This window comes from Prinia subflava, assembly GCF_021018805.1.
Source record: "Prinia subflava isolate CZ2003 ecotype Zambia chromosome W unlocalized genomic scaffold, Cam_Psub_1.2 scaffold_31_NEW, whole genome shotgun sequence".
In the NCBI taxonomy this organism is placed as follows: Eukaryota; Metazoa; Chordata; class Aves; order Passeriformes; family Cisticolidae; genus Prinia; species Prinia subflava.
Genome location: NW_026960608.1, coordinates 1,302,964 through 1,373,695, shown reverse-complemented (window position 1 = coordinate 1,373,695; position 70,732 = coordinate 1,302,964). Strand labels below are relative to the sequence as shown.

At 51.8% G+C, this 70,732-nt stretch overlaps 1 protein-coding gene across 2 annotated transcripts; it reads right to left on the bottom strand.

Annotated features, from left to right (window-relative positions):
- Positions 1-15,540: 15,540 nt before the first annotated feature.
- Positions 15,541-53,826, bottom strand: LOC134565001 (NALCN channel auxiliary factor 2-like). 2 transcript variants are annotated; one of them, XM_063424353.1, is made up of 3 exons: positions 52,807-53,821; positions 24,036-24,207; positions 15,541-23,539 (listed from the first exon to the last, which is right to left on the bottom strand). In XM_063424353.1, exons 1-3 carry the CDS (start codon positions 53,569-53,571, stop codon positions 23,139-23,141), a joined length of 1,338 nt encoding a protein of 445 aa, XP_063280423.1. In that variant the 5' UTR covers positions 53,572-53,821; the 3' UTR covers positions 15,541-23,138. The 2 variants fall into 2 exon arrangements, with proteins under 2 accessions (XP_063280423.1, XP_063280424.1); XM_063424354.1 differs by lacking the exons at positions 15,541-23,539; positions 24,036-24,207 and adding an exon at positions 51,727-52,086 and having other exon boundaries at positions 52,807-53,826.
- Between the last annotated feature and the right edge of the window lie 16,906 nt (positions 53,827-70,732).

Genomic DNA, 70,732 nt, shown 5'->3' with positions numbered 1-70,732 from the left:
ACTGGGCAGGACTAGCTCGGTTGATGGAGCCTTGGGTGTTGACAATTGGCCTTTGCTAAGTTCATGTCCCAATTCTTGAAGGTCCCGCCACCAAGTGCCTTCAGGGTGGTCTTAAGTAGTCCATTGCACTGTTCAACTTTCCCAGCAGCTGGTGCATGATAAGGAATGTGATATATCCATTCAATGCCATGTTCTCTGGCCCAGGTGTTTACAAGGCCATTCTTGAAATGGATCCCACTGTCTGACTTGATTCTTTCAGGGGTGCCATGTCTCCACAGGACTTGCTTTTCCAGGCCCAGGATGGTGTTCTGGACAGTAGCATGAGGCACAGGGTAGGTCTCCAACCATCCAGTGGTTGCTTCTACTATGGTCAGCACGTAGTGCTTGCCTTGACGGGTTTGCAGAAGGGTGATGTAGTCAATTTCCCAGGCCTCCTCATACCTGTACTTCAGCCATTGTCCACCGTACCACAGAGGCTTCACTCGCTTGGCCTGTTTGATTGCAGCGCATGTTTCACAGTTGTGGATGACCTGTGAGATGCTGTCCATAGTAAGGTCCACCCCTCGGTCACGGGCCCATTGGTATGTTGCATCTCTCCCTTGATGACCAGAAGCATCATGGGCCCAATGAGCCAGGAATAATTCTCCCTTGTGCTGTCAGTCTAGATCCACCTGTGATACTTTCACCTTGGCAGCTTTGTCCACCTGCTCGTTGTTGCGATGCTCTTTATTAGCCCAACTCTTAGGTACATGCGCATCCACGTGTCAAACTTTCACAGTCAGCTTCTCTACTTGGGTGGCGATGTCCTGCCAAATCTCAGCGGCCCAGATGGGTTTCCCTCTGTGCTGCCAGTTGGCCTTTTTCCAGCAATTCAGCCATCCCTACAGAGCATTAGCTACCATCCAGGAGTCGGTATAGAGATAGGGCCTTGGCCACTTCTCTCATTCGGCAATATCCAAAGCCAGCTGGACAGCTTTAATCTCTGCAACCTGACTCGATCCACCTTGTCCCTCAGTAGCTTGCGCAACTCGTCATGTGGGGCTCCATACTGCAGCTTTCCATTTCCAGTTGGCTCCTACAATTCGACAGGAACCATCAGTGAAGAGGGCATATCGTCTTTCAGTCTCCGGTAGCTCATTATATGGTGGGGCTTCTTCAGCATGTGTCACTTGCTCCTCTTCTTCAGAAGATAATCTAAAAGTCTCACCTTCAGGCCAGTTTGTTATAATTTCTAGAATCCCAGGGCGATTCGGGCTTCCAATACAGACACACTGTGTAATGAGGGCAATCCATTTGCTCCATGTTGTGTCGGTGGCATGATGCGTGGAAGGAACCTTTCCTTTGAACATCCACCCCAGCAATGGTAGTCGGGGTGCCAGAAGCAGCTGCATTTCAGAGCTAATTACTTCTGAGGCAGCTTGAACTCCTTCATAGGCAGTTCCTTCTCTGTGGGAGTGTAGTTGGTTTCAGATCCTCTGTAGCTTCGGCTCCAGAATCCCAGTGGTCAACCCCGAGTCTCACCAGACACCATTTGCTAAAGGCTCCAGGACAGACCATGGCTCCGGGCTTCAGAGTAGAGCATGTTCTTCACCTCTGGTCCTGTCCTGACTGGGCCAAGGGCTACTGCATGAGCGATCTCCTGCTTGATCTGGGCAAAGGCTTGCTGCTGTTCAGGGCCCCAGTGGGAATCATTCTTCTTGCGAGTAACCAGGTAGAGAGGGCTCACAATCTAGCTGTACTCAGGAATGTGCATTCTCCAAAAGCCTATGGCGCCTAGGAAAGCTTGTGTTTCCTTCTTGTTGGTAGGAGGGGACATGGCAGAGATCTTATTTGTGGCGGTGTGTGAAATTTAGTTTATTAAGTTTGTTATATGTTCCTTTGTTTCCTCCCTATCCACGTGTACCCCTGCGGCAAGTGACGTAACTGTCAGTTTTCTGTCCGTCAGAAAGCCCGCGAGTTTTGTATTTCTCCCTCTCCCCTGGTTGGCAAAAGTTGAATATTGCACCTGTCTAACGGTCCCTAGAATTCCCTCTACTGGTTGTTTTGCCTTTACCCCTCCCTGACACCATCTGTATAAAAGTGTACGCAGAACCGCCCTCGGGGCAGTTGCGAGAGCAGACGCAGGAGCGTGATATCGCGCTTGCCACACAATAAATGCTGCTACCTGCCTCCCACCCTGCCTCTGCTTCATCACTTTAAGACCGCTGCCAAAGATCTCTCGAAACAAGAACCCACAGGAATCAGTATCGTCGCGCGGCGCACGAACTGATCCTCGTCCCGTGTCACAGTGTCCTGGACTGACCGTGCGTGGAGACACTGAGGTCTCGAAACACAGCACCGTGACATAAATTGTGGTGCCCAAGCCGTGGAGCTGAGAAGAGATTGACGGAGGTCTCGAAAGCCCACGGAAAAAGGACTGGCAGACCCCACGCCAGGCGCGTGGTCTGAAATCGCGGTCCGTGAGTGTTGCAAGCAGCTTCGGTCGAAGCAGCCTCGTGGACTCAAGGAAGAGCTCCCGGAGCGACGGGGAGCCGTCTCCCCCAAAAGCAGAGGTACCCCGAGATTGGTTTTTGCATCCACCGCCAGGAGTTTGCTAAGTATCCCCGCTTTTTCTGCCGAGCGGGTTTCGGTTTTGGGAAGCCACCGTCGGAGCGAGTCCACGGAGAGGCTGGTCGAGCGACCACCGGGATCGGAGTGCTTTTGCTCGTTCTCTGGTTTTCGGTTCTTCCTGGCGCTTTTCTTTCTTTCTGTTTGTTTTCGCGATTTTTGTTTTGTGCGCGAGCACGGGTGTGCGCGTGTGGGTGCAGCGGCTCGCGTGGCAGTCAGCGGAAGCTCAGAAGGAGCGTGTTTCTGGCAGCTGCTTTTTCGTTTCACGCTGTGCTGATTTAGTGAGTGCAGAGGTGCCGGTCTTTTAAAGGTGCAGTGGGTTTTTTTTCTTTTAAACATTTATTTTCTCGATCTCGGTTTGGGAAAGTGCCGATTTAAGATCTAAACGCGGAAGGAGATGGGTGCCTCTTCCTCGTTGGTACAGGATGGGATTTTTAAGGTTCTGATTGAGTTGTTAGAATTTAAGAAAGCTAGGTTTTCTAAAAGTTGTGTAAAGCGATTTTCGCAATGGCTCTGTGTGACCTTCCCAGAAATCTCACGAGCACATGCCTGCAGCCCGCACTTTTGGAGCGCTGCGGAGCAGAAATTGGCAGAAATTGGCAGAAATTGGCAGATTTGGCAGATGCAAAAAGCAGAGACCCGCAAAAATTCGCGGCTTTAATTGTGCTGCTCAAAGCCGCCGCGGCAAAATACAGAGAGTTCAAAAAAGAGCCATTGCGAGGACAGCTTGTCCCGGTTTGCCCTTCCCGCAGCCCCAAACCCTCTCCCCGCAAAAAAGGAATTTTAAGGAAAGCGGCAGACAAAAGGTCTACCAGCCCCGGCTTTTTTCAAAATTCCTGTTCCCCCCGCCTGCATAGTCTGGGCTGGACTGCGCGGGATGCTTCTAGGAGCCCTGGCCCAGCGACTAGAAGTCCTTCCCCCACCCCGATTTCTCCCAGTTCCAAGACAAAAGTTTATTTTAAAGTTGCTGCATCACAGAAGCCTTGTGGCGGTGGCTGTGGCGTCCAAGATGGTGGGGACCACATGGTCAGTTCACTATCCCCCGCTCCTTGTCCCCACAATCCTCTTTGTTCTCCCCACCCTTCCCCTTCACCCCACCCCCTCCCGTCCCCTACCCCTCCCACCACTCTGAAGTTCCCACCCACCTGCCCTGCCCCCGAGCCCGCCCATGGACCCGCCTGCCAGGCAGAGCCACAGGCGGAGTTCCCGGCGTGTCCCCACCCCGGAATTCGGTCATGTTGTTTGTTTGGTTCCCACAGTGACACTTCCGGTTCCCACGGTCAGAACCAGGAAGTAAACAACCGGGAACCAGGGAGTCAGCAGGCTTGCTTCACTGTTGCTCCAGTGACATTCAGGCGCTCCCGGGGGGACACCAGTGACAGTCCAAATTGGCAACCTTTTTCCCAAGAGTTGATTAAGGATCTCTGGAAAGCCCACGGAGAGTACGGAAGGGAAAGCCCGTACTTCCGTGGTCTCCTTACAGCCGATCTTTCTAATGCGACAGTTGTTCCTGCTGATTTAAAGCAGCTGTTTTCATGCCTCATGAATGTCACAGAGTTCAAACTCTGGGAAGCGGCATGGAAGCAGCCGGTGCGGAAAACACTTCCACGCCTTTTACAACAGCCAGATACTGCAGTAGATGGACAAGGGAATGCGATGTCCCTTGAGCTCCTTTGTGGTGAAGGCCAGTGGATTTCTCCTTCCACACAGGCCTCACTGATTCCCTCTGCAGCCCTCACAGCAATTAGAGATCAGGCTTGCAAAGCGTTTTTTAGCCTCCAAACCCATGCTCCCATGCCACCTTATACCATGATCAAACAGAGTCCAGCTGAGCCTTTTGTAGATTTTGTGGAGAAATTGACCCGTGCAATTGAAGTGCAGGTCAGGAATGAGAGTGCAAGGGATCAGATTTTAGAAGAAATCGCCTTTATTAATGCAAATGATTTGTGTCGTTCAGCAATTTTAAGTCTTCCTCTAGATCCACCCCGCACACTTCATTCCATGCTCCAAGTGTGTCAGGTCAAGGTCCCCTTCCTCAGCCGTGGGATTCAGCCTCGACCACCTCTGGCATCTTCTCTCCCGTGACCTCCACGTTTGGCTCAAGCGTCCCCTGCAGGCCAGACGCTGCACAAGCCTTTCCAACGCCGCTTGTCCTTCCGTGGCAAGCAGCAACAGCAATGCTACTTCTGTGGAGAAGAAGGACACTGGGCTGCCTCCTGTCCTCACAAACACCAAGGACAGACGACAATGCCCCAAACACCTGGGACTCCTCCACCTTTTCAGCTACAGCCAAAAAACTAAAGAGGGAGCGCGGGTCCACCCAGTGCGAGGACTCTAATCGGGTGGACCAGGTGGGGGGGTCAAAAGAGGGTCGACCAATTTGTGAAAACACACCAGACTGGAGACTCCTCTCTCCTGAATTTGAACTTGCAAAACCCATTTTAACAACTAATTCTCTTTATGAACCTTACAGGTTGCAGATCACAGAACCTCTGATTCTAAGTGACCACGACTGGCATTTTGTTACCATAGATCCTTGCAGTGTCAGCGACTGGCCATTGGTAGAGTGCAGTAAGTACATCATCGTTGGGGACTGCAAACACACTCCGCAAGAGGTTGAGGTTCTTCCTGGGCGACTTGTTAACTGTCCCAAGTGCCTCATCCTCTGGCTGCATTGTATTCACCCACCCACATTCTTGCCAAAAGGGCAGATAATTGCACAGGCCATCCCATTCGGGTGCTTTGGCCTCCAGAGCAACACAGTCACAGTTAACACAGTACACAAAGTAACAACACAGAAACCCAGGGTGAAGTGTACATTTATACTGGGTGGGGAATCCTTTGATAAAAATCTACTTTTTGACACAGGATCAGACTTAACTCTTGTCCCAATCAAAGACTGGCCGACGCACTGGCCGCTGGAGGACGTGGCAGGTCATGTCCAAGGTGTGGGAGGCCTTCAATTGGCACGGCAATCTAAGAGCGTGGTGAAAGTAAGGGGACCAAATGGACAATTGGCATCTGTATGTCCTTTTGTTTTAGATTATGAGGAGCCACTGCTTGGTAGAGATCTCATGGCCCAGTGGGGAGTCACAATTAGCATTCCTGAACCCCCACAAAAATTTTTGGGCAGCGGCCGCTGAGAAGTTTCACATCCAAAAAGTGAATTGGAAAACTGATAACCCAGTCTGGGTGGAACAGTGGCCGCTTTCTAAAGAGAAATTACAGGCGCTTCAGGAGCTCGTAGAAGAGCAATTGAAAAAGAGTCACATCGAGGAGACTAATTCTCCTTGGAATTCACCTGTCTTTGTCATTCGAAAGGCTGACAAGACACGGTGGCGGCTCCTTCACGACCTCCACCAAATTAATAATGTTATTGAAGATATGGGGTCTCTCCAACCAGGAATGCCCTCCCCAACCATGCTCCCTCGAGATTGGAATCTGGCAGTCATTGACATAAAAGATTGTTTCTTCCAAATTCCCCTACACCCTGACGATGCTCCACGTTTTGCCTTTTCGGTTCCTTCCATCAACCAAGCGGCCCCAAGGAAACGATATCACTGGCGTGTATTGCCGCAAGGTATGAAAGTCTCGCCAATTCTGTGTCAGCAATTTGTCACTTCCTTGTTGTCCCCTGTGAGAGCAGACGCGGAGGAAGTAATCATCCATCATTATATGGATGATATACTTGTGTGTGCCCCGACAGATGATGCACTGACACACACACTTGGCCTTTTAACAGATTTGTTAGTTGCTGCAGGTTTCGAGCTGCAGGCAGGAAAGATTCAGAAGATGACACCCTGGAAGTACCTGGGCTTGGAGATAAATAAGCGGACCATTGTTCCGCAGAAATTTGAGATCAGGACAAAAGTCCAGACCCTTGCTGATGCCCATCAACTCTGTTGTGCTTTGAATTGGGTAAGGCCCTGGCTGGGTCTGACTAGTGAAGACTTAGCCCCTCTTTTCAATCTTTTGAAGGGGGGAGAGGAGCTGAGTTCTCCTAGGCTACTTACTCCAGAGGCAAAAACAGCACTTGAAAAGGTTCAAAATGCAATGTCTTCCAGACAGGCACATAGATGGGACCCAAACCTGCCTTTCCGTTTCATCATCCTAGGAAAGCTGCCGCATCTGCATGGCATCATTTTTCAGTGGGACCTGTCTGCAAAAACACCCAGACAAGGTAACAAGGTCCAAGGCAGGGGAGATCCTCTGTTGATTATAGAGTGGGTCTTTCTCAGCCACTAGCAGCCCAAAAGAATGACACAGCCACAGGAGCTCATGGCTGAGCTCATCTGCAAAGTGAGAGTGCGGATGAAAGATCTGGCCGGTAGTGACTTTGAGTGCATTCACATGCCAATTGGCTTGAAAATGGGCCAAATGACAAAATCCATGTTAGAACACCTGCTTCAAGAGAATGAAGCATTGCAATTCACCCTAGGTTCCTTCACGGGCCAAATATCAATTCATCGGCCGGCCCACAAATTGTTCAATTCAGAAACAGCATTCACATTGGCAATGCAAAGTATTTGGAGCAGAAAGCCCCTCAAAGCTCTGACAGTTTTCACAGACGCGTCTGGGGCTTCTCACAAGTCAGTTCTGACTTGGGAGAATCCTGAAACTCAGCAGTGGGAAGAAGATGTTCAGGAGGTGATGGGATCACCTCAGATTGCTGAGTTGGCCACAGTTGTTAGAGCCTTCAAGAGGTTTCCCAAATCATTCAATTTAGTAACTGACTCCGCATATGTGGCGGGGGTGGTATCTAGGGCAGATCAGGCCATTCTGCAAGAAGTGTCCAACCGTTCTGTATGAGCTGCTCTCGAAACTTGTAAAGCTTGTCTCCCACCGAGACCATCCGTTTTATGTGATGCACGCAAAATCACACACTGATTTGCCAGGGTTTATTGCTGAAGGTAACAGGAGAGCAGACGGCCTCGCTGCTCCTGCAGCAATAGCCCCATTGCCAAACATATTCGAACAGGCAAAGCTTAGTCATCAGCTTTTCCACCAGAACGTGCCAAGCCTGGTCAGACATCTCCATCTCACACATCAGCAGGCCAAGGCAATTGTCGGCTCTTGTCCATCGTGTCAGTCGCACACCGTGCCCACACTGCATGCTCGAGTCAATCCTCGTGGGCTTCAAAGCTGTGAGCTCTGGCAGACAGACATCACACGCATTGCAGAATTTGGAAGACAGAAATACGTTCATGTATCTGTAGATACTTTCTCAGGTGCAGTTTACGCCTCTGCGCACACAGGAGAGAAGGCACAGGATGTCATTAAACACCTCATCTAAGCATTCTCGTTTATGGGTATCCCCAAAGGTCTCAAAACTGACAATGGCCCAGCGTACAAGTCAGGTGAGTTCTGCAGCTTCCTGCAGCAATGGGGAGTGGAGCATAAAACAGGCATCCCACACTCCCCCACAGGCCAAGCGATTGTGGAACGGACCCATCAAGAAGTCAAAAGGGTCCTTGCACAACAACAGCAGGTACTGAAGGTGGAGCCTCCCTCTATCCGTTTAGCCAGGGCACTGTACAGGATCAATTTTCTTAACTGAAGTTTTGAGGTGTTTAACCCACCAGTCGTGAGACACTTCGGATCAAGTTCTGATTTCCAACAAAAGGAAAAGCCACCAGTCCTGCTCAGGTCTCCTGAGAGTGGACAGGTAGAAGGCCCATATGACCTGGTGATGTGGGGATGAGGGTATGCCTGCATCTCCATGCCCACTGGGCTCAGATGGGTCCCTGCAAAATGGGTGAAGCCTTTTAGGAAAAAGCAGGGGGAGAGAAGGGAAGGTGTACCACAGGTCGCTTCTGCGGCACTGCGCCGCAAAAGGCGAAATTGCACCTGGCTGACCCTGCCCATTCTCTGGGAATAGGAGGATCCCTCACCTTTTTCTTATTTTCAACCTTCATGCTAATTATTATGTGTTTTAAAGTCTGTTTTTCAGTTTTTTGTGTGAAAGATCCAACCCAGACCAGAAAAAGTCCACCACCATGGCACATTTCCTGCCGATGATTCTCCTCCTCACCACCCTCCTGGCTGCCCATCACGCCAGAATCATCCCTCAGACCGAGGCAAACGTCTGGGCCACCCTCGCTACACCTACAGGCCAAGACAACATTCGCCTCAGCAAAACCTCAGCCGCAGCTACAACTGAGGACATCAAAGAAGCCATCAAAAAAATGAGGGACTTGGTGAGCGAAATCAAAGAAGAGACATCAGACTGGTCCATCGACCTTTTTAAGAACTTGGGACTCTCGGGTTGGTCTGGATCCATTTTGAAAACCTGTTTGTTTATATTATTGGTAATTATAATTGCTTTAGTTATGATATGTTCTATAAGAAAAATGATTCGTAAGTTTATGTCTGGTGCTACATCTCCCCCAAAGCCGTCTGTGAACTGTGTCTCCATGGCAACTGTTCCTGAGGAAATTGAATTGGAAAACTTAGAAAAGTCCTGGGAGGACGAGAGCCTCTATGAGGAGCAGTGGTCGTCCGTGCAGTCAGGGTTCAGAAACAGCTTTTCTGAGTCTGAACTGCAGCCTCCTCCATGCCAGGTTTGCTCATTTTATTAAATGAAAAAGGGGGAGATGTGGCAGTGTGTGAAATTTAGTTTATTAAGTTTGTTATATGTTCCTTTGTTTCCTCCCTATCCACGTGTACCCCTGCGGCAAGTGACGTAACTGTCAGTTTTCTGTCCGTCAGAAAGCCCGCGAGTTTTGTATTTCTCCCTCTCCCCTGGTTGGCAAAAGTTGAATATTGCACCTGTCTAACGGTCCCTAGAATTCCCTCTACTGGTTGTTTTGCCTTTACCCCTCCCTGACACCATCTGTATAAAAGTGTATGCAGAACCGCCCTCGGGGCAGTTGCGAGAGCAGACGCAGGAGCGTGATATCGCGCTTGCCACACAATAAATGCTGCTACCTGCCTCCCACCCTGCCTCTGCTTCATCACTTTAAGACCGCTGCCAAAGATCTCTCGAAACAAGAACCCACAGGAATCAGTATCGTCGCGCGGCGCACGAACTGATCCTCGTCCCGTGTCACAGTGTCCTGGACTGACCGTGCGTGGAGACGCTGAGGTCTCGAAACACAGCACCGTGACACTTATTGATTACTTCTGTGGGGATCTGGCGACGTCCATCTTGCCACTTGACTCTCAGAAACTGAATTTCTTGAGCTGGTCCCTTAACTTTACTTCGCTTAATGGCAAAACCAGCTTTCAGCAGAATCTGGATAATTTTCTCTCCTTTCTTGAAAGCTTCGCTTGCTATCTGTCTTTCCCCACACAATGATGTCATCGATGTACTGTAGATGTTTGGGAGCCTCACCCTTTTCCAGTGCAGCCTGGATCAGTCCATGGCAGATGGTGGGACTGTGTTCCCACCCCTGGGGCAGTCAGTTCCATGTGTACTGTACGCCCCTCCAGGTGAAGGCAAACTTAGGCCTGCACTCTGCTGCCAAAGGAATGGAGAAAAAGGCATTGGAAATATCGATGGTCACCTACCACTTTGCTGCCTTGGATTCCAGCATGTACTGGAGTTCCAGCATGTCCGGCACGGCAGCGCTCAGTGGTGGTGTGACTTCATTCAGACCACAGTAATCCACCATCAGTCTCCATTCTCCACTGGACTTACATACTGGCCACATAGGGCTGTTGAAAGGAGAACGAGCCTTGCTAACTACCCTTTGGCTCTCCAGTATACGAATCATTTCATGGATAGGAATCACAGAGTCTCTGTCAGTGCGGTATTGCCAACGGTGTACAGTTGCTGTGGTGATTGGTACCTGTTGTTCTTCAACTCTCAGCAGTCCCACAGCAGAGGGGTCATCTGAGAGACCAGGCAAGGTATTCAGTGGTCTGATGTCTTCTGTCTCTACAGCAGCTATTCCAAAAGCCCAACGGTATCCTTTTGGGTCTTTGAAATATCCATTCCTGAGATAGTCTATGCCGAGGATGCATGGGGTCTTTGGGCCAGTTGCGATGCGGTGTTTTTGCCACCCGTTCCCAGTTAAACTCACTTCGGCCTCCAATACAGTCAGCTTCTGGGATCCTCCTGTCACTCCAGAAATAGAAATGGATTTTGTTCTTACATACCTTGATGGCATCAGGATACATTGTGCGTCAATGTCAACCAAAGCCATATATTCTTGTGGGTCAGATGTGCCAGGCCATTGGATCCACACAGTCCAAAAGATCCGATTGTCTCTTTCCTCTACCTGGCTAGAGGCAGGGCCCCCCTATTCCTGGTCATGGTGCACGTTGCTCTCTTCCTGTAAATAGGTTCCTGAGGTCCCTTCAAGAGGATCAGTCACATCATCATTCCTATACTCTCTGTAGTTCTGTGCACGAGAGATCAGAGCAGCATTGACTTTAGACGAGCTTCTCATGGTAGGTGTCCCTCTTTTCAGTTCAGGTACCCGGGCTGCTAAGGAGGAGGTGGGTTTTCCATCCCATTTACTCATGTCTTCTCCATGCTCCTGAAGAAAAGACCAGAGGTTACCTCGTGGAGTGTAGCCTCTCTCCCTGGCTGGGGAAGGCTTGCTTCTAATGGCAGAGACTCTTGTTGGTCAGGGCGAGATGTGGTAAATTTCTTCTTTAAGTTCTTTCTTCAGTTTCTGATGGCCGCCTTCAATCAAGCTCCAGACTTGCTCAGCCAGCCTTGTTTCTATGCGTGAGACATGGGTACGAAACGGGGCGGTGACGGTGTCCTCATAAATTCTTAGTTTATTGACCAAGACACTCACCTTGTCTTCGCCTTCCTTCCATTGCAGTGTTGTCAGGTAACGGGAGTACGTCTCTGGCCCTAGCTGTGCCAATCTCAAACACATCTACGATGTGCACTGGACATCATCTGGGCTTTTAGGAAATCTCTCGTCTTCTGAGAAAATGATCTCCTGCACAACCAACTCCCTCAGGCACCGGATACCTTGTTTCATTGTGCTCCATTTTCCTTGGTGCACCTGCAGGTCTTCTTCACAAAGGTATCTGTCCTTCACACTTGTCAGCAGTCGCCACCAGAGGCTGAGAGTTCCTTGGGTTCTCCCGATACCCTGGTCAATGACCACATCCCAGGACAGCAATCTCAGTTGTCTGGCCTCACTTCCATCCAGAATGGTGTCATTGGCTGCACTGTCCCAGATGCAGAGCAGCCAGGTCAAGATGGACTCGTTTGTCTGGGGGGTGAATTCCCTCCGCAGGTCACGCAGCTCACCCAGGGATAGAGAGTGAGTGATGATCTCCGGCTCTGTCTCTTCTGCTGGGTGCGAAGGTCCTGCTGCATCCTTGTCAGTCACTTTGCAGACTCATTTGCTCTTTGACTTCTGAACGGGAGCAACTGCTACCGGTTTAGGCTGTTCTGGTTCGGTGACGGTTTATGTGGAGATGCTCATGGTGCCTTTGGTTCCTTCCTCCTCTGTAACAGCTTGTGTAGACATGGATGCTGTTGCTTTGCTTTCGGCTCTTTTCTCTTCTGTGACAACCTATGTGGACACGGACACTGTTGCTTTGCTTTTGGCTCCTTTCTCCTCTGTGACAGTCTGTGTGGACATGGACACTGTTGCTTTGCTTCTTTTTCCCTCTTCCTCAAGAAGACACTGCACCTCACCATGTAGTGTTTTGTTTCTAAGCATGGTGCAGGCTGTGCAGAGAAGACAAAGCAGAACTAACAACAACATTATGTTGACCTTAGCATCTAGAGAAAAATCAGTATTTTTGAAAACTGCTGTGTCAGGCCTGAAAGGCTGGAAAAAAATCATTCTTCACACCTTCTCACAGGGGCTTGCTGAAGCTCCAGACATAGCATCCTAGGCTAGGACAAGAAAATAAAATCCAATATATATTCTGAATGATGTTCATTGCCTCAGAGGTTAGCATATAATAGACTAATAAAGCAATCCTAATACCATACCCTGGTCTACACAGGAGTATTAAGGTCAGCAGATAGTGCCCCATGTGTGGAAAAATATAGAGCGCTAGGTATAAGACACATGTAAGTATGTTGAGCAGCATAGGGAACAGGTGTCTTCTCAAATACAAAATTGAAATTCTGACTTTTCTCAGTACCTCGTGCCTCACGTTCAACAGCTCCTGAAGATGGTGATAGAATACATACTTTGGGCACATCTTACATTGTAACCTAGGACATAAAGACAGATTTTTCAGTGGGGAAAACACATCAGTGGAACCTTGATCTTCCTCAGGTACCAAAATAGATCCAAGGCCATGATCCAAAGGAGAAACCAGGAAAAGCATAACAAGGGAAAAAGAAATCACCCAGTAAAACCCATCTGGCTCACAGCATCTATGGAAATCCATAAAAACCCACCTTCCACAGCCCCTCCAGGCTCTGCTGGGGCAAAGGGGGCTGGAATGAAAAATTAATTGTAAGCTGTTACTTAACACAGATTTTGAGACAAAAAGAAGAGAACAAGGGAGTTCTTCAGGCAAAAAATGTGGAAAATTATGACCATTAACAATGTGAACTCCTCACTCCAGGATTTTCATCAGTTGGCTGAGGTGGCATCACATTGTCAAGTCACAAAAGCCATAAACACACCCAAATAACCAGATTGATCCCAGAAAAAGAAATGCAGAACTCGCCAACATCAGGAGCTCCAGTTGGAATGTATCCAGAATGTCCAGACTCGGAAAGGTGTAAAATCATCCTGTAGTTTTCTAGTAGGTGGAAAACACCCTGAAATGGCATTCCTGAGAGGAGGAATCCTCTCTTCAGAATTCTTAATCTTACCTGTTCAAGTGTTGGTGTGAAAAACAAGGATCTCAAGCACAGTTTCAGAACCCTGTTTCTGGATTTCCATGAATCCCAAGTTCTCCTCTGCTCAGGGAGGATGGAGAAGCTGCAGGAGGTCTAAAATTGTTCAGAAATACACATTTGAAAATTATCCTTTTCCTCTTTGATAACCCAGAAAGCAGGAGCTGGTGCACCATCTATTAAACTATAAATAAAAACATAAAAGATGAATTCCTAATCCACATCCAGAAGGGCTGAGGTTCAAACCCCAGACCCCACCCAGGACTTCAGCATCTGGTGAGTTCCATCTCACACCTCAAAACATTCCCAGGCCTGGACTTTGATTTGGGTCTGCAGCCCTTTGTGTTGTTTTCTCAGGGGTGCAGCATTTTCCAGGCTCTTTCCAGCAGAATTCTTTCCATGCTGACCATCACAGTTTTTATGGAGGTATGAGGCAAATTCACAGATGAGAAACTTCTCTCTGGCCCCACACTGCCTCCCAGCTTTGGGGTGCACAGCCCTATAGCCATGAAAATTCACATCCACTTAACTCAAATCCCTGCTGATCAAATCCTTGGGAATCAGCAACTTCCCAGGTAGATTTGCAGCTGCCGCAGCAGTTTGGGCACCACGTAGCCATCAAAACCCTTCCCTGGGAGCTCAGAAGTGGCATCATTGCCCCCCAGGCACCCGGGAGGTTGGTGGGAATGAGAGATGGCACCAGGACTGCCAAGACACATCCTTCCAACAGCATTCCCAAAGGAAAAAGATCCCACTCTCCTGAAAAGGCTGATGCAGCATCCCAGCACTGTTCACCAGCCCACGCCCTTGCAGGACCCTTTTATGTAGTTCCTAAAGCCCAGCTGGGGCCCAGAGCTCTCAAATTGGGGCAGTTTAGGCCACATCCAAGAGGAATCACTCTGGAATCGGGAATCACCTGGGCTGCTGTAATTGCTTGCAGCAGGACAACCTGGGGTACCTGAGGCTTCCTGGGGACAGGCTCCAATGGGTACTTTCCTGTCTGGGGGGCCAAACACCTCTTCCATCCTCTCTGGGCAACCTGTGCCAGGGCCTCACCACTCTGACAGCCAGGAATTCCTTCCCAATATCCCACCTAATTCTGCCCTCTGGCAGTGGGAAGCCATTCCCCCTTGTCCTGTTCCTCCATCCCTTGTCCCAAGTCCCTCTCCAGCTCTCCTGGAGCCCCTTTAGGCACTGGAAGGGGCTCTGAGGTGTCTCTGGAGCCTTCTCCAGGTGAACACTCCCAGCTCTCCCAGTCTGGCCCCAGAGGAACTCCAGCCCTTGGAGCAGCTCCGTGGCCTCCTCGGGACTTGCTCCAGCAGGTCCAGGTCCTTCTGATTTTGGGGTTCCAGAGTTTGAGGCAGCTCTGCAGGTGGGGTCTCACCTGAGCAGGGCAGAGGTACAGAATCCTCCCTTCCTGCTGCCCATGCTGGGGAGGTGCAGCCCGCTCATTATCACCCCTAGCCCCTCTCACTGTGACCCTCCAGCCCCCTAAAGTCCCCCTCCTGCACCCTCCACTCTGTGCCTTGGTTCTCCAGCACAGCTGGTGCCTCTCCCATTTGCCTCCTGCACCAATATGTTTTAAAAAACCTTTTATTTCCATCCCCATCCAATTTCTTCCCCTTTTCCTGGTTTTCTTTCCAAACAGAGGTTTCCAGCTCGGGATGAGGATGGCCACAGTGTAACTCCAGAGCTTTATCCAGGGGCCTTTCCCAGCCTGGCATGCAGCACTCAGTTTGGAGCACGGTGTCCTCACTCTGTTCCATGCCAAGCTCTGTTGTCCAGAGGAATTAATTCCAGATTATGTGTGGGTGTGGATTTCATCTGGGCAAAATTTGGATACCCTGGCTGAGTCATTACTGTCTGATGAATCTCTTGGTGACAGCCTTCGTCCCTATTGTTCTGAGGTGAGCCCTGTGGCAAGAAATGTGAAAGCAAGAAAGAAAAGAATATAAAGAGAGGTTACAAAATAAAAATCAGTTAAGGCAGGGTTATTGTCCCTCCATCCCTCCTCTCTGGCCTCCAGTTGGGATTGGATTTGGCAGGAAAACAACCCCCATGGGACAGTGGCTGGGGTTTAGAGCAGGTTCTGGGGGGGGCCCATCCCTGTGGGACCCTGGTGGCCCCAATGACACAGCAGAGACAGGGAGGAGGAGTTATCATCAATTCTTAATATTTTATTTCTTTACTGGGTTAAACAAGGAGCAGAGAAAACCTCGGCCCCAAAATACAACAGAACTGAAAGCATTACAGGTACAGAGACTATTTAACATAGAGAGTAGTAGGATAATATTTTAATACAACTGAATTATAGCATGGGATTGTGTTTTTGTTGGGGTGTTTTTTGTTTTTTGTCAAACCAGTTTGGAAAATAAATGTAATAGGAACTAGTGCAAAAAAGTTCTAAACATGAAGCACAGTGTATAAAATGGCATAAGAAAACTGTCCCTTTGAGGACACAGTCACTTTCTTATGACAGAAGGGAGAAAGAGAAACAGAAGGGGGGTGGGAACAGAGAGAGGGTCTAGGAGGTGGAGGAGGAAAAGCTAAAAAGAAAGAGAAACCAGGCCGGGGGATTAGAAATTCTAGGATACTTTGACTTCAGCAATGTTGGTTTGCGTTTCACCACCACACACTGTTAAAGGACCTCATTGGGGTCGGCTGAGCTCTGTCACCACCCACATGGCACAAGCACTTGAGAAGGGTTCGGGCACAAGCAGCCTGGGCACTGCAGGAGTCGGGTCCCACAGGTCCCCCTGAGGTCCCCACAGGTCCCCCCAAGGCCCTGGGACACCCAGTGCAAGGCAGGGAGCCCCAGCTCAGACACGCTCTGGAGGGAGAAAGGCACGAGGGGCTGGGGTCTCCTCCTGCTCTCCCTTCCCACATCTCTCCTGAGCACAGCATTGGCTCCCTCAAGGACCAGCACATAGAATTTGTTCCCAATTTCCACCCCTGTGCTCAGACGGGAGCATCTCCCTTTTGACGGCATCCTGAGGCTGTGTCTGAACAGGAGGCTTGAAGGAGCTGGATTCAGTTTGGGTTGAAACAGAAAACTAAACCAAACCTCCATTAGAGGAATGGCTGGGGATCCCCAGGAATTCCTCCCAGGCATCAGCATCTCTGATTCCCACTGGGAAGGTGTCCCTGCATTCTCAAGGTGTTATACCGGCCTGCTCAACCAGGATTTGCTCCACCCTATTCCCACCACAGAGCCACCCAGCCTCCTGCCCTGGAGAAACTGGCTGGATGCTATTTTAAGGAGAGCTGGTTGGAATTCCTTACAAATTGCCATTCTCTCCCAATCTGCTGCCGCCCATCTGTTCCAACTGTGTGAGCAGAAAAAGTGTGATTGAATTTTGTTTTTGTTTTTTGTTTTTTGGTTTTTGGTTTTTTTTTTCTTCGTTTTCATTTTGGAAAATGAAAGGTTTTGTGGGAAAGGACTGTTTTGGATGCATTTCTCAATTTGAAAAAGAAAAAAGAAAAAAGTTAAAAGAAAAGAAAAAAGAAAAAAGAAAAAAGAAAAAAGAAAAAAGATAAAAAAGAAAAAAGAATTGGTCATAATGATCAATCTATCTTGTTTTGACAAGTTTCAAAATTTAAAAAAATCACTGTCTGGCTCTTTTTGTCTTTTTGTTTTGCAACTCAAGCATGTCCAGTTCCCAAATACATTTAAAAATGGTAAAACCAACCCCAAATTTCATAAGCCAAGCCTAATTCTTGGGGGTTTTTTTCTCAGTTTCAGTTTACAACAAGCAGTGTTGTCAACTTTCTGGGCTGAAAAAGGATCATCCTGAAGTGCTAAAAAGGCTGAAAACCGCTCCTGGACTGCCTGGAACACAAGTCCTAGAGATGTGGAGCAGGAAAGGGTGGAGGGACTGGGCTCGGGAACTCACCCATCTCCTGTCCAGGCCTTTGAGAGGGGCTGAGAGCTTTGATAAACCCCAACAACTTTTAAAATTTATTATTCCTTATTTTTTATGGTCCTCAATTAAAAATGGTCCATCCCCCACCACAGCATTCCCTCTGCTCCCTTCCTCACAGAGACATGCAGGGCTGGGAGGTCACCCAAAGAGCCACCTGGACCAAGAATACCCAAAAACAGCTGCTAAAATCCTTCTATTTCTGGAATAAAATGGACTCATGGTGGGAGTTGTGCAGCTCCAGGGCTGCTGTGATCCAGGAGCTTTGAGCAGGCTGCTACTGTGGGAGAAGGCATGGTTTTGAGGTTGTGTGATGGTGGTACCTCCAGCTGGGATGCCCATGAGCTAACTTTTGGGCTGAAGGAGTTCCTTAATTTTCAACCTGAACACCAGACATGGCCCTTCACAACTTTTCCAGCCTAGTTTAAGAGAAATTTAACCCCTAGGGATGGGAAGCCCCAGGAAAGCACAAAAAACTGATACATAGAACTCCCTGCCTGTCTTGGGTTACAATGTAAGATGTAACCAAAAGATAGGTGGGGCAGTGTTCTTTATCTTCCCCATGACTCAGTCCTGATAACTCCCTCCAGGGAAGTAGCAGCCACTCTGTGGGGAGCCATCTCCACTAATGGGCCATCAAGGTCTCCCAGAATGACTCATAGAATTACATCATCCCATTGTGAAATGCTCCACCCAGAGGGAGGAACTGAACATTCCTACCTGGATATAATCTGAGGCTTGGAACACCATGGGAGCACTACCACTGGATTCCTCGAGGACAAGTGCTCCATAACTACCACTGGACCTCCAGAGAAGGACCAGATCTTTCTACAGGATCACTGCTTCGACAGAACCACATCCATCACTCCAACAGGACTGTAGCCATCATTTAATCGGACTGCTACCACCATCCTGACCAACAGGGTGTCAGGTTGTATTCTGACTCTGTCAGTCTAAGCCAAAGTTTCTGTATTACTGCCTTTATCTTAATTTTCCTATTAAATTGTAGTTCTCACTTGGAATCTCCTGCTGGTTTGCTTTCAAACTAGTACACTGCCCCATCACTTTCTGGAAGAATCCAGCAATGTTTCTGTCCTGACTTTGTCTCCACCAAGCCCTACAGGCATTCCTTTCCCAGATGGCAGCAGGAATGGGATTAGGATGAATCACAAGCTGAGGGTAACCTGGTCTATGGGACCTCACTCCCTTTGGCTCTGTGGAAATCATGGAATCCCAGAGTGGTTTGGGTTGGGAGGGAAATTCAAGTTCATCCAGACACTTTCCACTAGCCCAGGTTGCTCCAAGCCCCATCCAACCTGGCCTTGGACACTCCCAGGGATGGGGTAGCCACAGCATTTCCAGGCAACCTCAACAACCCATCCCAAACCATCACGCTCGGTGCCACCAGAGATCAGGAGGCACCTGTAGAGCTCAGCACAGGGACACTCCATGGCCTGGCCTCACAGGTTCCTGCCCAAGAGCAGCAGATATCTGGGATCTTCCCTTTATTCCCTTCCTCCAGGAGGCAGCCGAGCATCTCCCGGCCCCACCCGTGGCCCTGAGTGGCAGTGAATGAACTGCCCTGACATCTCTTGAAGCAAAGCATGTTGAAGAAAAACCAGTTCCAGATGTTTTCCCACTGTCGCCAAGTTACTCAACATGTTCTGCTTTAGTTGTCAGATGCTTTCAAAGCTATTTCCCTAACTCTGAGCACGAATGGTGAGGGCTCTCCCTGGGAATCTTCTGCCTGGGGCTACCATGGATCTGTATTTTCATAAGAAAAAGACTCAGCTAATGATTAATGTTCCCCAGAGGAAGTGGGGCCTTTCTTTGGGATTTTTCTTCAGTTATTTTTAATTAATTTGTACAACTGGCAACTACACGAAAGTGCAAAACCTGTGAATAATGCTGGACCCGGCTCCCTTTGCTCCTTCTCTCTGCCCACACCTGGAGCTTGTGGAGACATCATCATCCCTCACTTCCCCGGGGATGAGAAACCCCCTCACCAGGGAGGAATCACTGCTTCCCACTGGGAATTTTCTCTGAGCAAATAGAAGTTTGTCCACTGAAGGAAAAGTTGAGTTTTACATATTAATCCCAACACGGGGCAACTTCTTTAGGGAGAAAAGATCATTGGATGAAAAGGACAAAGCCCCTTGGGTTTAAGTTCCTGGTAGGATAAATCATTTAGAGCTCATGTTTTCCAAGGTGGCTTTGGGAATGTGGAAAGCATTTGGGATTGCAAAGAGTCCCTGCTCTGGCGGACACAGGGCTTGGGGTGAAGCATCCCTGGACACACAGGGTAAGGAAGCCCTTCCCCTCCTTATCCAGGCACATTGCTTCTTTATCCAAGCACACTCTCCTTTTCCAGGCACATTCCCTCCACTTTGTAATAAAAATAATGCCATTGGTGTTGAGACAATGCCACTGTCTGCTTCCTGGGCTGTTCTCTCAGAGAGCAAAGCCAGAACACTCAGGGATGGAGGATTAGGAGGTTGTAATGTCAGACCAAAGGCAGGAATTTTATCCGATGGGCTCCTGATGATGGACTGCTCCATACACCGCTTCCAGCTGCTCCTGCTCTGGGAACAGCCTTGTCTGGATCTGTTAAAGGAGATTGGCAAAGTGTTGAATGCAGCATGGTGTGCCCTAAAACCATAGAACTTATTGACAGCAGCCCAGACTCGCTAAAGAAAAGATCTCCTTCCAAAGCCTCGCTCTGGGAAGACTCAGCACTTTCCTCCCACTTGCAGCAGGTAAAGCCCATTCTATGCTCCCAGAGTGGATCTGCATCCCGTGTGCTCTCTCTGGCATCTCGTCCTCTTGGGAACACACCCCGGGAGCCGTGGCCTGGAAAACACATGGATCTCCTGTCCTGGGGGCCTCCTCACTCCCAGTGGATGGGGCTCAAACCCCCCCAGTAGCCACCCAGACTAGCCCAGTTCTGAAATGGCTCCACTTCCTGATTCTCTGGGACGCAACACATGCTCCTGACCTCCCAAGGGAAGTCTCCAGCTGGTGTTAGGGAAGGTGAAACTTTCTCACAGCTCCCAGGTTATCCCAGCAAATCCCTGCCAGCACCTCCTGAAGATGACTTGGGTTGTTGGATCTCACTCCTGTAGCTCTGTGGAAATCATGGAATGGTTTAGGTTGAAGGGATCTTAAAGGCCATTCTATTCCACCCTCTGCCATGGGCAGGGACACCTCCTACTGGACCAGGTTGCTCCAAGCCCTGTCCAACCTGGCCTTGGACACTTCCACAACTCTGGGAATCCCACATCACCCATCACCACCCCCAAGCCTTGCCTGACGCTCCATCACCAGTAGGACACAAGGGCTTTGGGGCAGGGAGAAGGACACACATCTTTCAGGATGGTGCCAGATCTGGATGTGGTGCAGGGACTGAGGCTGAGCCACCCCATGCCTGCCAGTGCTGCTCAGTGTCACACATGACACAGGGAACAACAGGGCCAGTGACTCAGGGCCACTTGCTGACGCACCACACTGGGCTATTCTCTCTCCCGATGAGTCGCTCCAAGATTGGACACGGTCTGTCTCTGAGAGAGGTGTCTGGAATTAGCTTAACTCTTGGCAGTACAGGAGAAATCTAACTTCCTTCAGGATCCAGCTGTCTGGAGGCAGGGATGGGGCTGTGCTCCCTCCCCTGGCCTGCCTGGGAGCTTTTGCTCCTTGTCAGAGCAGCTCCAGAACCCCACTGCTCACAGGAAACCAAGGGATTGGATCTCAGTTTGCAGAACTGCTCCATGTCCAACTGTTCTAATTGGTGTAAACTAGGCTGAAATTATATGGATGTCATGAAGAATAATCAAATGAGAAACATACTACTTTTTGGATGGCAATAGCAAGGGAATCTGCTCGGGAAACACTCTCCATCTTCCATGAACACCACCTCTCCCACCCCAAAAACCATGGGACAATGGGATCACAGGCCTCGTCTCTGCAGGACTTTGGGAACAGGCAACTGGTGGTGTGTAAACATCACCCCAAAGCTCGGAGATTCAAGTCAAAGCAGGAATCAAACATTCAGCTGCTTCTCAGAGCCTCTTTGGTCTGGAAATGGGCTGGAAATGTCAGGAAACCTGTGCTTCCCATGAGATGCCTGGTACTTCCTTCTTCCAGCCGGGCAGGAAGTAGCTTTGCTCATGGGGCTCTGCTCACAGGGCTCTGCTTGGTGTTGCTTCACCTTAAGAGACTAGAAACCACAAAACTCCTACAGGTCATCAACTCTGGGACTTCTTGCACCCTCGCAGGGATCTGGGATCAATTTGGGATGCAGCAGGACACTCCTCCTGCTCCATCCCTGTCTCCTGCAGTGACCCATGCAGGGCTCTGCTGTAGGTTCCTGTCAAAAGCCAGCCTGGAAACAGAGGGATGATCCCAGCCCCTCTGGGAGCAGGGGGTGGGTTCACACTCAACTCGTGATCTTGTGCTAAAACACCCTCTCTTCCTTACCTGCCCACACTCAGGACAAATTACAGCCCCTGGTGCCCAGCCCAGAGGCACCACCTCGCAGTATCCATGCTGGGAACAGTTCTGGTGGGTGGGTGGAGAATTGGGAGTTTCCTAGGAAATTACCTGGAGAACAGATCCTAGGGATCTGATGTTTGTTTGGGGCTGAATCCCTGGATATGCTGAGCTCAGGTTAAAAACCACCCCAAGTTAGCCAAATGAGGCTGCACCAGCCAGCACCTTGCCTGGCCAAATCCAGCTGGGCTCCTGGAAATTTCCGGATCTGTGGGCATCCATGGATTGAAACTATTCACAAAAATGCTCCTCCCTAGCTGGGCTTTATTAGTGCCTCTTTGTGTGGGAGACTTCCTCCAAGCCAGATTTCTCCAGCCCATTTGCCCAGTACTCCTGCCATCCAGTCAATGATTTGTAGCTGGGAAGCATGGAAGGATGCCTTTGGGATTCGCTGCATCCAACTGTTGCCACGTGGGATCCTTCCCCCTCACAGCTTATGTGCTGCTGGACTTACATCTCCCCAACTCCTCACTGAGACCAGTCCCACCAGCCAGGGAGGACAACAAAAGGTTACACTAAATCATCAGGACACTTGGCAAAGTGGGATGTGGGAATGCTGGGGACATCCTTCCTGCTCCATGCCTCCTCCCTCTCCTCCTCCTTGCATAGAGGAGCAGGAAAGGCCAGGCTGGAGGAGCAGGCTGGTATGCAGTGAGACCAACCCCAAGTGGTACCACAGTGCAGTGTCACAGTGTCCCACTCCTGTCCCCAAATGCCATCAGCGAGGCAGCGCCATGCTGAGGACACTGCGCCCCACCAGGGTGGTTCTGCCCCAAGCCGGTGGCTTTTCCCTGGGACAGAAGTGGGCCAGGCTGTGCTGGGAGGTGCTGCCCCTCCGCCTGCTCCCTCGGGATTCACAGATCCAGGAGAAAAGGAACGAGGGCTGAGCCGACTGTCAAACCTCGGCACGGCGCGGGCAGGGGAGGCGCGGGCACCCAAGGCACTCGCGGCAGTGGACGGGGGACACTCGTCAGTCCCATGGGGACACCCTTCAATTCCAAGGGACCCCTCCCCTCGGTCCCCCCGCCCCCGTGCCGTTCCTGCCCACCCGGCGCCTGCGGGGCTGGGAATGCTGCCCCTGCCCGAACCCTTCTGGCGCCGGGTCCCGCAGCCCTGTGCGCGTTAGAGACTCTTCACCACGGGGATGCCCCGCGAGCAGCTCTTGGGGGATGTGCGGGGGTGCGTGTGCGCCACCCCTAATCCCGTGCCTCCCATTGGAGGAATAGCATGTGCCCCCTTTATGGAAAAAGATCTGGTGTTCTCCTTGGAGGTCGGCTCTGCCCTCTGTGTCACTCGTCCGGTGCCAGGCTCTCCTCCAGGGTGGGCGGGGCCTCCAGGCCGAGCCCCCCGGTGCCGCCGTGCACGCTCGAGGACACCATGGTGTGGAGGAGCACCAGAACCAGCACGCACAGTCTGATCCTGATGCTGCTGAGGCGAGACCCCGCGGAGACCGGCAGCAAGGATGGGGAATGGGGCTGGTGGTACTGGTGGTACTGGTGGTGGTGGTAGAGGTGGTAGTGGTTCTGCCTCTGGTGATGGAGGTGGGGGTCGTGGCGGTGGAAATGGAGTGACTCTGATGCCATGGATTTGGGGGATGTGTCCTTGTTGCTGTCTGGGGGGTGCTCGCAGGAGTCCCATTGCACCTCGCAGCACTTGGCCTCCTCGTCAGGCAGCTGGTTCTCCAGCAGTCCTGTGGGAAGGAAGGAAGCAGGAGGAGGGGTCAGCAGGACACTGAGTATGAGGCTGTGGAGGAAGCGAGCCTTGGTGCCCACCAGCTGTGGGATGGGCACACCTGAGAACCAGGATACCCAGACACCCCCTGGGACTGGCCCCAGTGCATCTGTGAGCCTGCACACACCAGCAAGGCAAGCTCAGGGCTCCCCAAATCTTGCTCACAGCGGTTCAATATCACCAGCCTGCTTTAATCCATCACCTGCAGCTGCTTCCATGCTTTAGCTTTCAGTCAGAGGTAGGACTTTAACCTCCTGGGCTGAGATGTTGCTGTGTCCCCATTAACCCTTTATTCCATACCCTTGGGATGGCCACATTTTGCATCAGGCAACGTTTCCACACTGCCCCTCCTCCCACTCCACCCCGACAAGCTTTCCAAACCCGGGAAGTGGCTTGGAAATTCCCCAGGGCTCACCATCACCCCTTGTGCCCAGTGTGAGCCTGGCACTCCTTACCTGTACAGATGAAGCCAGGCAAACCTCCATAGATCAGCTCGTCATTGTCCGGTAACACGAAGGGACACCTGGTCTGCACCTCCAGGCAGTATTGCTTGCATGGGATCCGCTGCCGGCACTGCTGCTGGGTCACGTTGAAGTACTCGGAGCACAGCCATGCCTTATAGACAGCCTGGGGGAAATCATGGAGAGGGACATGTCACTTCCCAAGCACTGGGATAGCTGGAGCATCAGTGTGAAAGGAGACAGGAGAGCTCCCAGCTTTTGTGGGAAATGTGTGTTGGGGTCATTTGTTGAACAGCGATGGATTCAAACAACCCACTGGAGTGTAACAATGGCGGAACTCGTCTATCCAGCTAAATCCACCACAAAAATAAAGCTAATTACCACATGGAATAATGTCCCCTACAGACAGGCACAGTGACAGATTCTGCCAACATCAGTGACCCAAGAGCTCAGTCCATCACACAAAAATTCAAATGCTGCTTATCACCCATCCCAGAGCATCCTCCTCATCCCCAAGACATCACACTGCTCTTCTGGGAAGAGGAGGGATTCTCATGTCCTCTAAAGTGCCTTGGTCCCCATCAGCTCTGGACATAAGACAGCAAAACACATCATGGGCTGGTCTTTACTGGAAATTTCCTACTGGAAAAGCTGCTGGTCAGAAGCAGCTGGGATGCAGCACACACAGCCACTGCACCTCAGGCTTGTCCCTCTCTGCCACCAAATAACACCTTCCTCACCTTCCCCACCAGGTCCTGGGAGAGATTCCTGATTCCCTGACATCTGGAACTTCTGCTGTGTCATTTCTTTTGGCTCAAGGGGCAAACTTGTTCATTTCCCATGGATGTTCTGGCACTGGGATGTACCAGTGATACAGGTGTCTCCATGTGCTCTGTTCACCTTCCTGATACTTCAAACTGTGCTTGGCAACATTTCCAGAAGGAAGAGCACCCTGGGGGTTCAGCTGTGACTGCAAGGCTGTGCCACATTCCCTGCGTCTCCAGCCCGTCCAGTCCTGGGTTTCCCTCTTCCCTTCCAGCCTCTGTGAGCTTCTGCCCATGGCAGACAGCTGGGCATAGCCAGATGACCTCAGTTACAACCATATTCCCAAATTTCCCTTTATCTCCTCAGCATCAGGCATGAGGGAAGTTGTGTCTCCACTGGCTGTAGCAGAGAGGGAGGGAGAGCTCCCATTTCTCCTGGTGTCCATCATTCCTCAGACTGCAAGAAACCCGTGGCACTTCCAACTCATCCATGAACTCATGTGGGCATGAGTGACAGCACCATGATCATTCCATGACCACAACCAACTTCCTTTGAAACCAGCTAGAAAGGGCTCCCTGTGATTCAAAGGGAATGAGTTTCCTTCCTCAGCATGCTTAGAGAAACCTCGTGCTCCTCCTTCCAGATGCATTTTCATTTTCTGGAGGCTTTAAACCCATAATTTCTTTGCTTCCTCATGTTTTCCATAGATCCTTATCATTGTTTGTTTAGACCATGGTGGGGTGTCTCAGGATTAAAGCTGGTTGGGAAATTCTTGGCAAGTCATTTTAGTGGTGGGTGGGGTTTTTGTTGTTGTTTTTTTTTGTTGTTGTTGGGTGTTTTTGTTTTTGGTTTTGGTTTGTTTTTTTCCCTGGAAAATGCCAAATCATGAAACCCAGAATTTTCACAGAATTGTGTTAGCTTTGGTGAAACTTTCATCCCAAAAAGTTCCATGGGCACCAGGACACAATTTATGGAGTGAACATTTTGGAGCAGTTCCCAGTACCATGGCCAGGGTTTTCCCCTGGGATATGGGAATGCAGGTGCTTGTTCTCCTTGTCCTGTTGGATGTTAATTACTGGGACACAGTGGAACGGCTCCAGAGGAGGGAATGACTCTGCAGAGTGTGAGGATACAAGCAGGAGAGTTTTGAGGTCTGGATCTGCATCCCTGAACATGTAATCTCTGGAAGTGTCCAGGGCCAGGCTGGATGGGGCTTGGAGCACCCTGGGATAGTGGAAGGTATCCCAGCCTGTGGCAGGAGGTGGGACGAGATGGGTTTAAGGTCCCTTCCAACCCAAACCATTCCACGACTCCACAATCTGCCTGAGCTGATTGCCTAGAGCAGAGGAGGAAGAAGCCATGCTCTGGAGGGGCGAAAACCCCCACTGCAACATGTGCCCTCCCTGATCGCCTCTGCTCCCTTGGGGACAGAGACATGGGGACAGCAAGGAGGACACAGCAGGACCCCTCAGTGGGTGGCACATGGCCCTCCGCAAGCACCATGAGTTTTTCTCTGTTGGGAAAGCAGGACCTGTCACTGCTGCTATGAAACCTCAACAGGATGTAAAGGAGGGTTAGAGAGCTCAGGGAACAGTGACACCTTACACTGATGGGACACAGCACCAGGGGATGTAAAATGGGCTCCAAAGCACCCACTGACTGCCCAGGATTTATTCAGACAGGCCATATCCCTATTCCAATCTGAGGACTCAACAAGTCCCTGCTTGGACATGACGCTGTTGTTTCCACATGCTCCAGACACACTCCAGTGTAATCTAGAGCAAAACAGAGAGAGGCCTTATTAATTACCTTAATTATTTGTGTTGCCTTTAGAGCAACAAGGAGAGGGTGTCCTGAGAACACCCCGACCCTCAGAGCATCCGGCAGCGAGGGGCTTGATGAGCTTCTCCTTCCTCTGGTGACCATCCAGGATTTTAGACAGCTGGTGTGGATGACCTGCTTGAATTTGAACTGGCTGAATTCAGGTGGGTGAATTCCCCCCAAAGCCATGAAGTTTTCAGGATTAAAATCCAGACAGATTAACTAAACCACAATCAGCCTGTAGTTTAAAGGGGAATTATGAACACACAAGGAGCTGGATGGACATCACTGGTGTGCCCAGCCCCATCTGGGATGGACACCCTGAATCCATCCCTCCAGCTCAGCCTCTTTTCCAGCCCTCATCTGTCTTAGGATAGACATCTCCATTAGTGGGACTTCCTTGTGTTTCCCAAGGAGGTTGTTTTACAGCACTTATCTCGCTGCCTACAAGTTTTCCTTCATACTTGACCTACATTTTTCCATCCAAAAGTTCACTCCCTTCAATCATTCCCTCCACCATTCCCTCTCCCTGCTCCGTGTTTACACATCTCTAATATTTGCAGATGTCTCATGCTCCCCCTTTAGTCACAACTCAGGTGAGCTTGGCTGATTTACTCACTCCTATTTCCTGCCAGTCTTCTTCCAAACTCCAACTCTCTCCTATGCTGCTTCCCAGATCCCTGTCACATCCCAGCTCCCACCTGGGCTCACATGCAGCCCAGCACGGAGGGTACACTAAGTGCTCTGGCAGAGGATTGTGGGTATCACCTGAGCTGTCCCAGCTCCAGATTTGGGTGGAAAAGGCAGCCGGAGCAGGAGATTTCCCAGAGCTTTGTAGGAAGCTGCTTGGGTTCATCCTGCTCTCGTGGAAACAGAGCTGGCACAAGCAGGCTCTGCATGGATCCACACATATTCCCCCTAAAATGTTTGTGATAATTCCCATCAGGGAAGTCTGGCAGAAGGTTGGGGTCACACACAGGGACATTCCATGAATTAATGAAAATATGGAAGGAGAGACTGCAAGGAGCTAGTGATACCATCAGGGAGGGGAGAGCTGGAGCACTCATCCAGAACCTGAACCAGGATTGCCTGGCTGCCTTCCATTCTTCCTTCCCTTTCCAGAGTACCTGCCTTCACCGAGGGAAGCACTGACCCCAGCCAGCCCTTGCCATTCCCTTGTGGCAGATCCTGCAGGTGCTGCACCAGGAATCCCTGCAGCTCTGCAGGATAGAAACTGCCTGTGTGTACTCCAAAAGAGAGAGAACCAAGATCTGCTGGTCCAACAGGGCTCTTCCACTCCACTGGGATCAGGCTGAGACACAGATGGATCTCCAGGAGATCCCAGAGTCCTCCTGTCACTCACCCACAGAGATCCATGTCACAGACAAGGAGCAAATTCCCTGGTATGTTCAAGGTTTTGGTATGTCCAAGCTTACCCCACACAACCTCCTTAGTTTTGCTGTTAAAAAGGACATGTGAGAATTTAGGACAGGAAGAAATTTATTCCTTGCTGTTAGGAGTTAGATTTCCTTCTTTTTCCCTTACAGAATTTTTTTCCCATAAGTTGCTAGCAAACTTAACGACAGTGCTTAACCAAAACAAAGAAAGTGGCCAAAGGAGATGGCAGCACAAGGCTACACCTATTGTTTTTGGGTCTCCAAAAGCTTCCCTTAGAGAGGGGAGATAATGCGAGCTTTGAGAAATGTAAAAGATAGAGCTGGGGGGACAGTTGCTCTCTCTTGCTCTCGGCATTGGAGAGGACAGTCAGGCTGCTGCTCGCTGCAGGAAGAGTTCATGGTCATCACTCCGTCTCGTCCTGGGAAATCTACCATCATTTGCTCGTGTACCCAAGAATTCTGAGCTCGCCTTCTCTGGCCCTGCCCCCACCACCGCTGCTTCTTCGGAGCTTTGAGGCTTTCCTGCTACTCTGTAGCCCTGCACTGCCCTGCCCTAACAGGACATCCCTGATGCTCCAGCAACCAGAGCAAAGCATCTGATCTCATCCACCAGCCCGAGACTTTCCACAGTTCCAGCTTGGTGCTCTCGGAGTCCTGCAGGGGCACCGAGAACAAACTGCCCCAGGCTTTTGTGAAAGAAAGCCCTTGAGTTTCCTGGTTCTGTTTATTATTAATGCTGTAGTTGTTGTTTGTTGTTTTGTCATATATACTAGTAAAGAACTGTTATTCCTATCCCCATCCCTCTGCCTGAAAGCCCCTTTAATTTTCTAAATTAGAATAATTTGGAGGGAGGGGATTTGAATTCTCCATCTCTAAGGAGGTCCTGCCCCCTTCCTAGCAGATACCTGTCTTTCAAACCAAGACAGATTTTTTGGCGCCCACTGTGGGACTTGAGGGCATTGAGAGGAAAAGGAATAACAGTTCTTAAGTGACCTTGTGCACTGGGTATAGAAACCTCCCTAAATAGCATCATGTGGTCTAGCTTACCTTGGTTTGGGTGGCATGTGGTTGTGGCTGTGTTTCTCCCATTTGCAGGCCCTTATCTAAACATGGGCCCTATAACTAAGGCTACTGTGGCTGTTATCCAGTTTGCACTATGGGTTAATAAGGTGAGGAATTCATGGATTTTTAACTTTCTCTGGAAGGCAGGCACATGGATGAAACAAATCCTCCTTTTTAACCCCTCCGAAGTTCCAAGCTAGCTCAGGCCTTCTAAGGCTTTGGAGGAATATTTCATAGACAGGAAAAAGGACCCAAAAGAGGCTCTAACCCTCAGCTGCAGATCAAGATGTTTATTCCAGGTGGTCTCCAGAGGGAAAGAGGGCGTGCACAGAGGAACAGGGTCTTTTCTCAGCTCTTGCCAGGGAGGAGCAGTTTGGGACACAGCCAATAGGGTCAGAAAGGGAAGGAAGGGTCAAACTACATGGTACAAGCTCTAGGGGTCCCTGAGGGGGGAGAAACCATTCCCACGGGGGAATGTAACACATGGATACATGGCTATCACACTCTAAGTGTTTGCTTGTGGGGTTACTTTAACAATAGTACCTACTGTGAAGAAATCTACCAGGGGAAATTTTTTCCCAACCCTTCACTCTGCTGTTTGGGTCTACTCCACCAGTTGTTGAAGGGTTTAAATCTTCTCTGAATGCTAATGATATCATACAATGGCTGGTATTGCTTACAGGACTATTCTGTTTAGTATTCTGAGATAAGGGGAGATTGACCTGGATAACCACCCTGATACCTACCCCAGAGAATAAAGATACTGCCCCAGAGCCTGACGCTGTCCTAGAGACTGGGGATGCTGCCATGGAGCCTGACACTGCCCCACAGACTAAAGATGCTGCCCCACCACCTGACCCTGCCCCGCAGCCCACCTCAGAAATGAACCACCCAAATTGGGTGGGGGTTCTAGTGAAGGAGATGGGCCAGATGCTGAAAGAGCACATTTCCCCAGTGGTGGCCTCATTGGCCTCATTAGCCCCAGCTGGTGGCAAACCCTCCCCCTGCCCTGAAGAGGGAGAGTCTGAAGGTGCAGCAGCGGAACCCACAGACGTTACAACCGTCCAGGTTCCAGCTGAACCACAGGGGCAGTCACAGCCAGCAGCAGTGGCCCCTGTGGAAACAAAGAAATATAAGGTGAAATCAGAGCACCCAGGTAATAAGGATAAGAAAGGAGGGCACTCACAACCCACAGGGGAGCCAGAGGTTGAGATCATCACTGAGTCCCTGTCATATGAAAATCTCTGTAAACTGCAAAAAGATATTGCACGATGGGGACGTAAGCCTTATACAGACTGGTTACTTCGGGTCTGGGACCTTATGAGTACAAGTGTGCAACTGAATGGTAGCGAGGCAAGAAATTTGGGACCCTTAACCCAAGACTCAAGTGTGAATCAGGTATTCGTAAGAGAGCAAGGACCCCTTTCCCTTTGGGAGCAGCTTTTAATGAGTGTAAGGGAGAGGTTTGTCCACAGAGACAGAATGCAAGAGCACCACCATAGAATGCGCTGGAAGACTTTTGAGGAAGGGATCCAACAGCTGAGAGAAGTAGCAATACTGGAGGTACTCTTTGGGAGGAGTAGACAGCACGATAACAACCCCAACAAAGTCAGGTGCACAGGGCAAATGTTGTAGAATCTAGCAAGTAAAGGGCCATCTCAATACAGCACCTTCATGGCAATGATTAATACTGATACCAACCGAGAGACCGTGGGTTCTGTAGCCAGCAAGCTTAGAAATTCTGAGAGTATGATCAGAGGCCCAGTGCAGGCTCAGGTCTTGGCCGTGGTTAAGGAACTCAAAGAGGAGATAAAGGAGGTAAGGGGGGAGATAAGGGAGGAGATGAAGAGGAACAGTTCCCATGTGGTACCAGTGCAAGTCACAGGCGCCAGAGCCCAATGTCTCTCAGACAGAGAGAGGGGGTACACCTCACAAGCTGACCTGTGGTCCTTCCTGCGTGACCATGGGGAAGACATGGGAAGGTGGGATGGGAAACCCACTTCTGTTCTAGCAGCACGAGTGCTTGAGCTCAAGGAAAGAAACACTAACCGAGGGGGTTCCACTAGAATGAAGGTAGCCTCAGCCTCCCATGACCAGGCTGACAAGTATTACAGAAATGAAGATGCTCTGTCAGATCCCCTCGAAGGAACCTCTACTATGTATGCAGAGGAAGAGAGTAGTAACCGGTGCTAGAGGGGCTCTGCCTCTAGCCAGGAAGAGGCACCAGAAAACCGAGTCTTTTGGACTGTGTGGATTCGATGGTCTGGCATATCAGAGCCACAGAAATATAAAGCTTTGGTTGATACTGGTTCACAGTGTACCCTAATGCCATTGGGACATGCAAGAGCAGAACCTATTTTCATTGCTGGGGTGATGGGGAGATCACAAGAATTGACTCAGTTAGAAGCCAAGGTGAGCCTGACTGGGAAGGAGTGGCAGAAACATCTGATTGCGACTGGCCCAAAGGCTCCGTGTATTCTGGGCATGGACTATCTCAGGAATGGCTATTACAAAGACCCTAAGGGACTCAAGTGGGCTTTTAGAATAGCTGCCATAGAGGCAGAGGGCATTAAGAAACTGAACACCTTGCCTGGATTATCAGAGAACCCATCTGCAGTAGGACTCCTGAAGGTAGAAGAGCAACCAGTACCTGTTGCCACCTCAACAGTGCATCGCCGGCAGTATCGGACGGATTGAGATGCTGTGATGTCCATTCACAAGATGATCCGAGAGCTGGAGAGCCAAGGGGTAGTCAGCAAAACCCATTCACCCTTCAACAGCCCCATTTGGCCTGTGTGCAAGTCTGACAGAGAATGGAGACTGACTGTAGACTATCGTGTGTGGGCCTGACATTGGTCTGAATTTAGGCTTCAGGCTCTGCCAGTGTCTGTGTGAAAGGCAAGCGAGCAACTTTCTCATGTTAGCCTGAGAAATCTAAAGGAGGGATTCAAACAAACCTTGGGAAGTGAGAAACCATCCGCAGGTGGTGTTTTTCCAACATGTTTACTGGAAAGAAATGTTTACTAAAGGGTGTAGACGCTGAATAACCAATCATGTTCTTTGTACCGAACTACTCTATAAAAGTAGAATTTAGAAGAATAAAGTTTGCTCTCATTTTTACCATCATGGAGAGTCATGTTGTTATTTCTGTACTGTCCGAAAACCGTAACAACATCTGGTGGGACCCCGACGTTTGGAAGTTCAGCGCAGCCGGGACTGATTCATGCAGCAAAGCTTAAAAATTCTACCTGCCTCCTCAGAGAGGTAAGTGAAATATCTCCACGCTTTTTCTAAAGAAGGCTGGTCCTGCTAACCATGGAAAAAGATCAATCCTGCCAAAAGACAGCAGGTTGAATGGCACCCAGTACAGCTGAACTTCAATTTCTAGAACAGACAGCTGGGAAGAGGTTCCAGAAAAACCTGGGGAACCCCTCTCCTGAGAGAGGACAGTTTGTACCTTTCCTGACAAGAGCAGCTGGAATTCTTCGCTGCTGACAGCTTCTTTCACTCCCCTGACCTCTTTCACTTCTATCTGTGCGAGATCAAAGAGAGCTTCTGCAAGCCTCTCCTGGCCAGCAGAGATGGTGCTTCCTTGGCTTTTCCTTCTCCTTTCTTCATACCATGGATGGCTGGCAGTGGTTCCTGCTTTATCAGCCACTGCAACTGGTCTGTACCATGACTGTAAAAGATGCTAGCCCATCCAAGATACAGTTGGTCAGATTCCCGTGCTCTGAGTGTGACACAACGATCCTTTCCTCCTCGGCGTGGCCCAGCATCTGGCCTGTGGTGGGGACCGGGATCGAAAACCTTTGATCCCTCTGTATCTTTCTGTGTGTTTAGGGCAAAAAGTTCACTTTATGAATGTTTTATGCTTTTAACTTTACCTGTGCTTGTTTTTATGATTGCCTGTGTGAGTTTAGGGCTTGTCTGTCTTTGTTTCTCTGTGTTTTAACTTAGGTTTTTTCCCCCGACCTGCTCCAGGGTGCTGCGCCTGACACGGCAGCGGCTGCAATCTCTCTCGCTTTTCCGTACTCGGTCTCCCTCCCCTCCCTGCAGGTGCGCGGGTCGGGGGGGGGGGGGGGGGGGGGGGGCGCGCGGGTCCCTTCCCTGCACGGTGCCGCTGAGATGTGCGGCTTGGAGCGGCTTTGCTGCTTCGTTCCCCCCTTTTCCCCAGGGCGGTGAAGGGGGGCCGCCGGCTCTCCGCTTGAGACAGGTGGTGGCAGGGCGGCAGCGGGCTGAGCCCTGCTAAGCCCTGCTCCGTTGTCCCCTGCCCATTTCCCCCCCCCCGTGGAGGCTTTCTCCTGCCGTGTGCAGTGGCGATGAGAGCAGGGGCAGCAGCTCCTACCCCGCCGGCACACACTTCACCGCTGTTTTCATTTCCTTCCCGCGTGAATTTGCACAGCAGGTCACCATAGGAACGGAGGAGCGGTCTCCTCGCTCCTTTTCCCCCTTCCCCCCGCCATGAGTGGTGGGGTTCGCTCCCCACTCCTTCCCTGCATGCTGAGCAGCGTTTGCGAATAGGGCATGAGGTGGCAGTTGCCCTTCCTCTAGACAGCTTATAATGCTGTAGGAGTTGCTTCACTTGAAATTTAAGGTATAGGGGTTTTTTTACAGAGAAATGGGGGCCACGTTGTTTGGATTTCCCCCAGCTCCGCGGGGCGGCCCTGGGGCCTTTGAGCCCCCAAAGCCCCACTCAGGGAGGGCCAAATAGCTTCGCCGCCTTTCAGGTGAGCAGAAGCTTTTCCTTTTAGAGGGACTGTTGATTTTTGTTTGGGTTTTTTCCCTCCCACCCTCCCTCAAAACATTTCTTCTCAAGGCGTCTCCAGTGAACACAATTAGAGCTTTAAATGCCTGTTCATAATAGAAGAAAAATGACAAGAAATACAAAAAACAAATAAGCAACTTCTGTTGCCTTTCACAGATAACACAAGTATTATTAATAATTCTATAGTATAACCATCAGTTATGAGTTTTAAGTGTTATCTCAGTTCAAAAGATAATTGTTGATGATATATTGACTATATAATGTGAATTCACTGATATGATAAAGTTATCACAGTTCTACAGCCGGCTGCTGCTGCTTCTGCTTCTTCTTCTTCTCATGTACTTTGCTATTTGTCTATAATTGCCTGTAAGACACGTGTCACCCACGAATTTTTCCTTGTTTTCTAGCTGTCTATGCTAGTTTTGCATTCATGATTTTCTAAATATTTTCAGATTTCTGGACAAGGTTATCTGAGTTTGTAAGAATGCCTCCCCTGTCCTGACGGTTTGGGGTGCAGTTCCAATCCTGGTCACAGACCATCTCAAGGGCCTGCTCAGAGCATCTCTACCCTGACAAATTTAGGAGGTGTCAATTACCATATTAGTTTCTTATTATAAGATTATTTAGAAGCTTGTTTTTAAAATTGGTGTAAGGGATTCCTGTACAGTTAGAGCTGGGTACTGGCCATGCCTTGGCTCTCTCTGGATGGGAATTGCCTGTTTGCCCAGATGTTTTAGCAAAAAATTACATATGAGTTATTTGACTCAGCAATTTGACCTTTAAATATAATAGCTGAATTGATCTTTGAGGTGAACCTGGAATTCCTGCCTGGGAAGGATGAACATGTTATCACTGGAAAAGAAGAACTTCAGCTTTTGCAGTTTCTGGGCTGATCAAAATTATTATCAAAAAGATAACATGCAACAATGTAACATTTATGTTATGAACCTGAAGAAAAAGTAATTATGAAACCTGGATGTTGAATTTAGACAATGGAGTCAGACAAGTTCTCAGTTTAGGGCAGTGGAGCCTGACAAGTTTGTTAACTTAAGGAGAAGATGTGCCTGTGTTTTATCATTAGCAGGTTCATCAGTCGTGTTTCCCATCACCTTTGAGGAGTGAAAAGGGACATTGCACAGCCTTAGTGGCTGTCACATAGACTGCAAACATGACCATGTGGTCAGAAGTTATGGAGACAACAAAGTCCTCTGTCAGCAGCATGGTCCTGTTTTCATTGATCTTCTTCGAGTTACCCCCTGCTTCAGACTTCAAGAAGACATCCAGTGATGCCAAGGATCAACATCTTGTCTCAATGGACTTCTCCTTTTCATGTGTTTTAATTTTATCGTAGATGTTGTTTCATTTAATTTTCCTACATAGATGTAGTTGTATTTTAGGTAATATTTCACGTGCCTTCGGTGTATGTTTTGTAGTTATTAAGGGCTGTTATTTCACTTTGTGGTTTTTGCCTTTCTAGTCATTGGGATCATGTAGATTTTTTGGAGTCAGATATCTTTTTATTGATATTTTTATTAATTTTATTATTTTTTTCTTTCTAGGTGACATCCCACAGGTGTCATGGGCCAATTGAGTGAACGATGGTCCAATCCTGCACATCCTGTAATGGGTCTTTGCCCCTTCAAACATCGCATGCACTTTTGCATTAAAAAATAATAAAAAAAAAGGGTCAACTCAGGTTGTCCAAATAATTGGAAAAATGAACCAGTTTGCTGTTGCAGGTGTGATGCAAGGACCACCGTCTTTTGCTAAAAGGCAGGAAAAGCCCTTGTTACCTGAAAGGATGATTCCAAGAGTGATGAATCTTGACAAATTAGACTGCCATTTTTGAGCAGACTAATGATGTTTTGTTTTTTTGTATTAGAATTAGTAAATAGCTAAGATTGACGCTGGTGCATGGACATGGTTGTGAAGGGTCAACACCAAATGCCACAGAACTTCCCTGACCATTTAAGTCGGTGCCCAATGGAAGTTCTCTTTAGTGATCGTTTGATTACTAATGGGACTTCTGGTGTCATGTTTGTCTTTTTTTCTCTTGCAAGGGCCCTGCAGGAGAGGACACAGACACAGACTCCGCCCTCAGCAAAAACTAAAAGGGGGAGATGTGGGCCTGACATTGGTCTGAATTTAGGCTTCAGGCTCTGCCAGTGTCTGTGTGAAAGGCAAGCGAGCAACTTTCTCATGTTAGCCTGAGAAATCTAAAGGAGGAATTCAAACAAACCTTGGGAAGTGAGAAACCATCCACAGGTGATGTTTTTTCCAACATGTTTACTGGAAAGAAATGTTTACTAAAGGGTGTAGACGCTGAATAACCAATCATGTTCTTTGTACCAAACTACTCTATAAAAGTAGAATTTAGAAGAATAAAGTTTGCTCTCATTTTTACCATCATGGAGAGTCATGTTGTTATTTCTGTGCTGTCCGAAAACCATAACAACAATCGTGGCTTGAATGAAGTGACTCCACCATTGAGTGCTGCTGTGCTGGACATGCTGGAACTCCAGTACATGCTGGAATCTAAGGCAGCAAAGTGGTATGCCACAATCGACATCGCTAACGCATTTTTCTCCATTCCTCTGGCTGCAGAATGCAGGCCTAAGTTTGCTTTCACCTGGAGGGGCGTACAGTACACATGGAACTGACTGCCCCAGGGGTGGGAACACAGTCCCACCATCTGCCATGGACTGATCCAGGCTGCACTGGAAAAGGGTGAGGCTCCCGAACATCTACAGTACATCGATGACATCATTGTGTGGGGAAAGACAGATAGCAAGCGAAGCTTTCAAGAAAGGAGAGAAAATTATCCAGATTCTGCTGAAAGCTGGTTTTGCCATTAAGCGAAGTAAAGTTAAGGGACCAGCTCAAGAAATTCAGTTTCTGAGAGTCAAGTGGCAAGATGGACGTCGCCAGATCCCCACAGAAGTAATCAATAAGATCTCTGCCATGTCCCCCCCTACCAACAAGAAGGAAACACAAGCTTTCCTAGGCGCCATAGGCTTTTGGAGAATGCACATTCCTGAGTACAGCCAGATTGTGAGCCCTCTCTACCTGGTTACTCGCAAGAAGAACGATTCCCACTGGGGCCCTGAACAGCAACAAATCTTTGCCCAGATCAAGCAGGAGATCGCTCATGCAGTAGCCCTTGGCCCAGTCAGGACAGGACCAGAGGTGAAGAACGTGCTCTCCTCTGCAGCCAGGAACCAATGTCTGTCCTGGAGCCTTTGGCAAAAGGTGCCTGGTGAGACTCGAGGCCGAACACTGGGATTCTGGAGCTGAAGTTACACAGAGTCCGGAGCCAACTACACTCCCACAGAGAAGGAAATCTTGGCTGCCTATGAAAGAGTTTAAGCTGCCTCAGAGGTGATTGGCACAGAAGCACAACTCCTCCTGGCACCCCGACTACCATTGCTGGGGTGGATGTTCAAAGGAAAGGTTCCCTCTACCCACCACGCCACCGATGCCACATGGAGCAAATAGACTGCCCTCATCACTCAGCGCACCCATATTAGAAACCCGAATCACCCTAAGATTTTGGAGATAATTACAAACTGGCCAAAAGGTGAAAACATTGGTCTCACGGACGAAGAAGAACAAGAACAAGTGACACGTGCCCAAGAAGCTCCACTGTATAATCAGCTGCTAGCAGAAGAAACGCGCTACGCTCTTTTCACTGACAGTTCCTGTCGCATCGTAGGGATGAACCGGAAGTGGAAAGCAGCCGTATGGAGCCCCACACGACAGGTTGCACAAGCCAGTGAAGCAGAAGGTAAATCGAGTCAGCTTGCAGAACTCAAAGCTGTTCAATTGACCCTGGACATTGCTGAGAGAGAGAAGTGGCCAAAGCTCTACCTCTACACTGATTCATGGATGGTGGCCAATGCTCTGTGGGGTTGGCTGGAAAAGTAGAAAAAGGCCAGCTGGCAGAGTAAGGGAAAACCAATCTAGGCTGCTGATGAGTGGAAAGACATTGCTGCTCGGGTAGAGAAGCTACCTGTAAAAGTCCGCCATGTAGATGCCCACATCCCCAAGAGTCAGGCTAATGAAAAGCACCGAAACAACAAGCAAGTAAAGCAAGCTGCCAAGATAGAAGTGTCAAAGATAGACTTAGATTGGCAACACAAGGGAGAGTTCTTCCTAGCTCGATGGGCTCATGATGCCTTAGGTCATCAGGGCAGAGATGCCACCTAGAAGTGGGCACGAGACCGAGGGGTAGATCTAACCATGGACAGTATTTCTCAGGTTATCCATGACTGTGAGACGTGTGCTGCAATCAAGCAGACCAAGCGAGTGAAGCCCCTATGGTATGGCGGGTGGTGGTCCAAATACAGGTATGGGTAAGCCTGGCAAATTGACTACATCACCCTTCCCCAAACCTGCCAAGGCAAGCGCTACGTCCTGACCATGGTGGAAGCCACCACTGGATGGTTGAAAACCTACCCTGTGCCTCACGCTACTGCCCAGAACACCATCCTGGGCCTGGAAAAGCAAGTCCTGTGGAGACATGGCACCCCTGAAAGAATCGAGTCGGACAATGGGACCCATTTCAAGAACAGCCTTATAACAACCTGGGCCAGAGAACATGGCATCAAGTAGGTGTACCATATTCCTTATCATGCACCAGCAGCCGGGAAAGTTGAACGGTGCAATGGCCTGCTTAAAACCACCTTGAAGGCACTGGGTGGGGGGACTTTCAAGAACTGGGAGACTATTTTGGCAAAGGCCACATGGTTAGTGAACACTCGAGGTTCCACCAACCGAGCAAGCCCTGCCCAATCTGAGCCCCTGAGAACAACAGATGGAGATAAGGTTCCAGTGGTACACATGAGAGGTATGCTGAAAAAAACTGTTTAGATTAATTCTGCCTCCAGCAAAGACAATCCCATCCGTGGGGTTGTCTTTGCTCAGGGACCAGGTTGCACCTGGTAAGTGATGCAAAAGGATAGAGACACCCGATGCATACCTCAAGGAGACCTTGCTTTAAAGGGTGAACTACCCACATCATTGTGTCTGTACCATATCTGTATGTATATATGTATATAATTTAAGTAGTGCATGTATGTATATATTTTAAAGGTTTAAATTCAATGTAATAGGTTGGTATGGAAAACAATTCGGAGTAGGTAATGTTGGGGGTTAGATTTGTTTCTTTCTCACAGAATTTTTTCCCATAAGTTGCTAGCAAACTTAACGACAGTGCTTAACCAAAACAAAGAAAGTGGCCAAAGGAGATGGCAGCACAAGGCTACACCTATTGTTTTTGGGTCTCCAGGAGTTTCCCTCAGAGAGGGGAGATAATGCGAGCTTTGGGAAAGGTAAAAGACAGAGCTGGGGGGACAGTTGCTCTCTCTTGCTCTCGGCATTGGAGAGGACAGTCAGGCTGCTGCTCGCTGCAGGAAGAGTTCATGGTCATCACTCCATCTCGTCCTGGGAAATCTACCATCATTTGCTCGTGTACCCAAGAATTCTGAGCTCGCCTTCTCTGGCCCTGCCCCCACCGCCGCTGCTTCTTCGGAGCTTTGAGGCTTTCCTGCTACTCTGTAGCCCTGCACTGCCTTGCCCTAACAGGACATCCCTGACGCTCCAGCAACCAGAGCAAAGCATCTGATCTCATCCACCAGCCCGAGACTTTCCACAGTTCCAGCTTGGTGCTCTCGGAGTCCTGCAGGGGCACCGAGAACAAACTGCCCCAGGCTTTTGTGAAAGAAAGCCCTTGAGTTTCCTGGTTCTGTTTATTATTAATGCTGTAGTTGTTGTTTGTTGTTTTGTCATATATACTAGTAAAGAACTGTTATTCCTATCCCCATCCCTCTGCCTGAAAGCCCCTTTAATTTTCTAAATTAGAATAATTTGGAGGGAGGGGATTTGAATTCTCCATCTCTAAGGAGGTCCTGCCCCCTTCCTAGCAGATACCTGTCTTTCAAACCAAGACACTTGCTTAGATCAACTGGGAAAGCTCCCTGGTTTCCACCCTTGCCCTCTCTGGATTCTTCAGGAAGTGGGTTGGGTTGCAATCAGTGTTCCTGCCATTCTGGTTTGGCTTTTGGCAGATCTCCAGCCCGGCCAAGTAAATATAAGTGACCTCAAGTCCAAAATAGCTCCAGTTTGGTGCTGTCTTCCTGAATTTTTAGCTCTGAAGGACTGGCTGCATGACTGAGAAAGCACACAGAATTTGGCTGCCTAGGAAAGAAGCCAACTTCAGATACCCAATTTATATGGAAGGAGGAGGACAGGCTATCTGTCCACATTGGAATTTTGCAGGTGGGATGAAAAACCTCATCATAAAAGACATTAAAAAAAAACCCAAAATTAATTGGATTTCCAATAGTGAATTCGGGTCCCTGTCTGCTGACACTTCCAGTAGGATCTGGAAGCAGCAGTCAGAGGGATGGCGCTTTCACAGGGAATTCTGTGTCAAATGGGAGTTCTTCCCTGCCTGCACTATTCCCTCTGTCTCCTGTCAGTACCAGGACAGTATTCCTCACCAAACAGCTTTTCCAAAGTCTTTCTGTGTCCTTAGGATTTCTGCACAAATTTGGCCACTTCAAGGCCAGTCCAGTTGCTGCCAATATGTTGGAAACATTGCCACTGCCTGGGGAACCATCCCAGCTACATTTTGGGAGAACCGAGGAACAGGAATGGAGCAGCATTCTCAGGATACACCACCACTGCAGAGGATGCAGTGCTTGGGATAGTTTGGATGCCCACTGGGAATGCCAGCTGTAATTAACTCAACAAACTGTTGTTTTCCCATTTGAACAGGAATCAATGCTTGGGAAGTTTCCCCAAGGAAAATCCTGCTAATGGTACAAATGTAACAAACCCTTTTCCTCTAATTAGAGGGAGGGGTTGGGGCAGCATTCCTAACCCAAAATCCACTTCTCTGGAAGGGGGAGATGCAGACTGGAAGGCAGAGAGGGAAAATAGGGAGTTTTTCCCTATAAAATAACCCCAGAAGGGGACCTGGGAGTGTGCTTGGACCAGAGGTGAGGATCACTCTGCAAGTTGGGCTCTGCCATTATGACTCTCCTCCTTTCCCTCTTCTCACTGGGTGCACCCAGTTCCCAGCAGGGATGGGAAGAAAAATCCCTGCCAGACCCCCAGCCTAGGGCAGCCCCCTCCCCTCCCAGAGCATTCCTGGGACTCACATTTCCATCCTGGCCTGAGAGGAGCATCTGGAGTGGCTGTGCCTCATTAATCTTGGACACAGGGAAATGAGCACTGCTAATGAGCTGCTTGGGCAGTTCTCCAAGCTCTGGCACATCAGGATGCAGCCTGGGAAGTAGGACAGGCTCCAGGGGGAGAGAAGAGCTCCCTTGGAGGAGGGATTAAGGGAATCCTGAGGTCCAGGGCCATCCAGGAGGAGTCACAAACACATCTGCAATGTCCAATTACCACTGTATTCAATTAACTCAACAGTAACAATGTGGAGCTTTAAACCAGCTGTTTTTAGGCTTTTTTTAAAATTCTCCTTGCTATGGGCTGATCCAACATCATCTCTGGAACAGCTGATTTTTGGTTTCTTTGATAGTTCTGGAGTTGTTATCCCTGCCTTGATGCATTCACATGCTCTGGGTTAGGAGAGGGGGGAGAAAAACACCAACCCAACCCTAAACCACAACTGGGCAGGATTATGGGATTTGTATTGTTTTCCCTTCATTTTTAATATAAAGTTGCCTTTTGCTTGGCGATGACAGCACTGGAGCCCCAGCTCCTCCGTTTCCCAACCAGAGGAGTCTCTGCCCATTGTACCCAGCTCCAGAGGGCACGGAATGGCAACTGCAGTGGGCACTGGGATGGGGGCTGCCAGCAGGAATGCCTGGGACATGGATGGGGATGGGGGAATGGGGACGGATGCATGCAGGCTGCAGGGAACGGCACTAGTGGGAATCCCAACCAGAGTGGGTGTTCCTCAAACACCACTGGAAACTCCACACAGAGTTGCTGAGCTGGCTGGCACATGCCCATTCCAGGCTCTCCATTACCCTGCAGCCCACCCCTCTCCAGGGCTGTTTTTCCCAGAAGTTCTCCTCCAGCCATCCCATCCATGACACCAGTTTGCATCCTGCTTGTTGTGTGTTGTTCCGGGCACAGGGGGGTCCGGGTCTGGCACTGACCAGGCTCATCCTCAGGGAAAGTCCTGGGCATTGGAACGTCCCCTGTGCTCCCATACTGTGGCTTCCCACCTACATCCCACAGGACCAGATCATATTCCTTGACCTGAGTGATGAAGTCACTCCCAAATTACCTGGAAGCAACTTGTCAGAGCTACTCACTCACCACTCAATCACCTCATGAAGCACTTGATAGTTTTAAAGTTTAAAAGTTTTAGTTTTCATTTTAAAAATAAAGCATTTTAGCTTTAATTCCCAGTTCTTGGATTAAAGAGACACTCTGAATGCTCCTTCTTTTAGAGGAAAAAGCCCCAAATTTCTCCCTCCAAGCCATTCAAACCCAGTCTGAGACACACAATGACCCAGGTGCTCATTGGTCAAAACTAAGAGAAAATAGCTTTAAAGTGTGATCCCACACACACCTGACACACTCAAGGCCCAGGTAACAACTGCCACACTATGTCACAATATCAGGCAGCTCAACACATGACTTGGGAAGGACTGGAGTGGGAAAGGGTGGGAGAACCAGCACCCCAACCTGTCTCCGCAACCAGACACAATCCCAGCACCCACAGGTGTTGGGCTGGGGGGGTGGCAGTGCCAGCTCCCAGCCCTGGGAATGCTCTCAGGGGGCAAACATCACAGTCACAGCTTCCTGGCTTTGCTCATCTGCTCATGGCACCGAGGGCTGCTGTGTGCAGAGCCCAGGGAAAAGCCTAGTCTCATCCCAGCAGATGCCACATTCCCCTTGGAACAAACCCAGGAGGAAGAGCTTGTGCTCGTGGTTGTACCAAAGCAGGAAGTATTCCCTGGAAGAGCAGAACTTGTGGACTCACTTTGGACACCTCTGGCAGCTCCTGTGCTGAGGGGACAGAGCACATGGCATCCCAACATGGCCATGTGCCTGTGCCTATTGATTAATCACAGTAATTAATGGCACAGCTGGATGAACAGGAAGGCAGTGACCACTGCCAGGCCCTCCTGCTTCCCACAGCCAGTGCCTGTCTCCATGCATGTCACAGGTTGCTCCATGTCCTTGCCCAGCAGTGTCTGCAGCCCTTTCCCTCCTACCACAGCTCCCACTTTTCCCAGTGCAGGCTGGGACGTGGCTGGAGGTTACCCCCTGTCCAGCCACTCAGCCCTGCCCGACCACTCCTACAACCTCCAGCCCATTGCAGGAGGCTCTTGATCCCAGATCACTGCTACAAAACATCCCAATTCCCATGGAATATTTCCATTTTATTATCAAACTCCATCTCGGGGTAGATGCATCCTCTCTCCAAGGGGGGTGAGCACGGGGTGACAGTGCTCTGCTCACAATTGCAAGCTCTTATCCCAGCATTCCTGATGTCAGTCTCCTGTTCAGTCCCCTCTACTCACCCTAGGAATTCCCTGGCAGTGTCTGGGACACGGTGGCCCAGCCATGGAGGGCTGCCCGTAGGCACTGCTGCCAGACCCCAGGCACAGCCAGTTCCTGTCCCAAGATCCCAGCCTGGGAGCACAGTGAGGCCAGAGGGACTAGCATTTCCAGGCTGCTCCTCTGTGCTCCCCTTTCAAAAAGGGTCTTGGCCGGGCTTTAGAGAAAAGAGCAGCTTGTCAGGAAGGCGAGGCCAGATGGAGTGCAGAGGTTTGTGTGGGAAGGGGGTGGACACCAGAAGACAAGGACAAACAGCTGGTGGCCAGGGAGACAGCAGCTCTCATTGGCATTTGGAGGGCTCTGTCCTCGTGACACCACATGCCATGCTCCAAGGTGGAAGACGGGAGACCAGGCATCCAGTTCCAGGGCCTCACTGCACTCTGAGGAAAGTTCTTCCCAATATCCCATCTAACCCTGCCCTCTGGCAGTGGGAAGCCATTCCCTGTGTCCTGTCCCTCCAGGCCCTTGTCCCAAGTCCCTCTCCAGCTCTCCTGGAGCCCCTTTAGGCACTGGAAGGGGCTCTGAGGTCTCTCTGGAGCCTCCTCTTCAGGTGAACACCCCCAACTCTCCCAGCCTGGCTCCAGAAGGGCTCCAGCCCTCAGAGCAGCTCCGTGGCCTCCTCAGGACTCGCTCCAGCAGCTCTATCCTGTACAGTCCCTTACCTGTCAGCCCCCAGTGGGTCAGATACTAGCCCATCCTACCAGCCCAATGACTTAAAAAGTAATTAAAGCCCTCTGCAAAACAAGCTGAACACGATGGACTTGGGGACAGGAAAAGTGAGATCCCCGAAATCCATTAGGATGGCTTGAGCAATTCAATTCCATTAGATCCTGCTGCAGCCAGGGGCTTAGCAGGATTCAAAAGTGGATTAAACATTTATACAGCTAATGAGAACATCCTGTTACATTAGATAGGATATAAAAAACAACGGCAAGACACTTCAGTGTCACGAGCCATAAATTACCCACCAGTGATGGAGGTGAGGGAGAAGTTTCTCCCCTCATCTCCCTTCCAAGGAAGTGGTGAGGTTGGAAAATTGTTCTCGGGATGTTGTGAGTGTCCAGCCCAGCAAGGGCTTTTCACAGCAGGGCTGTCTTGCATCCAATGCCTACGGAAGGGCCCAATCCCGTACTTTGTCAAGAGCCCCTTGCACAGCATCCTGTGAGATCCCACTTGGCTTAAGTGGGAATGGGACAGAGTATAAGGCAGCAGGAGGAACCTGGTCCCTCATGTCATCCTTGTGCACCCCACAGAGATGGGCAAGCAGCAGGATCTGGCCTATCCCCGCTCCCTCATGGAGCAAACAGCGGGGAGACAGGAGCATCCCGGTTCCTGGGCACCTTCCATGGTCACAGGGAAGTGCAGTTTTCCATGCTCATGCTGGGCCTTGCAGCCACCTCAACTTGTGCCCACAGGTCCCTTAAATGCAAGCAAAGATGATTTTGAGATGCTTATCAGCACTCCTGGCAGCTCCTACTGCTGGAGACACATAACAGGCCATGGCTCATGTCAGACGCGAGATCTGCAACCTCTGGTTTTCTTTCCCTGGCTGAACATCACTTGCAGAAATCTCCTGCTTGCTTCCAGCACAGGAAAGCCCCGGGATAACTCTCAGTCTCCATGGTGAGCAGCAGGCACTCCTGGCTGGCATCGCTCCTCAGGCAGCAGTTCCCAAAGGATGTGCTACTGCGGGGAAGCCCCATTTCTGCTGCTCTCCCCTGGAGCAAGCTCAGGACAGACTGGGGCTCTCCCTGTCCCTGTCCCTCTCCCTCATTATGCTCTGCAGATTGGAAGTGCTTCCCCTGCATTCCTATGAGCAAGGGGTGTCTGGAGAATGGTCCCAGGACCATGCTCCGAGCCAGGCTGCCACCCCAGAGCTCCTGGTGCTTCCTGACAGTCTCATTTGAATAGGAGAGCAAGGAATGATGACAAGAAACACAGCATGGCAGGAAAAGACTTCTCCCTGCACATACAGGCAGAGACCATTGTGGATTCCTCCTCTCCACATCCAGCTCCAAGGAATATGACACTGAAGACCAAGAGCAGGTCAGGGAGATGCCCAGGTCTGAAGGGGGTTGAACTTATTACATTAAAGACAGAAACACAGCTCCTGCTCTGCCAGCACTGGTCAGTCCTTCCCAACCTGTGGCCGTTCAGGAAATTCCACTTGCCTCCTCTCCCTCTGTAACCACCAGCAGTGGGGAATGCTTGGGACTGGTGCCTGCAGGCACAGGGTGTTCCAGGCTCCCTGATCCCTGTTGGCACACCCCTCACCAGGAAATCTCCCATCCCAGACACTTCCAGGCCCCCTCTCCAGCTCTACCTTCGCTCTCCTGTCCATCTGCAGCCTCCACCCACCAGCAGTGCTGCTGTGCAGGGATAAGATTCTAGCCAAGATGCCAAACACATGTATCTGTTACTCCCAAGAGGACGAGCAGGGCAGGTGGCATTTCCTTCTTCAGCTAGGACCAGGAACACCAGGATGCTGGCACAGGCAGGGCTCTGGAAAACCAAATCCTTGCCAGGTGAGGCCATTTTGTGCTGCTTTTTTAAGAGTGGCCACGTTGGCAGCATCTGGGGGTGCCAATCCTGCCAGCACTGCTCTTCCTGTGACACCCCAGGAGCATGGCTGGGAGAGAGGCACCAGGGAAAAGCCAGGAGCTGGGAAGAGGAGCGAGGCTGAAGCAGGTGAGCCATTCCAGGCAGGCAGCTGCTGGCTCTGCCCACGGGAATGGGGCTGGAGCAGCGTGGACAGATGGCTACTTCTTGCCCAGGCAGCCTCTGTGTCTCATTCACAGATTTGCTGTCCCTGAGTCATTACCCTTCAAAGGACAGTGGAGCTGAGCTCCTGTGTGGAGCCAGGCATGAGTCGCATCCTAATGGCATCCCGGTGACAGCAGGAATAGCCCCTGGCAACCAAGTATATCCTGCCTCTGCTGCCTGCCTGCCTCCCACCCTGGAGGGCAGCTCTGGAGCCCGAAGCAGAAGAAAAGCCTGTGGGGCATCCCTCGGGACAGGCCTGGGGCTGTGGGATGTTTTGACAAACCCTCTCTGTGTGTGATCCTTGGCACTGCCCAGCACCGGGATCAGGCCAGGCCATGTGTGATCCCTGCTGGGTGCAAATGGCTCCTTTCCTGATGGGAGAAGAATCCTGTCCTCAGGCAGGGATCAGGTGAAGCCCATTGTGAGGGCAGGTCCAGCTGGGTTCAAGCAGACACCCTGTGTATCCTCTCACACCTCCTGGTGCTGGTGTGAGAGGTGCTGCCTCCTCTTCCTGGGATGCACGTGGGGCTGGAAGTCAGTGTGGCACCAGCAGATCTCTTTGTCCATGGGGAGCATGGATCGCTGCCTGGTAGGAAAAGCAGCATGGCAAGACAGCCCTAATCTGGATGACCACAGGCAGCCTGTGACAATGGATGTGCACAGCAAGGGGGCTGATGGTCATGTTGTTTTCCCAGATCTCACATTTTGCCGTATGCGCTGCTGAGCTCCTGACTCCCAGAGCCTTCCCGCACCACACAGAGCAGGTGGATACTTTCTGTCTCCAGCTGCTGAGGCGGCATCTCTGAGGAGCTTGTCCCACCCTGCTGGTGAAGCCCCTGGGCCCACCATGCTCCCAGGGATGGGCACACATGGAGAAGAATCTGGGCTTGCATCTGGCACTAATGGCAGCAGGCACAGCCAGCAGCACATGGAGCAGGAACTGGCACTGGAGCCTGTGGCACTTGGAGCTACTGGTGACAGTTTGATGGAGATAGCTGTCACCCTCCCTCGCTGTCCCTGCACCATTTGCCAACCTGCCTGTTGCTCCATGGAGACCTGCTGCTGCCTTGGGAAACTTGTAGGTTGTCCCCACAGCACCACCGACAGACACAGGTGAGGACAGGCAGACAACAAGGGCTGAGAGACAACCAGCACAAAGGAGACAGCCAAACACTACACAATCCCCCTCTAAATCGCTCTCATTCACACATTGACCCCACCCCAGGTCGCTTCACCCCACAGCACCTGTGTAGGATCAGCCTCCAGCCCACCACACACTCCCAGGCAGCTTGAGATGTCTCAACCCCAAGCAAAGCTCAGGACTGTCCAAGCACCATTTGAGAATCCCCACTCCCACCTGGCTTGCAGCCCTGCCAAATCCCAGTTACCACTGGCACATTCCTGACGCCTCTACATCTTTTATTCCACGGGGTAAACTCCTTCCATCAGTTCAGTTTTTGTTTCTCCTGTTTTCCAAGCCTTGATCTCAGTTTTTAAGCATTGAGGATGTACCAGACACAAGGCACTGGAATTGGGATGTGCCAGAGGCTGCAGCCACAGCACCTGCAGACCAAACCCACCATGGTCCTTTGATCAAAATTCTTTTTACAACTGAATCACATCTTTGTGCGGGGCTGCAAAAAATTCCCTTTGCTCCCATGGAAGGGGGGGAACAGGGAGCCACACACTTGGCTAAGCTCGTGCATGTGCTCCTGCTCAAGCTGCCAAATGACTGTGCTGATCTGCTGGAATTATTTTGGAATTCACTCTGTAACATTTTTTCACCTCATGAAATGCCTCACTGGCCAGGCTGGTTCTGGAGAAGCTCTGGAGCTGACACAGGTGTGTGGGAGCAGCCTCTCCCTTCCCAGGTACTGCTGCTCCTGGTGCACCAAATGCTCTACAGGAGACCAGGTCCAGGGTGCAACTTTGCAGTCACCTATCCACAGTCTCTGAAAGCCTCACTGCTAAAGTAACTCCCTTAAAAACGCACAAAGTTTTGATGAAACCACTTTTGCTCTGGTTCTCAAGGGACCTTCCCTCCATTCAAGGAGCCATCCAGGCTCAGAGCAGGAGTGCACCAGGTTGAGAAGCATTTTGGATAAGCCCTGCCCAAAAAAACCTTAACTTGAGCTAATTTTGTGAAGGTAAAATGCTGCTTTGGTTCTCCCAAGAGGTGTCCCTGGCACTGGGATAACCCCAAGACATGGTGTTCCCAAAGCTCCTGACACCAGTGGGCTTGGGTTTCCAGAGGATGTTCCACAAGGAGGGATGCTCTGTAGGGATGCTGATTGCTGATGCTATTCCTGGTTAAACAAGAGCCAGAAAACAGGACCCCAGAGGGTGCTGAACCTGAGCACTGGGGATTTGCTCCCTGCTCTGTGTGGGCTGTGCCAGGGGTGATGCCAGAGCAGGAACAGCCTCCATTTCTCACCACATCACCATGTACCCACAGCACAGAAACACCAGCAAAGCCTTGGGAGTGAAAACCTGCCCTGCCAGGGGTACTGGGGAAACCAGAGGTGCAGAACCAGTTCCCACAGCCACGGGCCCATGCGCAGAGAAACCTGATAATCTAATCACATCTGAGATGCTACAGGTCCTGTCCAGCCCAGCCTGCCCAGCTCTGCTGCCAGCTCCCTCCTGCCTGTCAGCCCTTCTCTCACCACAGCTTTGTTTCTTGCACCCTAATGACTCCTCAATTCCACAGGCTTTGTCCCATAGATCTTGATTTGCCCCAAGACTGTTGGGAGAGGGCACTTTCGGGAGCTGTTGGGGTGGGAGCCAGCATGCAGAGCCTTGGCACGAGCAAAGCTCTCATCTAGTGTCTGAGCCAGCGCAACACTGATCTTTTCCTGTTTGGAAAGATGGGAAAAAGGCACAAATGAGCCCCAAGCATCTCTTGGAGCATTGCTTTGGAGGGACAGCGATTTCCTCCTGCACTAAGTGCTGCAAAGCCTGGGCTGACAGTTTGAGTTCTGCTGCTGCCCCACATTTCCTGATGGATATTCGAGTCCAACATCCACATCCCCAGGCTGTGGCCTTCTCAAGCCCCTTTGGAGGATGCTCCAAAGTGTCCCCACAATTGCTCAGTGCACGAAGTTCATTGTATCTTGCAGTGACAAAGGGTACAAGTCACATAGCAACAGGTGAGATGGAGGCGGCCGGCAGCTGTTCCTGACTCAATTAGTGACTTTTCCCTCTTATGTTCAGAAAAACACAGGTGTTTTCCACCTTTTATCCACATCATCCCTACCTAGCACCATGACCCAGCAGCTGGCAGGCAGATCCTCACAGCACAAGGTGAAATGTATTTGAGAAGATGGATGAACCTATAGACCCAGTTCCCTCTTTTCCTCCTGTCTGCAGGATGCCGGTGCCCCTGTCCATGAGTGTCCCTGTGAGAGCCAGACCCCCAAAATCCCACCAAATGGGAAATGCAAACAATAAGCCCCAGAAGTGCATCTTCATGGTTTACTGTCTCTCAGCCACAGGGATTTTTGGGGTTAGTTGTAAGAGTAACAAATAAAACATTTCCAGGGAGTGATTTGGAAGTTGATGGTGCTGTACAGGAATAACAACATATGCAGAAAGTGGGATCTGCACAGGAATGATCCCCAAGCAGAAAATAAAAAGGGAGAGTATTACAGCACTGAGTAATCTCAGCAGCTGAATTACACACAGACCCCACCATTTCATGGGATTCCTATCTCCCAGGGAGACTTTGGTCCAGTCTTACCCAATCTCTGGGCACAGACAGATCCGGGGTTGGGATGCCTAGGATGCTGTTTCCCCTCCCAGCAGCACCTGCCTTTTCTCTGCAAACCTGAGGGCAGATCTCAAGATGATTTATTAACAGGGAATTGTGTGTCTCCTGAAACCAATCCACAACACTCACATGCTTCCAAACTTTTAGCTAGGGGTCAAACCTGCTGCCATAGGAAGGAACTGGCAGCTCCAGTTGGGATTTGGTGGTGTTGTTGTTTGATATGAGGTGGAATAAAGAGCCAAAATCACCGGAGTGGTTTGGCTGCCACAGAGCTCCCTGTGAGCTGTCTATTGAACCACACTTGTTAGGCATCAAATTCCAGAGGGATCCATGGCTCTGCAGAGGGAGGCTGTGTGCAGGTGAGCTGGAGCTGCTGTGCTTCCTCATCTTCAATTTTCCATCTGTTATTATGAAATGGCAGGGATGCAAATGGGAAGCAGCACTAACCCTCCATGCACAGCCCTGCTCCCATGGTCCCATGTACCAGAATTATCATCTAAATCCTGTTTCTCCAGCTCCAGAGTTCTTGCAGCCAGAATCTTGCTGTGAGGGCTCTGCAGGAGCTCTCACACTGGCCGAGCTGCACATTCCACTCTGGTTTCCTCCACTCCTCTCCTGTTTTCCTGTTATTTGCTCTCAGATGTTATCACCATCAAGCAATAGCCTTGCCATCCCTCCCAAACAGGTATTATCCAGCATCTGGATGGGAATTACAAATTCAAACTGCTTCAAAAATCCCACCAGCCACATTTTTCCAAGGCAATGAGTAACTGCAGTCCCTGCTCAAATCCAGAGGACTCGAAATCAGGCCAAAACTCGCTTGTCACCACAACGCTGGAGGGGTCTGGCATCAGCCTCAATTCACAGATGGGGAACAGCCACTGAGAGAGAAAAGCTGAATCTCATGGATGTGAAAGGCTGGAGTACAACAAATATGGAGTGAATGGCCTTAAACCAAGCAGTCTGATTTTCAGGAGCAACCAGAAGGATGGGAGCTGTGAGGGCTCTGGTGGGAGCATGTAGATTTGGTCACTCCCATGGGAATTTCCTAGTGGGTGGCCCAGGGGAGTATTAACAGGTTGTCCCTGCTGCTCCTGCCTCCTGTTGCTTCCCAAGTACTGCCTGTGGAATGTGTGGCTGGAGCTCACAGATGCTCTAAGGAGGCACGGACACAACACGGAACCAGTTCAAAGGGACGCGTTTTGCCACTACCTCCAGCTCTGCATCTCCTCAGCACATTTCCTGCTCTCCCATCACAGATGTTAAACCCAGGGACACTTACTGGGGACTCATAGAAGCACGGCTCTATTTCTACATACTTTGGAGTCCAAACATAAGGATTATTTTATCACCTCTTTCACTTCTCTCTGTGTCTCCCAGCAAAGATGGAAGCTAAGCCTGAAGTTGGAATGTTTATGCTCCATCAGACATGGTGCAGGGAGATCCTGATCCTGCTGGGCCCCTGGAAACAGGAGCAGCACAATGGACAGCACCAAACTCCCTGTGGAAGTGGAGCAGCAGGACCAAACTACTCAGAGCAGGCTGAATACTACGTCCCTTGGAAACCACAGGGAATTTGGGAAGCAGACTGTAATTACCTGCCTTGGCCTGGGCCCAGAACGCAAGCACAAGCTCCTGCTCAAAGCCAGCTCCTCACAAAAGCGACCCTTGGAGTAGTGGCCAGGATCTTACCAATGTGCCCTTGGTGAAAGACACCACCTCGGTGTCCCAGTGCTGCTCTTGGTGCTGCTCCTGCACTTTCCCAGGGCACGAACATCACTTCAAGAGCTGCCCAGCAACTCCAAGTGTCCCTCAAAACTCCTGTCCCAGAAAAGGAGCGGTCAACCCCATCGTACTGCCAGGGAGGAAGCTCTGCCACCATCCCTGTGGGGACAATGCTGTCACACACCCCAAGACACAGCTCCAAGAAAGGGAAGCAGGTTTAATTATGGAGACCATTGCACTTCCCAGAATGACATCTGGAGGGAGCATGCACAAGTGAGCCAGGCAGCTTGGAGCAGGTAGAAGCTGGAGGCACCACAGGCTTGTAAGAACAGAGCATCCAGCAGAATCACACTGGGGGTCCGATGGAGATCCGTCCACAACTCTCATCTGGGAGAGGAGATGGCTCCATACTGAGCCTCGATCCCACTGATGCTGGGAGACACTACCAACCCATCAGCTTTCAGAACAGGGACTGTGCCCCGGGGCTGGGGACAGTCAGTGACACTGGGGGGAACACCAAGGCAGGAGGCACATCCCAGCACCCCTGGGCCCACTCCCTGGGCAGAAAGGGTGTAAGAGCTGGAAAACAGCTGCTGCGTACAGGGAGGGGGCTCTGGCACCACAGTTCATCTCAGGTCACTGCTGATCTAATAACAGCCAGGCAGAACCCTGAGCTGTCCCAGGAGCAGCAGCAGGTCTGAGGCAAAGATGAGAGGCCCCACACCTGCCCCAGCTCAGCCCCCATATGCATAGGGGTGCACATGGAAAGGGGTGTGGGTGAAGCTGGTAGGGATTGGGGTGTCAGGAGAGGGGTGTTGGGGGTGAGGTGTCAGGATTGGGGTGTTGGGTGTCATGAGTTGGGTGCTCAGACTGAGGTGTTTGGATCAGGGTGTTGGGAGCTGCCTGTGTGCACAGGTGTGAAGGGATGTGCGAGTGCTTATTCAGGCCAAGTCCTGCTTTGCCTTCTCTGTCCCACCACCCTGTCCCAGCCTTCCCAAGGGCTCCAGACCTGTCCCACCACCACTGCCAGGAAAGGTTTAGGGAGCAGAGGGAGACTCCAGCCTGCAGGTAGGTGTGAGAGCAGGGAGACCATGGTTCCCCCACACTACCAAGCCCTCTGTGACCCAGCTCACCCGGGACACCCCCTCGTACCTTGCAGTCCGTCAGGCAGGATCTGACTGAGTACTCTTTCGATTGCAAGTACTTCTCCAGCAAGAGGTCGAACTCCTCGTATTTTTCCTGAGCGTGTTGGTCCAGCCGCTGGTACGCCTGGACGCAGCTGCTACAGGCCTCCCCACCCAGCACCCCGGCCGCCGCCACCACCAGGTCCACCATCAGGTTGTCCAGGCTGCAGTCCAGGCCGTCGGGGCCGGCCATCTCCCGCAGCAGGTCCCAGATCGTGTAAGTATCACAAAAGGAGAGGTTGAAGTTCCTGAAATAAGCCTGCAGGAAGGTCCTTTTGGAGGAGGGCGAGGCGAAGAAGGGCGCGGCGGCGGCAGCAGCGGCGGGGGGCGAGCGCAGGGGCGCGCCGGGGGCCCGCGGGCGCTGCGGGGCGAGCAGCCGGGCGCACGCCGAGTCCAGGTCCCCGCGGGCGGCGGGGCAGGGCCCGCCGGGGCTGCGGCTCAGGTTGCCCAGCAGGGCCTCGCAGCTGCCGCCGCCGCCGCCCGCCGGCTCGGCCGCCAGCAGCGCCCGCGGCCCGCGGCCCCGCGGCCGCTCCCGCGCCCGCAGCTTGGCCCCGGCGCAGAGCCACAGATGGTCGGAGAGGAGCACGGTGAAGAAGAGGAGTGAGGCGAGGGACAGGCGCCATTTCTGCGCTCGCTCGGGGTCGGCCACCGGCTTGTCGCTGCGGCGCGGCGCGCAGCACACGGCCCCGCCGGCGGCGCCCCCGCGGGGGGACATCCAGGCGCCGCGGATCATGCCGGGGGCGCCCGGACGGCGGGCGGGCAGCGCCGCGCTGCCGCCGCTGTCACCTGCCCCGCGCCGCCGCCATGCCCGCACCGCCCCCGCCGCGCCCTGCCGCCGCCACCCACCCCGGCCCCGGCCCCGGCCCCGGGCATGCCCCGGCCGCCCTCACTTGGCTTTCCGCTTGCCCCGGCGCGGTGCCGGGGCCGCGCCGCGCCCGCCGCCGCCGCCGCCCGGCCCCATTGCCCTCAGTCTGTCGCCATCTTCGGCCGCGCCGCCAACACCTTGAGGAGCCGCGAGCGCTGCGCCTGCGCGCTGCCTCCGCTCCGCCGCCACCGGCACCGGCGCCGGCACCGGCGCCGGCCGGCGCTGCCGAGGTGCTGAAGGACAGCTCCGCTCGGCCGGGCTGGGACACCCCCGCACCCGCACACCCCCCCAGCCCCGGAGGCACCTCCGCGCTCAGCCTCGTCCTCGTCCTCACCCCCACCCTGAGCGTCACCTGCACCCTCATCAGCACCTCATCTGCACCCTCAACCTCACCCTCCTCCTCAACCTTTCCCTCATCCTCGCCACCACTTCACCCCCACGGTTGTCCTCACGCTCATCCTCACTTCACCTTTGCCATCATCTTCACACATACTCATCCTCATCCTAACCCTCATCCTCACTTGAATCTTCATTCTCACCTCACTTGAATCCTCATTCTCACCTCACCTCCATCCTCACCCTCACGGACTGGTCCCATCCCCGGTGTCAACAGGTCCCAGTGGAGAGGGGCCATGGGGGCTCCAGCAGAAGCCACAAACACAGCGCTGTCCCCTGAGAACAGAGCCTGGTGTCCCCTCACTGCCCACACATCCTCAGCCCCACAAAGAGCCCCCAATGATTCCATTTCTGGGGGACTGGGAGAGAGTTATCACCAGACAGCAAAAGCAGCTTCCAGGGACATCCCTTATTTGTGTCCCTAAATCCCTGTTAAGGGGTTCTTGGCATGGCTAAACCCTGAGAGACCATCAGCTTCCTGGGAGTGGAAAATAAAGAGCAGCTGAGGGAGCTGGAGGGAAGCTCAGCCTGGAGTAAAGGAGGCTTCAGGGGGTACCTTCTGGCTCTGCACAATTCCCTGACAGGAGGGGGCAGCCGGGGGGAGGGTCAGGCTCTGCTCCCAGGGAACAGGGACAGGACAAGAGGAAATAGCCAAAGGTTGCACCAGTGGAGGTTTAGGTGAGATATTAGGGAAAATTTCTTCACTGAAAAGGTGGTCAGGCATTGAAACAGACACCAAGGGAAGTAGTGAAGTCACCATCCCTGGAAGTAGTCAAAATCATGTGGATATGGCACTTGGGAATATTGATAAATTGTGGCCTTTGCAGTGCTGGGGGTGATGGTTGAACTCAATGGTCTCTGAGATCCACTCCAACTTAAATGATTCCATAATTTTATGGACATGAAACCTCAGTGCACACGGAACAGAGGGCAGAGCCTGCTTGGAGGCTCCTTCTCCATCCACAAAGCCATCCTCAGCCTTGGGCACTACCCTGGCTGTGGGAATTGGTTCAGGTGTTCCTATTCCTGGGGTTTTCCTCAAGCTCTGTCCTAAAGTGAACCACTTCCTTCAAGGCCATGAGGTGCTGGAGCTGGTTACCGAAGCTCCCTCAGGAGAGTGGGATCCTGCAGGCACAGGGAAAGACACTGGAGGCTTTATCCTTCTCCTGTTTATCATCCTAACCTGTGAGGACAGCAAGCCCCATGGGAAAATGTCAGAGTCTAGAACATCCTTCTGGCCACCCTGGAGGGTTTGGAGACCGGACAGGGGGGTCTGGGATCTGTACAAGGGGGTCAACCAGCCTCACACAGAGCCCAGGAGGACACTGCCTCTGATCCCTGGCCATGGGAGTGAATGCCCACATTGTATGAAGAATCACAAGCTGTGAGAATTCAAAATAAGTAGTATTTCGTTTATCATAGAATGTAAATGTAGAATCTAGGATTTTTAGTATATGGGGTCGAAGAGACAAGATGGAGGAATTGGGGAGTGGCCCCTGTGCTCCTTGTTCTTGCTCTCGTCCCCCATCTTTTCCTGAGTTGGATTTTAGAGACTGGTTTAGAGGAGAAATGACATGTTAGCATAGGTAGTAGGCATTGGTAAAATTTTGTAAATAAAAAGTACATTTTGGACAGTGTTTGGGTCAAGAGTGCCGTACATAAGGTGCGGGGCTCTCTGATCCGCCCCAGTCCGCCGCGTGTCCTGCTCTGCTGGGGATGCCTGGCAGAGCTGAGAAAGAACTAAGATAATGTACCCTGCCAGGGAGGCCTGGCAGAGTGGAGAAAGAACTGAGAGATAATGAAGAATAAACAACCTTGGAAACATGCACTGGCGGACTCAGCTTGTCATCTCTGGCTCCGGCGTGAAACACTTAGGGCAAAGAGAAGATGAAAAACCTTATTACCTTGGGGAACAGCAACCCCAAGGAGAGTCCCAGGGAACAGTAACCTTGGGAGAAAACCTTATTACCTCGGGGAACAGCAACCCCGAGGAGAATCTCAGGGAACAACAACCCTGAGAAGAAAAGGGCTCTTATGGAGGGGCTGTCACCTCAGCTGGTGCCATTAGTCACAAAGGCCACGGTGTTTGAGCTGCTCACGCTCCAACAGCTCAGCCCTGGCTGAGGCACTGAGGGAAGGAAATACCTGGTGCGGAGCCAGGAGAGGTTTTACAGCCAGAACGAACAAATGTTGAACATCACTGGGAGTGATATAAGGATCTACAACCCAGGCTGGAGGCTCAGCTCTTCTGAGCCGTGGCACAGACGCCTGTGACTCCCTCAAGGGCTGCTTTCCTCTGGCTTTTCCACCCCATCCCTTCCTGCTCCTCCAGCATGTCCACAGCCCTGCTGGGAGGAGATGCTGGAATAGCTGAGAGCGCTGTTCCTGCACGTCTGTGGTTCCTGTGGTAGGTTTCTTTCCCAGGACTGTCTGTGCCTGCTCTGTGCACACAGGATCAGACCAGGGTTTGAGGAATCCCTGGATGGTTTGGGTTGGAAGGGACTTTTAAACATCACCTTGTCCATCCCCCTGCCATGGACAGGGACACCTCCCACTCTCCCAGGTTGCTCCAAGCCCTGTCCAACCTGGCCTTGGACACTTCCAGGGATCCAGGGGCAGCCCCAGCTCCTCTGGACAACCTGTGCCAGGGTCTCCCCACCTCACCACCCTCACAGGGAAGAATTTCTTCCCAATATCACATCTAAACTTCCCTTCTCTTTAGTTTAAGGCCATTCTCCCTTGTCCCATCACTCCATATCTCAGGGCAAGTGCTGCAGGCAGGCAGATCAGCACTGTCCTGTCCTGTCCAGATCTAGGAAGAGCTGAGACTGTAACAGAGCCCCTCCAAGCCTTGTGCACCCTATTAGTTATGGGACACTGAACCCTGCTGTCCTTTCTTTCTTATTTCCTGTCTTTCCCCACAAAGCCACACTTGTTCCCATCCTTTTTCAGCTTTCTCCCCAGCCTGAGGACTCAGCTTTCTTCCTGCCCCAGCACTCCTGGTCCTTTTGTGTACCTGGGGCTGAATGAAACCAGGAGGAAGGGCATGGAGAGCATGTCCCTGGGAGCCACTGTACAGGAACACTCTGCCCATCCCTGACCTCGGCTCCTCTGTGCTCCCACAGGGCCGTGACGGGAGCTCATTGCTCCCATTCCCGTCGGGAGCAGTTCATCCACCACAGAGCCTGTGCCCAGCTCAGCATCGCCTGCTGAGGTGAGGCTGCACCAGCCCTGTTTGCTGACAGCTCCGTTTCCAGGGCACAGTGCTATTTCCACCCAGGAGTTTCCTCTGCCTGTGAAAACATTATACGCTCCTCCCACTCCCTGCAAAACCAGTGGCTCACACATGACCCTTCAAGAGAGAATAGCTTTGCTCAGCCCTCCTCTGAATTCTCTCCCTCTGCTGCTGCTGCTGGTGTACTAAAGGCAATGTTGTATGGATGTTTTACTGCCAGTACTCCAAGGGAAATGTGGTTCATGGATGTTTTTCTTACTCCAAGCAGATATTGCCAGGCTGGCACTCAAGTCCTAGTTCCTCAGGTGAGAGAGGCAGCTCTGCCAGCCTCTGCCTCGATGCTCGGGAGGATTCCCTGGGGAATTTGGAGTTTCCATGATTACCTGTGAGGCAGATCTTTGGCGGGGATAACTAGGGAGGAAGTCACCATCAGCACAAGGTGTTTTCTCACTGCTCACTGTGCCAGCCAAGGCTTGGCCTGGCCTTGGCAAAGGGCTTCAATGATGTGTTTTTATGGGATTGTGATCATACCCCTTGTTTGTCATGGGGTGACAGTCCTGGCAAGCCCTGCTACCCCCCCCCCCCCAGCTCCCAAGCAGGAGTTGAGGGACACCCCCAGCTGAGGAGGGCACTGGAGTTTAAGGGAATCTCCCAAGGGATGTCTCCAGGGTGGGATGTTTTGCTGCAGCCAGAATGCAGCTGAGGTTGCTTTGTACAGAGGGAGAGGCCCTGAGTGCTCCCCAGACAGCGAGTAAATCAAGGATAATCAGATCTAATGGCCAAAATGTGGGGAAGGAGTGGACATACTGGAAATTCTTGGAATGAGGCTGAGAAAGGCGGAGAAGCACTTGGTGCCCAGTGTCAGACATCAGTAGTGCCCTGCAAGTGCTGCCCATGGGACTCTCTTGTCTCCTCCTGGCACCAGGCTGTGAGGGGATGGCTGCCTCAGAGACCCCCTCTCCAGGGGGTACCAAATGGTCTCACCCCGTCAGCACTGCCCATCCCATTCCCATTCACAAATCCCATTCCCGGCTGGCTCCATGCCCTCCCGACCTTGGTGGCCTCATGAGGCACCGCTTGGCTGCATTTGGAGGCATCCACAGAATGATGACAGTGGTGTTCAGCCCTGTTGCTGTATGGCCCTCCCGGGACAGCCCGGCCCGGCCCCGCCAGGCTCCTCCGGAAAGGGCTCCGATTGCTTCAGCTCCCGAACAATAGGTGCTGGCGGGGCCTCTCAGCCAGCCTGCAGGGCATGGGCTAGTTTTCACAGAATCATGGGATCATTGAGGTTGGAAAAGACTTCCAAGGTCAAGTCCAACCTTTGACCAATCCCCATCTGGTCAACGAGCCCAGAGCACTGAGTGCCACATCCAGTCCTTCCTTAGACACTTCCAGGGATGAGGAATCCATCACCTCCCTGAGCAGCCCCTTCCAAAGCCTGACCACCCTTTCCATGAAAAATTTCCTCCTGATGTCCAACCTGAACCTCCCCTGGCACAGCTTGAGGCCGTTTCCTCTCCTCCTGTCCCTGTTGCCTGGGAACAGAGCCCAACCCCTCAGGTGTCCCCTCCTGTCAGGGAGTTGTGGAGAAGGTCCCCCTTGAGCATCCTTTTCTCCAAGCTGAGCACTCCCAGCCACTGCTGGTTCTCCAGACCCTTCCCTCTGTTCAGTGCCTGACCACCCTCTAGGGGAAGAACCTTTTCCTAATATCCAGCCTAACCCTCCCTGACACAGCTCCGGCCATCCCCTGGTCACCAGAGAGAAGAGCTCACTCCTTGTCCCTCATACTCAGCTGCCATCAGGCCATGGATCTAAGGGGTCTGGAGAGTGGTGGCAGAGGTGGCACAGCAAGCTATGATAGCTGTGAGTCAGGGGCAGAGCTCCCCTGGCTGGGCTGGCTGCAGCCCCATACTGCTCCCATCTGTGAGCGCTTGGAGCAAGGGAAGGGAGCAGTTAGAGGGTTTTACAGCCCACAAGAGCAGATGTTGCTAATTTAGCCTTTGAGTTCCATGCCAAGCCATGGCATGAAGGCTCTGCCCGGCTTTCAGAACCATTGCCAGGTCTCTGGCTTTGAAGATGGTGGGGGTGGGAGAGGGGGCTGGTGAGGGGGGGGGTCATGCATGGATTTTGGATTGGGCACAGAGCCTGAGGCTACGCTGATAGACCTGGGTCTGCACCAGCAACTGCTGGGAAGCTCATCCCACTGGAGCAAAGAAGTCCTGGAGTGATGATCCTCAGACTTGTTCCTCAACCAGGTCTGGGCCAGGACAGATTAATGACTCAGAGTAGAAGGTAGCACCCACAGACACAGGTGGCTCCTCAAATCTCTGTTATTTGGTGGTTGAAGATGAAGAAGCCCTTGTGAGCAATGCCAGGTCCTGGAGCTGCCTGAGTAGGAGAGAGGAGCCAACACTTGGCTCAATCAGAGCATCCTGGGAGACCTGGCACAGGCTGCCCAGTGAAGCTGTGGCTGCCCCTGTGTGGTAGTTTGGGAAGGAAGTGATTTTTTCAAGAAAGTTATAGCAAACCAAATCAGACTCTATGTTTGAATATTGACATTTGGTATAGCCATTAGAAAGATGACGCCTCTGGGAACACACAGGGTTAAAATCAGAGAACTCTCAGGAATCGCTCTCTTCCTTCTGGGATTGGAGAGAGGTAACAGGAGCGGCGGGCTTGACCCGCTCTGCCACAGCCCCTCTCCCCTTCCCCCGGGCCTGGAGCAGCCTGGCCGGGCTCTGCCGCTGCTGCAGCCCTGACAGGGCCGAGCCAGGCCCCGGGTCCCAGCAGCTGCTGGCAGGGGGGGAAGGGGAGGCCCCAGCTACTAACATCTAGCTGACTTTAAGCTTGCCCCGCTGCCATGCCCTGATAACAGCTCTGGGCCCAAGCTGGGCTGGACCCACTTTGGTGCCAGCAAAGGGTGGGGGAAGTGTCCATCGGCCTGTCCTGGCCACTGAGATTCCTGACTGCCATTTCCCCAGGGCAAGCCCCCCTCTCCAGCAGCTGCCAGTCAGAGGAAGGGGGGGAAAAGGCCCTGCTACTCAAGAGATCCTGGCTCCAGCCCCAGCATGGACTGAGTCTGCCACCTTCAGCCATCTCCTGGGGAAGAACCAGCATGCCCTCTGCAGACCTGGGAGAATGTTAACTCTTCCACTGCACAGATGAAGCTTGCAAAGCACTAACCCTTCTCTGAGTGAGAGAAAAGTCAGAATGGGAGACATGTAAAGAGACACTATGAAGAAAACAGGGTCGGTAAAAGAGAAGTTATATCCTGAGTGATGAAGTGATGGAGAAGATGCCTTGGTTTTAGGCTGAAAGTCTTTTGTGAGCTGTGGTAACAGATCGTAATATGCTAGAATATCCCTTTAAACCATGGAAGAAATATGCATTTTTGGGAGATGACGAGAGTATTTAAATTGTAGAGATAAGTAAAGTCATTTGTGATGGACTAAATAAATATTGAAATAGCTGTGATCTAATGGAGAATTTTGAACAGAGGAAGACAGAAGCCCTCTGCCCCCAGGGAAAAAAGAAGACCTCTGTTTCTTGAGCTGAAGATGATTTTAGAGATAGTGAGGAAAACCTTTTGCTTTTGGAACCCTTCATCTTTAAATGATACCCCATGAGTATGCATGAGTCCATGGCCCATAAGTAGCTGCAGGAAAGGCTACGTGATATGGGAGGTTCACAACTGCAGATTTTCCCCGGGCAACTGTTTTTGTGAGAGTTAAAAGCCACAAGCGGACTGTTTCTTTCTTGTGGAAAGTTACCTTAACAGACCAAAAGAGACTTGTCTCTCTAAATGGACTGATGAAAGACTATTTTATGTGGTACTGACCTAGAGTTCTGAGTTTTGTCTTTATACATTGTCCGTGAGAAAGAAAATAAGCTGCTGGGAGAGAGGAAAAGTGGTTTGAAAGTTTTATTCTGATTCTTATTAATTGTTTCCCTCTTATAGTTTTGTTAATAGATCTGTCTATACCTTTTAAGTTTGAGCCTGCTTTGCTTTTCTCCTAATTCTATCTCGCAGCAGAAAAAGAGTAAATTATTCTGATAGATACTCAAACCACTACACTAAATTTGGGAAACAGGAATTGGCAAACGTGAAACCATACAATCTGGATCCCTGGAAGTGTCCCAGGCCAGGTTGCATGGTGGTGGGAACAACCTGGTCTGGTGGAAGGTGTCGCTGCCCACAGCAGGGGTGGGTAGGGCAGTGTATCGGATCCCTGTCCCCGATCCCTCCTATGGCTCTGCCCTGCTGAGGGTCTCGGTCCTGATCGGGGTCGGGCCCGGTGCCGCTCGCGCCGCCCGTCTCTGGTGCTTTGCTGCCCTCGCGCGGCCACCACTGCCACCGCAGCGCCGGTAGAGTGGGGACAGTGCGGGGACAGCGCGACCCGGGGCCCCCAAAGCACCTCAAAAGAGCCCCAAAGCACCTAGCCCATGGAGGGAACAGCGGCTACCACCCACCCCCGTAGCTTAAGGACAGGTGTCCCTCTGTGCAGCGCTGGCAGAAGTCAGGGAGCCTCCCCTGTGCCCACAGCCCCAGCGGGGACAGGGCAGGGGTCACCTGGATGGGCTGTGGGACTGAAGGCAGGGCCAGAGCCGGGCACACTGACAGCGAGGTAAGGAAAGAGCTGAGGCTGAGCTTAAATAGAGCCACAGGCAGGTGTGTGGGAAGCCCCAGGTGAGGCTGCTCAGGCTGTGACAGCCCCGAGTGCTCAGGGACTTGCACTTCATCCCTCTTCCCTCACCTTCCTCCTTCACTCTTTCCCTCCTTTCCCCATGCCATATGTCTGTGGTGGCTCCCGTGTCGAAATGGGGTGGGAGTCCAAAGACGTGTGGGAGGTTTGAGGGCAAGTAGAGATCAGGAAAAATTGGGGGCTGGAAAAGGGAGGGAGGCCAAAGAGAGGTGAGAGGACAATAAAAATGTAGTGGGAAACAGAGACTGAGAGGTTGATGAAGAGTGGAGGCCGCTGAAAAACAGGAGGCTGAAAAGGAGCAGAAGCATAAAGAATAACTGGAGACCATTAAATTAAGTGGAGACTTAATATAAAACTGTGGCCAAAAAGGGGTGGAAGGCCAAGGGGGACTGGGACGTGGGAAAAAAGTGAGGAACAAAGAGATGCTGAATAAATAGCGGAGCCCCTAAAAATGCCGAGGTTTGAACGAGTGGGAGGTGGGGCTTGGTGGTGCTCCCTGCTTGCCCTGCCTGCTTTTCCCTGCCTTTCCCAGCCCTTCTCTGCCCTTCCCAGCCCCATGGCTCCATGTCATGGAGCCCAGCGTGCACTAGAGGACAGCTGAGCTCCACGTGAGTGGCCGGGAGGAGCCCCTGCAGCCCCTGCCTTGCCCTGCCCTCTGGCATCTCCAGCCCCGGATGCCTGTCCTTGGTCACCCCTCAGCCCCAAGCATCCCACAGCTCGGAGCATAGCCCGGAGCATTCTCCAACCTGGAGCATCTCCACAGCCTGGAGCATCCCTGCTGGTCCTGAGTCCCCTGCCAATCCCGAATATCCCTGCCAGCCTCAAGCACTCTTCCAGCCCTGAGCAGACCTGCAGTCCAGAGAGCCTCTGGCAGCTCTGAAGTCCCTGGCAGCATCCCTGCAGTCCCCAATACCACTGGCAGCATCCCTGCACCCTTGGAAACATCCCTGCAGCCCCGGGCATCCCTGACAGCATTCCTGCAAACTACCTGGATCATCCCCCAGCCTGGAGCACAGCCCAACCTCACTCAGGACTCTCAGACCTCCTGGACCTGGAGAATGAGAGGTTTTGGGCTGCCAAAGGTGAAACTGGGGGGTATTAGGTACTTCTGCTTGTCCATGGGATTTATAGATTCTTGTACTTTATTTAAATCCAGAACATGGAGTGTTACTTTGCAGGGAGCAGCTGCCTCTGCAGGAGCTGTTGTGATTTCACAGTAAATATGGGAAATGTTCCTTTTTTCCCCAGTTTCAGGTCAGGTGGGATGGGAGCTCTGTGCACTGGGGGGCTTCAGCAGGCCCTGCCACCAGAAGCTGCTGCTGGCATTAAAAATCAGGAGGAATGAAGGGATACAGAACATCCCGGCCATGGCAGTGTGGCAGACACACAGCCCTCACTGGGGGTCCCCCCCAGCCCCCTTCCTGTCCCTGCAGAGGGGGCTCCCAGCTGGGAGCTTGCTCTGCCTCCCAGATCCCATCTAGAGCCAGAAAGTGTTTCCTGATGTTTAACTTCCACTTCACCCTGTGCTCCATGTGGACAGGGGCAGCCGTGGCCTCACAGCCTGTCCTGTCCCCACACACCTGCGGTGTCCTCACTCCTCTGCTGCTCCAGCAGGGCAGGGGATGGTCCCTTGCCTCACTCACACCCCCTCAGGGGGTTCTCCTTTCAGAGGATCAGCTTATCCACCCCATTGGGCACATAGAGAGCAGCGGTTGGACCAGCAGGACTGGCACCACCTTGGGATGGCTCCTTGGGGTGAACAATCCCTTTTCTCATGGCCCCCCTCTGGGCTGTCAGTGCCACCTCAACTCCCACACCCCTCATACAGCATCAGAGCCACACTGTCACCTCCCTGGATTCTCAGGATTGCTGTGGGATCAATCCCATGGGCATTTGGCTGCCTGGGCAGTGTGTCCTGGGCATGGGGACCAGTGAGGACTGGGGTGTGCAGCCCCTGCTCAGGGCAGAGGAGCAGCTGTGTTTGTTTTCCATCTGCTGCAGGGAACAACAGGGGATTTTTTTAAATTAATTTTATTTTTTCGAGGCTTTGTATGTTCTTCACCAGCCAGAATCCATCATGTAAACATCCTGCTGTGTCTTTAGGAGAGGGGAGGTGTTGGGCCTCCCACTCTGCAGGGCTGTCCCTCTTGCCCACCTCCCACCCATCATAGGTGGCACAGGAGAGTGCCAACATCCCTCTAGCTCAGCATGGTCCCTGTGACCTGGCTGGTCACCCCAAGGATCCCCAGGAATCCCCAGGAATGCAGGAGACCTTCTGGCTGCAGACTGCTGCCAGTGCCAGCCCCGAGTACAGCATCCAACAGGCAAAGACCTGCCAAAAATTACTCATGCTGTCCCTTCAGAGGGAGAGGAGGTGGTACCTGCTGGGGGGAAGAGAGAAGGGGATGTCCTGGGGTCAGTGGGTTGAGATACCCCAGGAAAGCTCCCAACCTGCATCCTGTGCATCCCATCTGGGAGGCAGAGAGGATGGGAAGCTGAAAGAAGGAGACAGGAGAAACACCAGGATTTGGGACCAAAATGAACCTGTGTGCTTGCTCTGAGCATCCCACAAGGCTTTCCTGTCCCATGCTCCAGGCAGGAGCACAGGCATCTCCTGGTGGGGTGTGTGGCTGGATTAACCAGCAGAGTCTCCCAGGCAGAGTCCTGTGATTTCAATCCCAATGACCAGGGGCTCCCTGACCCCTCCACCCCCCTCTGCAGCAGCGGCCCCACACCACCTGCCTGCCCAGCTCTTGCCACTCCCGGTGTGGGGGATGTGGGTGACACAGGGACGTGGAGCAGGAGGCACAGTGCTGGTGGCAGAGGGCTCTGGAAGAATGTGGTCAATCACTCCATTAAGATTCCCAGTCCCTCATGCTGTGTGGGAGCAGGACAGGAAGGACAGCCCTCACACACGCTGCTGCTGCCAAGGCTTCATCAGCGGGTTTGTTCCGAGTCATGGCCTGCTTGATTAATCTAGGCTGCCTCTGCTGGGCTGCTGATTCCTGAGCCTGCCAGAGAGCACATTTGGGACTATTATGCACAGAAAATTGTGCAGGTTCTGGCTGAATTACCGGTGTCCAGGGAAACAGAACATTCCCTCGGTGGCACCAATGCTAATGGTGCTGCAGCAGGGCCGGTGCCAGACAGACCCAGGGGACAAACCCCGACGCTCCAAGGGACATCAGTCCTGCTCTGAACCGGAGAGGGAAGACCAACTGCTGTCTCAGAACATCATCATCTCTGGTGGTGGGGAGAGGAAGCATCTGACTTTGAAGGAATCAGCACCCTCAGGCTGAGGGGCAGCTCTGTAGCCGGGGGCTGAAGTGAGGGCTGCGGAGACATACAGCCTTGGATGGGGACATACAGCCTCCAATAGGGTCATCCAGCCTCTTTTGGGACCAGGAATGCAGCCCCAGCACCCAGGAGAGTTTGGCAACAGCAGATTGGCATTGTTTACCCTGCAACTTCGGCTGTGGCTAGAGCTTGTTAAGGGGTCAGGGGGTTTGGGTTGTTTTCCTGTACTTTACAATTTCCTATGTGGGACTTTATGAGACAAGAGGGCGCCTCCAGCCACAGAGACATTTTGGTTTGGGTTAGAAATGGAAGGAAGGGAAGGAATAAATGCACCCAGGCATCACCTCCCCCTCCCTGCCTCCTCTCTCTCCCTCGCTCTCTCTCCTCAGTCCCTCACCAGCTTCCTCTGGCTTGGGGGAACTTTGTTTAAAGCAAACGTAATATATTTTTAATGAGGCCTGTTAATTAGCCCTGGCCCCAGCCCGCTGCACACGGCTTCCTTGGAGCTGGGCCAGGGCTCTCCAGAGGTGCCGGCAGCTCTTTCAGAGAATCATGGAATCACTGAGGTTGGAAAAGCCCTCTGAGATCATCGAGTGCAACTGTCCCCCAGCACTGCCAAGGACACGACTAACCATGTCCCCAAGTACCACATCCACACAGCTTTTAAACCCCTCCAGGGATGGGGACTCCACTGGACAGCCCTTTCCATGAAGAAATGTTCCCTAATATCCAACCTAAACCTCTCCTGGGGCATCATGAGGCTGTTTCCTCTTGTCCTGTCTTTGTTCCTTGGGAGCAGAGCCGGACCTGCTTCTTTTGCCCCGTGTGCAGGCTGAGGGCAGGCCCCCATTGTGCCTGGATGCCATCCTTGTCACAGCAGGTTCCTGCTGGCATCCTGCTCCAGGCATGGGCAGCTGCTGCTCCAGAACCTGCCCCTGGCACTTGTTTTTGCACAACAACCAGGGCTGCTGCATTGATAAAGTGGCAGCAGTGCTGTTCCCTGCTCTCCCAGGCCCTGAGGGCAAACATTCCTGGCATATTTGTCATGTTCAGCTCAATACAGCATCCTTCAGAAAAGATAAAAAATCAAATAAAAGAAAATCACAATTCTTTCACTGCTCCCTTCAGTGTTCTTTTACCCTTCAGCTTTTTCATTCCAGTCCTGAAGAACCATCTGGATGGGGAAGCCTGGAGAGCTGCAGCCCTCACTTGACTGGGGCAGGGCCGGGGAGGCTCAGCTGGTTATAGGGACACTGGGGGAGCCCCCACTGTATCCCCTGATACCCACTGGGACTTGGGGAGAAGGGAGCTGGAGGTGTAATGGGGCAGGTGCATGTGAAGCTTGTGGGTGGCAGGGACATGGGGAGGGTGGCACTGGGTGGCCTCAAATGAGGCCTCAAAAGCAGGGAAAGGATTTCACATAGTGCATTTTTATTAAGTTAAACAGAGTTCAGGGATTCCCTGGCACCCTGGTGCCCAGGGGCTGATTCCACTGTGGTGGCACCAGACCTGTCACCTCATGGCTGGCCCAGCACCATCACCCCACCCCATCCCATTCCTCTCCCTCCTCACCAACCACCCTCCTCTTGTGCCCTTTGCTCTTCCACAAAAGTTCTTAACCCACCCTCCTGCAGGTTTATAAACACTTGCTTTGAGGCGAGCAGGTGAGATCCATCCCAAAACTCCATAAGGAATGGCCCTTCCTGGCTGTGGGCACTCCCGGTGCTGCCCATGCTGGGGCTTGCTGGGAGCTGCTCCCTTTCAAAGGCCACCTGGCTCCGGAGGCAGGCAGCTTCAGAGAGCTCTCCCAGCTTGGGAAAAAGCCTCCAAGGCTCCTCTTTCCTAGCTGTTTTTGCCTCCTGAGCCCAGTGGATGAGGCTGTGCCCAGCCACGATCTGTGTCACCTCTGCCAGGAGCACAGCCCCAGGGGTGGGATGGGATGGGATGGGGGCCACGGCCGCCCCCCAAGATTCAGGTCTGGGGGAGTCCAAGGAGCTGAGGGAATGGAGAAGCAGAAGGAAGTGGTGTGGGCAAATCCCTGCTCCTGTGGGCAGCTGCCCATCCCACCCTGCCAGGATCCAGCAGTGCTCGCAGCTTTCCCACTCCCATCCCCAAATCCACCTCCAGGAAGGTGACGTTTTTGGAGGAGAATGAAAGGAAAGCCAGGGGACACTTGCTGTGTTAATTCTGTCAGGGAGCCAAAGAATATGAAGCACCCCTTTGTTTTTTGGAGCAATTATCCTCCACGATTTGGCTTTTGGTATCTCCATGTGTGTGAAATGAGGGATTATATCCTCCTTATCCATGGGGGGATCGCTGCCTCCTCTCCACACTGCCCTGTGCTCCCACCTTCTCCTCTCCCCCATTCCTGGGCTGTGCCACACTGGGCACCCAGTCCAGTTCTCCCTGCCCTGCTCAACAAAAGAGAAAGATGCAGAGCATCACTTAAAACACAGAATCCTGGAATAACTGAGGTTGGAAAAGCCCTCCAAGACTGAGTCCAACCTGTGACAAATCCCAGCCCAGAGCACTGAGTGCCATGTCCAATTGTTCCTTGGACACCTCCAGGGATGGGGACTCCACCACCTCCCTGGGCAGCCCCTTCCAATGCCTGAACACCCTTTCCATGAAGAAATTTGTCCTAATCAATGAATCCTGGTCACCGATGTTTGCCACAACAGAGTGTTGTGGCTTTTTTGCCAAGCCGTCACCTACAGCACCCCAACATCTCCCTGGAATGGATCCCTCTCATCCCAATTCCCACCCAACAGACCCATGGGATCTAGCGGTGAAGCAGCTGCTGTACCACTCCAGGGAGTCTCAGATGCTCTGGAACTCCAGGATACTCCATGACCACAGCCCCACCCATGAGCTGTGTGATGGGGAGGCAGGAGCTTTGTGCTCCCTGTGCTGGCCTAGATCCCAACATGAAGGTTTCCAAGCTCCAGGGATGGGATTGGGGCCGGCAAATGCTCTGCAGTGGCCCCAGAGCCTCCCTCTGCTCCGGTTGCCCCCACACTTGGCTCTCAATCACAGCAGCTCCTTCCATATCCCATTCCTGAGCCAAAGCCTCCCTGAGATACCCCTTATCTCTCCTCAGGGCTGCCAGGTTTTACAAGGGGCTTTACTTTAAAGCACAGAGCAAATCTGATGGGTATAAAAGCAGAGACTGGAATGCTGCAGGGCCAGTGGATGCTGCAGGGCCAGCCCCGCCAGGGGACACAGCTCTAGGGTCCCCTCCGTGATGCTGCCAGCTTCAAATGTGACATTAGAAACAGCTGCCAGAGAAAACATTCCTGGGTTTTCTGGATGAAGGATTTGAGCAAAGTTTCTGCCTTTCTTCTCAGTGTCCAAAGGGAGCTTATGGAAAAGATGGAGAGTGGCTTTTTACATGGACAGCCAGTGACAGGAAAAAGGGAAATAGTTTTAAATTGAAAGATAGGAGATTTACATTGGCTATTAGGAGGAAATTCTTCCCTGTAAGGGTGGGGAGGCCCTGGCACAGGTTGCCCAGAGAAGCTATGGCTGCCCCTGGATCCCTGGAAGTGTCCCAGGCCAGGTTGGACAGGACTTGGAGCAACCTGGGCTGGTAGAAGGTGTCCCTACCCATGGCAGGGGGTGGCACTGGATGAGCTTTAAGGTCTCTTCAAACCCAAACCATTCCATGATTCTATGATTTAGCAGTCCTCCCATCTGTCCTTCTCCCATGGAAGAGACTGGAGACTTCACATGCACACAGGTCATGGCAGGGCGAAAGCTGGAATGCTCTGTGTGTCCCTGTAGGAACACACATATGTTCCCTATAGGGAAAACATAGCAGGATAAACAAGGCTGAGCTCCTTGGGCTGTCCCACATCCAGGTCTGGGGGGCAACTCAGACCCCCCTCTCTCATCCCTCCTCCAGCTGCAACTGCCTCCGGTTTGCAAAAGGTCCAGGGGTCCGGGAAACCTAGAAACAGCCTGGGCTAAACAGGACGTGAGCAGGAGCATTTGTCCAGCAGTGCTGGGGCATGGACACAGCGCTCCTGGGGGACCAGGGGAGCGGTTGGGAGCCAGCAATGCTGGGGGTGATGGGGGATTGCATCAGGAGCATCCTGATCCTGCAATTCCAAGTGCCCCCTGCACAGTGTGACAGCAAGACAGGCTGAGAGAGCTTGGGGTGTTCATCTGGAGAAGAGAAGGCTCCAGGCAGAACTTAGAGCCCTTCCAGTGCCTAAAGGGGCTCCAGGAGAGCTGGAGAGGGACTTGGGACAAGGGATGGAGGGACAGGACAAGAGGAAACTGCTTCCCACTGCTAGAGGGCAGGGTTAGATGGGATATTGGGAAGGAATTCTTCCCTGTGAGGGTGGGGAGGCCCTGGCACAGGGTGCCCAGAGAAGATATGGCTGCCCCTGGATCCCTGGAAGTATCCAAGGCCAGGTTGGATGGGGCTTGGAGCAACCTGGGATAGTGGAAGGTGTCCTTACCCATGGAAGGGGTGGAAGGACACCCTGGTCTGTACAGCCCTTTCCAACCCAAAGCAGTCTGTGATTCCATGATTCCCTGTACAGAGGCTCCATGTTCACTTCCCATGCAGCTGGGATGCTCTGCCTCCCTTTCCTCACAATTGCAAAGGAAGGTTTGGAAACAACAGCTGCAAAAGTGTGGGTGTAAAACAAGAACCCGTGACTTAAATTTGGGGGGTTTTATCTGTGTGAAGGCTCTTTGTGCAGTCTTGGAGCTGGTGATCCTGATGGGAGCTGCTGTGATTCTGGGAGGATTCAATGGCAGTTCTGCAGCAGGCTTAGTCCCAACAAAAGAGAGGAAGAACAAAACCACCTGGAGGAAGCAGTGGAACCCATTTTCTATTGGAATGGCTGGAAAGAGCAGGAATCTCTGCCCAAAGCAGTGCTGGGCTCATGCAAGGTCTGGCCAAAAATTAGCCTGATTGTTTAATGAGCTTCCCACAGGATGAGGACCTGAGCAGAGGAATTCCAACCCATGGAAGGGGACACAGCAGCACTGGTGAGTGTGGGGGGTCCGGGTGCTCCCCAACACCCCACATCCCCACCAAGCAATGGATTTTCTTATCAGAAGCACCTGGCAGAGACCCAACTGCTCCAGCTCTAATAAAGGAGCTGTCAGCTCCGTGGGATGGGGGTCTCCGGGCACAGGGAGGTGACGGACGAGCCAAGCCCTCTGCTCCTGGCCGTTCCTAGGGAACATCTCTGCCTGGAGGCTTTAATGACAAAGCCACATGTGTGTGAGGAGGAGTAAGCCAAGGAGCCCGTGCCAGGTCATGCTACCTACTTAATACCTGGGACCTGTGCCGTGCTGATGATTCCCGCCTGGATAATGAGTACTTTTAGCACTCTGCTAGAGTGCTTTTAGTGCCCGAAGAGGCCGTTCCTGGCTGGCT

Bases quoted from the DNA above. Each gene is read 5' to 3' on its own strand.
- LOC134565001 (XM_063424353.1), bottom strand. From the start codon at position 53,571: ATGATCCGCGGCGCCTGGATGTCCCCCCGCGGGGGCGCCGCCGGCGGG. The intron at 24,208-52,806 runs GTACGAGGGGGT...GATTTCCCCCAG, and splicing joins CCTGCCTGACGGACTGCAAG to GCTGTCTATAAGGCATGGCT. The intron at 23,540-24,035 runs GTAAGGAGTGCC...TCCTTCCCACAG, and splicing joins GCCTGGCTTCATCTGTACAG to GACTGCTGGAGAACCAGCTG.